At 45.5% G+C, this 71,685-nt stretch overlaps 1 protein-coding gene and 1 long non-coding RNA gene across 5 annotated transcripts; one reads left to right on the forward strand and one right to left on the reverse strand.

Annotated features, from left to right (window-relative positions):
- The first annotated feature begins 230 nt into the window (after positions 1–230).
- nova2 (NOVA alternative splicing regulator 2) lies at positions 231–57,523 on the forward strand. 4 transcript variants are annotated; one of them, XM_023962073.2, is made up of 5 exons: positions 231–369; positions 2,392–2,460; positions 14,425–14,568; positions 41,432–41,598; positions 54,145–57,523. In XM_023962073.2, exons 1-5 carry the CDS (start codon positions 354–356, stop codon positions 55,165–55,167), a joined length of 1,419 nt encoding a protein of 472 aa, XP_023817841.1. In that variant the 5' UTR covers positions 231–353; the 3' UTR covers positions 55,168–57,523. The 4 variants fall into 4 exon arrangements, with proteins under 4 accessions (XP_023817841.1, XP_023817842.1, XP_023817840.1 ...); XM_023962071.2 differs by lacking the exon at positions 231–369 and adding an exon at positions 733–1,472; XM_023962074.2 differs by lacking the exon at positions 2,392–2,460 and having other exon boundaries at positions 254–369.
- Positions 41,170–46,440, reverse strand: LOC110016179 (uncharacterized). Its single transcript, XR_002291467.3, has 2 exons — positions 46,226–46,440; positions 41,170–41,632 (listed from the first exon to the last, which is right to left on the reverse strand). It is a non-coding gene; the product is annotated as an uncharacterized LOC110016179 (long non-coding RNA).
- Positions 57,524–71,685: the final 14,162 nt, after the last annotated feature.

Genomic DNA, 71,685 nt, shown 5'->3' on the forward strand with positions numbered 1-71,685 from the left:
CCCTGCAGAGAGTTTTAACAACCCGTGTCCACAGCTGCGCGCGCGCGCACACACGCACACATCTGCTCCAAACTAATAAAAGCTGAAGAATGCTGCTGCTCATGATCTCACTCCTCCTTTTCCGCGGGTCGCTGCGGCGGGAATGACCCGACCACGCGAGACCCCTGAAGCTCCAGGTGGAGCTCCTCCGCGCGTGACAGACACAACAATGTCACCTTGACGGCGATCCACAGGAGTCCAGGAGCTCTGCGAGTCTCTGTGGGTGCGCGTGAGGGAGGGGGAGCGGCGGGAGGAGCCCACGCAGCTCTCAGAGCCCGAGGATCCTCCGCAGGTCCAAGAGGAGCCGCGCGGAGATGTCAGCGCACACAGGTGAGTCAGGTGAGCCGGCCGCCCCACGCATCACACGCACGCGCCGGAGCTGGCACGCACGGAGACTTTATTCAGACTGAAGAGGAACAGTCAGAAACACCTGTCAAGGTTCTGATCCTTCATGAACCACAGGTGAACTGCTGCGCCGCGCGCGCGCCACAGTGCTCCTCCAACACCGGTTTCTCCCGTGACGCGTTCGCGTGCCTTCAGAAAAGAGCAACTTTTTCAAACGGGGAGCAGGCGGTCGCCGTTTTCATTGGTGAAAGTGAATCCACGGCGCGTGGCTGTAAAACCCGAGTTTACGCACGACCGCAAAGGCACCGCAAGGCCCGGTGACGTCAGCTGCGCCCGGGCGCCTCCTCCGGCAGCAGTGAGAGGAGGAGGAGGAGGAGGAGGGATGCTCTGAACTGCAGCATCTTCAGCCAGAAAACGAGCAGCACAAAGCGTCGCTTTCTCTGCGTCTTCCTCCAGCTCCGCGCCTCCCGCCTCCTCCACGCGCCCGTCACCCCCGGGAGGTCTCCGGACCGGAACCAGAACACGAGCAGAAGCACCTGATCTGGATTTTGATTTCCCACTTCATTGTTTGCGTGGGTTTTTTTTTGCCTTCTTCCCCCGACATGCTTTCAGCGGAATGAGACGCAAATCTTAGCGCGCGTTTGCGAAGCTTGACGGGACCCTCGCGACCCAGGAGCTCGGTTCCGAAGGACCCTCCATCTGCGCCGCTCCTGCTCTCGCCGCCGCTGCGCAGCATCTCGAAGGAGAAACGCGCAGCTCGCCTGCCCCCGTCCGTCCGTGCGTCCGTGCGTGCGTCAGGAAAAAAAGGCGTATTCTCCCCATTCTTCAAGCACTTTCTCCGTCCGCGCGGCTGCGCTGCGTAAAAGAGAGAGAAAGCCCGAACGGGAGAGGGATTTAGCGCAGCTTAAGCATCCAAGAGCGAGCTCGCAAAATGATGGCCGGCGGAGCTGTGCAGCAGAACGGCATCTTCTCCACCCCCCACCATCACAGCCAGCAGCCGCACATGGAGTCCGATCCCCCGGATTCGCGTAAAAGACCTTTGGAGACGCCGACGGAGGCCAGCAGCACCAAACGCACGAACACGGGAGGTAAGCGCGACGCTGGGGGTGGGGGTGGGGTTGGGGGGGGGGGGGGGGATCAGGTGCTAGTCTGGAATACAGTCCGATTCAGGGGTGGTGGGGGCCATCATGGCGCTTTGGGTGCAGACAATGATGCCGGTGATTCAGGTTTTCACGGTAAATCTCGCCTCTTGACTCCTCCGGTAAGAATGGCGCCGCGCGGGAGCCAAAGCAAGGATGTAAACAAGTGAAAGGCCCCCGCGCGCGGGCGTGCACGCGCTCGGCGCAGCCAGGGTCTCATCCCGTCGACGGATGACCTTGTGGTAATCCCGCACCAGCCGCCGCACAATGACGCGCGCGCGGCTTCCACTCAGGCCGCAGACAGGCGGGAACGCATCCCTCCACCTCAGCGGATGCTCCTCCATCATCCAGCCCGCAGATATGTCACCATGCTAGTCACCATATTTGGTTTTTGTTTACATGCTGTCACCATCACCTGGCATCCCCCCCCCCCCCCCCCCCATGCTGGCCATGCACCCATCATGTGGAAATGCTCTTCTGGTACAGGTTAAAAAAGCAGAGGAGACCACCCCCCCCTCCTTCATGAGCGAGGGGGCCCGAGCTGCAGATCTTCCGTCTCTGGAGACCTTCCTCCTCCTTTACTGTCCAGCAGCGCGTCCATTTAGACTAATGAAAAGCTCGGAGCGGTGATGAAGATGAGCCAGACTTTTACTGAGCAGAGAGGAAGGCTGCCGGGTTAACACACTCCAACTTCCACCCCCCTAGAAAAAGAATCATTCTAATCCCCCCCCCCCCCCCAAACAGAAAATTATGCTTCTGTCTCCACATTTTGAAGTCGGCAGCTCCAGCCGTTAAGGTTCTGGTTGTTTCTCTGTATGATTAGTTTACGCCACACACTCCCCCCCCCCTGTGCTTCCTCTCTCTGTAGTGGCCTTCCTGCAGCCCCTATATGAAACTGAAGGCATTGTATTCCCTGATCAAGAAACTGAGACTCATGGTAAGACCTGTTTTTATCATCTTCACTTCTTCACTGAAAGACTGATCCGGCAGGAACACATGAGATCCAAGTATCTGAGTGTTTCTAAGGCGGTCCGAGTGCAGCGGAGTCTGACATTTAAGGCTAACACCTCCTTCTGTCATGGCTCAGGATAATTAATGCATGCTAATGCTCTTTATTTATTTTTTTTTTTACTCCATAACATCCATTGTCATGCTTTTTATGCAAAATCAGTGTTTCTTTTATCATAAGTGCTGACAACCTTTGACCTCATGCTAGCCATGTCACCTGCAGCTAAAAATGCTCATTCAGTGTTCAGTGTGTACTCAAAATGCGACGTTCCATGATCACGTTAGGTGAGTGACTGCAACTGCGCCTCTTTGTCTGTCATTTGGGATAAAACGTTACGAAAAAATAGGAATCCCTGACGTGAACATGTTCGCGGTGTTAGCAAGAAATACTGCGTTAGCTAAGAGAAGAGCGCACTCAAAGTGAAACGTGCCATGATTACTTTAGGTAAGCCACTGCAACTTCACCTCTGACACTTTTTTTGTCATTAAAGATAAAATGTTTGGACACATATGGTTCCTGGACGCGTAAGCGGTGTTAGCAAAAAATGCTATGTTAGCTTAGATAAGTGTTCACTCAAAGTCCAACACACTATAATTGCATTAGCTAAGTGACTGCAATTCCTGCCGTTCTGCTGGATACTTTTTTTATCATGAAAGATAAAACAATACGACAAATATGCTTCTTGTATGTGTTAGCAGTGTTAGCACAAAATTATAACTTAACTAAGAAAAGTGGATCAGTGTAAAACAACACCGCAAAATGTAAATAATACAACCCACTTTTTGTTTAAATGGCATGCTAAAAAAAACTAAATGAATTTTAAACATTGCTGAAAATGACAAAAAAAAAAAATTAGGAATGTAAAAGTTTTGTTTCTAAAAAATGTAAAAGCCAAAATATTAGAAAAAATGCACCTTCTTAAAAATGCTATAAAAATACTAAATAAAATGTCCACGCTAAATTAACTACGGAATGTTCTTAACCAAGTCTCAAAGAAGAAAAAAAGTTCAAAAGAAAGTGAGGATACTCCTTGTATGTGTTAGCGGTGTTAGCATGGCATGCTACTTTAGCTAAAATAAAGTGGGCATCAGTATAAAACGCCTAAACACGATAGCACGTACAGAATGCAAGCTACTCTTTGCTAGGGTTAGGGTTTGGCTAAATAAACTTGAATAAACTTCAAGACATTACTGAAAAGAATTTAGAAAAAAAAAATAATTAAAAGCCAAAACATCAGAAATAGAGCACAAACTCGACAATGCTATAACGCTAAATAAAAAGGTCATGCTAATTTAGCTAAGAGTTGTTGTGGTGTGACGATGAAGAGAGCGGCTGACAAGAGAAGAGGAAGGAGCTAAAATCACTAAAGAAAGTCCAAAGCAAGATAGGAAAAGTAGAAAAAAGCTAGAGATGGTAAGAATGCTGTCAAATACTAGATGTCTTGTGTTAGCTTAAGACAAATAAGCTAAAATAGAGGCTAAACCCTGTGAAGTCAAGAAAACAAGTCGTTACAAAGATGAACTTGATTGTAAAACAGCCTGATAATGCTAACTAAAGCATGTTAAAATGCTAGATTAAATGCAGCATGGTCAAATCACATAAAATAGGCTTAAACTGACAAACAATGAGTTTGTCCAACCATTGCTAATAATGCTTTACTACTGCTATATAATCCAGAACAAGCTAAAAATACTGTTTATTAATCAACAATCATGACAATTTAAATACAATTTAGCTTCTAAATAACTTTATAATAATAATAACACTACTAAAATGAAGAATTAAGAGGGCTTAAATAAAACAGCAAAATTCCCAAATTTGATTGTCAGCCTCCAAAGTTCTGAAAAAGTAAGCAAGCCAAACAAATGAACACAAAAAAACTGTTTTGTGGAACACTTAATTACCTTAAAAAACATTTAAAAATGATTCTAGAGCTTAATAAAGTTTCAAATATTGCATTTTGTAAATAACGGCTAAATGCTACAGTAGCTAAAACAGCGGCTCAGAAAATACTGAACATGCTGAGTGAGATCAGAAAAAGATGGAAAATCTTAAATATGGAAAGATTGTTTGTTATTTCTGTTGAAAAGCCCGAAGTGAGGATTACATTTGATTGGTTTAAGACGGAAATCGTTAGAAATGAAGGTAAAAGACGATCGTTTTTCGTAGGTTTTGTTCATAGATGACAAACTTTTTTCTGTTTGTGACGCCTTTTGGCTGGTCAGAGGTCACGTGAGCCGGCGTCCTGCTCACAGGCCTCTGTCCAGCCTCATCAGACGCCGCCATGGATGCAGATTCTCCTGCTTTACCCGGCTTCCTCTGTGTCACTTTTGCTTTCGGTATTTTACACAAACAGATTAAACAAATTAGAATTGAACTTTTAATTGTTCTTGACCACAAAGTAAGCCATCCACCGTTAAAATGTTTATTCGATTAGATGTGTTGTTCTGCTGTTTGTGTTTTGTTTCCACAAAAACAACAACAACATTGAAATGACTCTGATTGGAAACAAATGCTGCTTTCAGGAGCAGAACCCCCCGCATGAGTCACCGTGAAGCTTTACGTAAGCAAATGTTTTTCAGGTTTTGGTGTTAGTGCGGTCAGAACTTTGGCAGAAAGTTTGCTCTGAGTTCTGCGCTGGGTCTGCCCGGACTCCTCATCCTCTCTTAGAAGATGAAGCCGATTCATTTAGTAAATGGAGGGGCTGGCTGCCCGCCTCCTGTCCTCCTTTGCCTCCCATCACTCCGTCCTTCGACGACATTCGCTCTCTTCGTATCTGTTATGTTCCTCCTACACTGCGTCAAATTAAACAAAAAAAACAAAAAAAAATTACGCAGGGTGAGGGCGAGGGGAGGGGCCGATGCTGCCGCCAACACGCGATTGGCGGGAAGGTGGCGTCGCTCAGAGCGAGCCGATCCCTGATTGGTGGATCCAAACGAAAAGAGACCTGAAATTAGCAGCTTTCGACGGGGAACAGCAGCATTTTCTTTAAATCACAGAAGGATTTTAGTCTAAAAAAAACAAAAAAAAGGGAAATAAGGTCGTTGAAAATTCTCCTGCAGCGATCGGCGATTAAAAAGAAAGGAGGCGGAGAAAAAAGAGGAGTAGAAAAGCAGAGAGAGCAGATAAAAAGACTTTCCTCTGCGAGGTATTTATGAGCAATGATCCTTCAGGATGAGGACAGCTGGTCCGAGCCGCACTGCTGGAGAGCTGTGCAAGAGCGTGCACGTGTGTGTGTGCATGCACGTGTGTGTGCTGGGCCTCCTAACAAAAGAGAAGAGGGCTGGGGGGGGTGTCAGACAAAGGTCCCCCCCCCCTTAACTCGGCTTCTCAGGGGGAGATGGGAATTTTCTCACATTCAGGTTATTTTGATGCAGAAGAGAGAAAAAGTTTCTTTTAGACATTTTACAGAAACTTCAGCTAAACTGGAAGATTTCATATACAAATCATCAGAAAGGTTTATGTCCTAAAAATAAACAAACATCTGTTATTAAAGCAAAAATATCAGAAGGATTTAAAAACCTAAACAAAAAAAAGGATACAAACATAATATAAATGAAGTTCAGCCTCAAATACAAAAGGGGTTTATAGAAATATACTCCTCCTGTGTCAGAAGATTCATAAACCTCTACTGTAACAGTAACATCCGTACAACCCAAGAGGCCTTTAGCTCTCATCTGTTTGCTCCGCTGCTGGACAGGACAAAAAAAATAAAAACTTTGCTTCTAAGCAAAAGAAGAAAAATAGAAAACAAGACAAAAATCTTCAATTGCAAATAGAGATAAAGATGAAAAGATTTAATGCTGAAAAAGTGGATTTTAAAGGGGTTACTAAAGCTCATTTTATCATATATATATTTTAATGTATAAAAATTATTTGTACTATCTGCCACACAATTTACAAATAAGATTAAGGGGAAAAAAAGGAGTTTGAAAGGATGCGAGATTTTCAGAATCAATCAAATCCAATCAGTCTAAATACATGAATCAAAAGAAACCAAATCACAAAATCACTTTCAGAAATCTTATTTTAAACAACAAACAGACCTAAAGGCTTTACTGCTTATATGTATGTTTAGATACTCTTCCTTTTTTTACTAAATCTCTTTTATATCTTTTTAACTTTTTTGTATGTATTTAACAGTTTGAATAAGTGTATGTACATAAATATTGTTTCCTTTTTTACTTTAAATATGCTTCTCTTATTCCAATAATGTATAGTAGAAAAACAGATTTCCTTCATTCTGTTTCCTTTTTATTTTCCTCATAAAACAAACGTGGGCAAAACCTTGTTTCTGTGGAATTGAAAACAAAAAAGTAGAAAAAACCCTCAGGGAAGATTCAGAGCTGCTTTCTCAGCTGTCATAACTGATTAACAGTTTGACAGCGAATCACACATTTATTCCTGTTTTAAATTCTTATTTATGTCATTACTGTAAAAAACTGTATTCTTAAAATGTCTTTGCTGTTTAAAAATCGATTGGTTTGTGTTTTTTTTAGCCTTGTAGTGCGATTCAAAGAGTCAGATTCTCGTTTTTTTTTTCTCATTATGACTTAGAAATAGAATCAAGAACAGTTTGAATTCAGTTTAAGGAGAAAATTTCTTTTTTTTTTGCAGTTTGTCACATTTTTGGTTCAATTTTTTACAGTCGTGCTAAAAGGAAACAAAAGCTTCAGTCTGTTCTGGATCTTCGTGTAAGTCGTGATGTTTTGTTTTTTTTTTACGCCAGAGGATCCTGTGGCGGCAAACCAAGCCCATATCATTATGCAGCCACCCCTGTGCCCTAAATCAGATAAGAGGAACTTTCTGTGTTTGCTAATCATGAAGGTTTGAGCCTCTTTAGCGAGTTCGATAGTGACTTTAGTGTTTAATGTTAGCTCGGGGTTGTCGACATGCTAGCATCGCGTAGCAGCGTTTCTTTTCCGTTAGCTGCTTTTTACGGGAAAAGTCCGTTAAGCATATATGGAACGGTCGTGGAAAGACACAAATTTGCGTATGAATCTTGCAAGAATGACGCATAGTTGCGAAAGATTTACATAATAATTTCGTATGAACTACGTAAAATACCCGTAAAGTGCGTAATTCTGAACCGACCAAAAATTCTGAACAGCTCAAAACCAAATTCTCGTAAAGACCCGTGAGCGAGAACCCTCGACATCGAAGAACGCGAGAAAACACTCATGAATCATGAAATTCACACCTGAAGTGGTGAAACGCAGCGGCACGGCCTTCAAATCCACAAAAACCTGAAACATTTTTGATCCTTTTTAGCATTTCAAATCCTGGCAAAAAGTTGGAACGTTTGCAAAAAAGAATTAAAAAACAAGACAAAAAATCCAAAACGTAGTTGGATGATCTTAAAACTTTCATGACTAAAGATAAATATTCAGTCAGCAATAACACTAATCTTCTCCTTTAGGGCTAGATTTTTAGAAATGGGCATATTTGTTCCTGCTAGGATGTTAAAGCTTTCAGTTCGCCTGGGACGGGTTTCCTTCTTTTCCCCGATGGTTGGAGCTGACAGGCGTCTGGGGGTCGAATCAAACCACAAACACTCAGCCAGGCAGGTTAGCAGGAAACCTCCCATCAGGCCAAAGAGGATTTACCAAAATAAAAGCAGCCAGAGTGTGTTAGACGACGTCTTCAGCCAAGAACCTGTGGGGTCTCTGTGATAAGGGCCCCCCTCTAAGCGCCTCCCCCACAGGTTGAGGAAGCAGACACACTTCCTGTTCAGCCGGCGCCGCCTGCCACACGTGGTCCGGTTCGGTTCGCTGTGGATCCAGGAGATCCAGAGACGGTTAGAAGGACTCAGAAATCCTCTCCCACCACGGCGCCACCGCCTGTGTCAACAGTCCAATCTGTTGCTAAGGCCCCCGCAGGCTCGCCAGGCCCAGAATAGGCTCGCCGCGCTGGGGGGGATTGGGGGCTCAAATCCTGGGATCTGGTGTCCTGCAGGGGCCGGGGGGTGGGGGGCTGGGTGGGTGGAGGGGCTGGAGATCACAGCCTCTCTGCAGCAAGACATCAAGTGTGGATCTGGGGGGGTCAGTTAAATGACTGAGAGAGAAAATCTGTGATTGATCTTAATCTGCAGCCGATTCTTTTGGCTTTTGGCAAAATTTTATTCTAATTATTTATTGAAAAATGAAATTCTGAACAAGGAGAAACTGGAATTGATAAAGTTATTGGGTCAGAAATCATTCAAATGATGGCTTTTAATGTTTACTGACATGACAGTGCCGTCACAACGGCATGGCAGATCTTTACCTTTGTAAAATGACGTTAATTCCTTTCAGAGGCTTTTAGCATCAAAGTGGAGGATTTCTAAAAGAAAGAAAATCAGCAAAGACTTTTAGTCCGCGCTGGAAAACCTTAACGTTCCAGTCCGATCTGCTTTTGATCTACTTTCCAAACTTTCCCAGTTTTTTAGCCGAAATCCAAAAACCTGTGTCGTTTTCTAGGACATAGTTTCTGCAGAGCGGCAGGAGTTGATTAGAAATTCAGCTCTGAGTTGTGGGCGGGACTGTTAGTGTAAGCCTCCACTTATTTCCCATCACCTCTTTCTTTTCCACACCCTCCCGCTAGCTTACAGCCCCTCCAAAAGCCCAACCCAGCAGCAATAGCGGTGCGACCAAAAACGGCGAGCCATTTCGGAGTGATCCAGCCGTACGGTTCTGATCCAGATTCCAAAAGCGAAGATGTTCGTGGATCCATCACAATGGAGCGGAGCAGGGATCTTATGACATATATCCAGAAATCTGATCTTTTTTATTATGATAAACCAATGATTTGAGTACAGAAATACTCTGCAATGTGAAGAACAGCAAAAATGACCTTTTCATTGGACGTTAAGGATGTTTCCTCTGTTGGAAATCGTTGAGGCGGTCGGATCAAACTTTAGCTGAAATGATTGAAAGAAAAGCCGATTTGATGAATTTCTCCAGTTTTGGTCGTAAGTTGCTGTCAGCTCATGGCAGTGGGGCTAAAGATCTGAAGGTCTTTGTTTTCCGGTCTGAACATCCCAGCTTCATCACAAGAGATAAATGTCGGGTTTGTGTCCACGGCGGCGTTCTGATCCACAGAAGCAACACGATCCATTCGGAAACTCCTCATGCGATGACTCCTTGCGATGCCGCAACACCGCCGATGTTAAAAACCAGCCGAGGACGCCGGAGCGTCCAGAAGCTTCCGTTCTGCTGCGGTTCGACGCCCGTGTTCTGCTCTGAAGGTCACCGCCGTCCTTCAGGAGCCCCAGAACCAGAGTCCAAACGCAGAATCTGTCCTGGAGGCTGAATGTCAAACAGAGCAGAAAACACGAGTGGAGGAGTCTGACGTCAGACGGTTTTAGGAATCAGACAGCGACCAACCTTCATGTAACAAAAACAGGATTGGGTTTTTTTTCGGGCCTGTGGGTTTGTAGCATTAGCTTTAATGAAAGCGCACGTTAGGCTGCAATAACACAGCTGATTAAAACGGTGTGAGAACACAGAGCCTCGTAAACATCTGCTCTGAATTTATACCGTTAACACCTTTTTAGAGCGTGGAAAGAGCCGTTTGAAAAACACGCAGCAACTTTCAGACGTCCCGCTGACTGATGACGCGCTGGTCGCCTTCAGCTTCAGCTTCTGCTGCACAACGTAAATAAACGACATGTTTCAATTCAGGGATCGCCATGGCGACGCGTGACTGACAAAGCTGAGTCAACCTCTTTATGGACGGAGCGAATTTCATATTTATCAATTCCCCCGTCTTATTAATACAAGGAGGTTATAATTAGCCGCCTCCATGTAAAGCAGGTCAGACCAAAGTGGGTCACTTTGACTGTGAAGCCAGGAGGAAGAGGAGGAGGAGGAGGAGGAGAAACCCAGAGGAAACAGGATTGGAAAGACAAACTGAGAGGAAACAGGAGGACGGACAGAGAGGAAGGAGAGGAGGAGGCGAAAACAAAAGGCGGTTTTAGGACATGATCATGTGACGCTTCCTGAAGCTCCGACACAAAGCTCCGCCGTTGACTTAAAGGGCGCCAAAAACCCTTCCGACAGCAAACATGACATCACTGCTGGATGTAGTGACGATCCACCACGACGATCGCACAAATACGAACAAACAATTGTCTTGGATGAAAAAATAAGACCTACAAACAGTAAAAACTTTATTTTCTTTTGTCATTTTCATTTAAAAAAATAGAAAAGTCGGTTTTTCTGCACGTGTTTACTTACTAATTATTAGTTTTGTTTTGACAAACAATGCGATCTAATGTTAGAAGTGCAAGCAGTTAAAAAAAGGACTCGCTAGCCTGTTAGCAATTTTTTTTCTATCACAAAAAGAACTAATTTTCAATTCACCTCTTTTTCCATCTCAACTTAAAATGCGACTCGACATAAAAAGAGAAAAAAATATTTGCTAAAGCTAATTTGGCTTATCTTTAAAAAAAATAAAATAAAAACAAGCAATTTAGTTTTTCAGCCTTTTAAAGTACAGCCTACTACGTACTGTTACAGTTATGTTGACTAAAAGTACACAAAAGTTCAATGATTCTCTAAATATGAAAGGATCTACATCGTGCAAAATTAACTTTTTGAGCTTTTAAGTGTATTAAAATGTTCATTCCTCACTATAACCAACCCCAAAGAGGTATTTTGATCCGTTCATTTCTGAGTATTCCTCTAAAAACCTGCAGCCTCACCTTGTGGCATCACAAAATGAGGAACAGCCCCTTCCAGGAAGAGTGTACTCGGCCAGCCCCGCCCCCAGGCTAACACAAACGCCCACTTACTCCGTGGAGCTAGCGGTGATCGGCTAAACGCTTTCCTTTTATCTGCTCAATATACACATCCGTCTTTGCAAAAGTTAGGATGTTGTTTGTTTTCGTGGGAAAAACGCAGAACCACTGCCGAGGCCACAAGGAGAGAAAGGCGGAGCCTCAGTGATAGGTTGGAAAATGAGCTGCGACTCATATTTAATAAAAAAATTCTTCTTTGGCATGCCAAAGGTAATATATATATATAATCATACATATGGATATAGTTTACTATGAAAGGCTTAAGAAAAGCAGGATATTTAACTAGTTAGCATCAGTTAGCATGTAACACCTAGCATGTTTTTGCTCCACAAATGAAGGTGTCAAATGTTTTAATATGTGAGAAAAAGGTTTGAGCTGCTACAGAAAAGTCCAGAAAACTGAAATCATTCTAAAAAGAAAACAGTTGACTAAATATTATGAAACTAGCATAAGTGTTTATGTGTATCAGTAGCACGGATCCCGGATCGGAGAGTAACCGAATGTTAAAGAGCGTTTGTTATTAAGGCGTCACCGACGACGGCGTTGGTGTTAAAGGGTTAACAAGTGAAGAAAATATTTATGTCTTTTCCAAAAAGTCCGGTCACAGCAATGAAAATTAGTCTCAAATCATTAGAAAAACTCCAAAAAAACAGCTGGTGTAGGACCATCGGTTAGCCAAAGCCATTAAAATGGTTAAAGGTAAAGTCTGTCTCAGCTGCCGGTTTGGTCAAAAAGTCTTAAAAACTGTTTTCTTCAATGAAAATAAAAACAGACACATTGATGATAATGAAAGTTTTCATGTTTTTGCTGCGAGCTCAAATCCTGACCCGCCCAAACCTAAACAAAGGAAGCCAAACCCCAAAGGATGCTGAGCTCGGCTGTTTTTCCTTCCCGCACGGCTACGCCGGCGCTCCGAGCAGCTTCCAGCAGACGCCAGGGGGGCGGGGAGGGCCCAGCGTGACGGTCTGGGGGTCGGCCTGAAAAGTGACCGACAAAAGCATCAGTCCCGACGGGAAAACCTTAGCCTGATGGTCCGACCAGGTTGAAAAGCCACCCCTCCCCCGCTCCAGGATTCACGCCTGCTGCAGGGAATCAACCCCGTGAAAGGCGGCGAGACGGCGTCCTCCGGCAGGGTGATGCACGTAGAACGTCTGCGGTAGACAGATAGAAAATGTGGCCTTCCCAGCAATCCTATTTTAATCCGCCTCCAGAGGTTAGGTGTCCTGGATTCTCCTGGATTAGCAGAATCGTCCGTGAGGCTGAAAATCTTCTTGGAGAAACTTGATGGATAAAAACCAAATTTAGGAACCTGAACATGCACAGAATAAAACCTGGATTCATCAGAAAAGTTATTTACAAACTGCATTTCACTGAATTATATTAATGAGAAGTGCTTTTTTTGAAAAGTGAAAACAATATGAGATTTGCCTTTCTGATTTGAAAAATCATAGAAAAAATACGGAATTATAATTTAAAAAAAGTTTCAATTCATTATCTAGTTAGCATATTTTCCCCCCAAAAAACCACAACAGGAAGAATCTTGTTTAAAAATGTATCAGAGCTCTTTTCAGTATTTTTAGTTTTCCTAAAAACACTACGTTGTGTTTTAATCTAAGAAAACTCTCAGTTCTTAAATTAGAGTCAGGAACCAGATCGTCATTTGAGTCCCGAATCTCTGATTTCTGTTTTTCCTTTGACATTTTTCACAGTAAAATAAAAGTTTATTCAGAATAACGCAAACAAATCGGTGAGCATCAGCCATAAGTCTGCAGTTCTAATGCAAACGTCTCTGCGGGTCTTCCTCACGTTCTTCGTTTCTTCGCGTTTCTTTTCTGCCGAAACGTCACCTTTTTTTGCTCTTTAGAAAATGTTCCAGTCTGATCCGCTCTCTTTACGGTGCGTTCACACTGCATCGGTTCACACCAGGATTCAGTTTGGCGTCACCTGAACTCTGGGAAACGACAGAAAAAAATGTTTCATAGAAGCAAAATGAATGTTCCAGCGGTAACATGTCTGAGCGGAGGGCCAGCAGGTGCTGCAGGGGCGGAGCTGCAGGGGCGGAGCTGCAGGGGCGGAGCTGCAGGGGCGGAGCTGCAGGGGCGGAGCTGCAGGCGCCGTTTACGGCCTGGTTACAGTCGGGGGCTGGTTGTCTGCCTTTTGAATGAGCGGCGTTTGGATCAGTGTGATTATTCCTGTTCCCGTTCTTAGAAGTGAACCAGACGAGGGCATGAAGCCCCCCCCATTAGAACCGAGTGCACAGAACCTTTCTGACCCAGAGAGGCCTGAAGCGCCTTTTAGTGTTTATTACCCAAACGCTTTGCTGCTTAAAAGTGACGTTCCACTGATGAGGTAACTGTCCGTCAGAGAGAAGCACATAAAAGTTATGAAAATGTTTTATTTTTTTATGTCTATAAAGTTTTAACCCTTTAACCCCTGTGACGTCACCGCCGACGCTTAAATGACACGCGCACTTTGACCTTCCGTAACCCCCACGACCGTTCACGCGATCAGCCTGAATCAGCCCTGATGTGCAGTACTTTGAGAATGTAAAGTTGAAGAAAAAAAGGTCAGAGGTCATGCGTGCGTAAATGACGGGGAAGCACATTAGCTTAACAAAACAGCAACATTCCTGGATCTGAGCTATTTTATTTACACATGATAATAAGCACACGTGTGTCCTGTTATGCATCCGCCAGCTTCATTTGAATCTGACTGGTGTTAAAGCCAAAGCGCCGCTTCCCGCCGCTTCCTTCGGCCGCGCCGAGGCGATGAGGAGGAGCGGCTGTAAAATTAGATCAGAGCTCTGAGCCGACAGCGAGAGGCCGGAACCGCCGATAACAGAGGATCATCACATGACGGGAATAATGGGTCGCTGTGGAAAACTGTCATCGTTTACTTTAACCGTGAGATCTGTGGATCCAGGACGTTTTTTTTTTTTTCCTGCTTCTACTTCAATTCCAGAAAAGTCTGATTTACAGCAGAACAGGCAACCCGAGGGCGTGCATGAGGGCAAAGGTGCACAGAGGCGTTCAAGCACTTCAGGATTTACAGGAATGCACATGAAATCTGCCGAGCTCTGTCTCTGACTTCCTGTTTCCTGTTTCCTGCTGCAGAGGAAGGCGAGTACTTCCTGAAGGTTTTGATTCCCAGCTATGCGGCGGGGTCAATCATCGGGAAGGGGGGTCAGACCATCGTCCAGCTGCAGAAGGAGACCGGAGCCACCATCAAACTGTCCAAATCCAAAGACTTCTACCCCGGTAAGAAAGCCCCTCTCCTCTCCTGCTGCCGGATGGCCTCTGCAGAACCTGCAGAACCGTTCTCAGAAAGATTTGGAGCCATTAGGGCTGGTTTTTTTAATCACTCCAGTCTCCGTCCAGCTTTTTTTCATGACCTTCGAGAGTCTCACAAAGAGAAACAGTGAATAGAAAAACAATACATGGCAGGTTTTTTTTTAACCCCTTTAGCTTCCGTTCTCTGAATTAGCCCAACCCTGTAACGCTTTACCCAGAATTCCAACCGATTCTGGAGTGGAGCAGCTTTGTGTAAACATACGACGCTTGTAAACTGTTTACACAATAACGTAAAACCGGCCGATGAATCATCTGCAATGAACATGCTAAAGCTAAGACGCCAGAGGTATAGCATCCTGAGCTAGCTAAGGACACGGCGGCGTCCAGAGCTGCTACTGCCTTAGAGCGGGAAAAAACGAGCGTTTTTATTTACCAAGATCTGGAAACGGTTTGGTTTCTGCTCTGTTGCTTTTGCCCGACGCGCTAAACAACGTTTTCTGATTGATCTGAAGCTCAGCACGATTACGCCGTGCGGCACGGCGTGCTGTATTTATGCCGCATTTGGTGACAAACCCGCCTGGATTTGAACCCGCTGTCACGGTTCGGCAGCGACAGACGGTCCACCAACTTCACCAAACCATCTCCAGCGTGTTGGACTCCTGCAGCTCAGCGAGGCTCAGGGTCCAACCAGATTTCTGGGTTGCTGTGTTTCTGTAGTTGCTCGGTTGCGGGCTTACATCAACAAAGTGATGCATTGTGGGAAAGCCCGTTAATCACAGGGTTTATCTATAAAAGCTTCAGCAGCAGGAGTTCCTCCACAAACGCGGACATCCAGCGGCTTCTTGGCGTCCTGCAGAAGCTCTGATGTCATCCCTGACTCGGCCTTTGTCCTTTTTTTGCGGCGCCGTTGGCGGAGAACGCACTTTATTGGCGTGCGCTCTGTGGTTGTAAAAGCGCACGCTTACCGAGCTCCACTGTGTTGAGGAGTTTTTGAAGGTCTGGCTCTGGGTCCTGATGTGTTGTTGGTCAGGAGGCGCATTCAAACAACACTGATGCACAACGGCGAGGGGCGCTGAAGACGCGGCGTGGGGGCCGTACATGAAGACGCGCACGCTCGTGTGGAGTGTACAGCAGGATGCGCACACAGGCCACGCTTGTAATCTCCTGGGGCGAGGCCCAGATGAAGTGAGGAGAAGGAGGACAGGAAGGGAGACGAGTGTGCCAGGAGGACAGAAAGAGAGGCTTGTCTGGGAGCACAGACACAGCTGTGTGTGTGTGTGTGTGCACGTGCACGTGCACCAAGCCTTCCTTTTGCTCTGAAGGGGGGCATCTGTATGCTAATGAGGCCCCGTCCTTCCTGGGTGACAAATCAAAAGGCCCACCTGCTGAAGCCCCCGCCTGGATGCGTGTGCCAGGAATAAAAGGGGTTTCAAAATAAAAGCGGGTCTCAGGTTGGGTGGATGCTGTCTGCTGTGGAACAACGACTGCAGCACATCTGGCTCTCACTGGGACCATTTTTAGCTAAATCTGGGATCCGATCTACTGGAAGTTGAGATTTGTCTTGGTTCTAAAAACAAAAAAGCTTTTATTTTTTCAGTCACAGTTTGTATCGATCTGCTGAGCCGCAGACACGAGGTCAACGTTTCTGACCTTAGCCCCGCCCACATTCCTTCACTCATAAATCACGCCGTCCCTCCCTCCCTCCCTCCCTTTTGTTTCCACACATCCCTCGATCTGGCTTCATCGCTGCCATCAGTCATCTCCTGCCTCTTCCTCCATCCTCCTCTTCCTCGCCCTCATCCCATCTGGAGAATAGTGCCGCGGCAGCACTAAAGCAGATGACCAATCAGCGAGCCCCCCATCCCTCCTCTCACACTCCAACCTTCACCGTTACGGTCCAGCAGATTTATGACCCGGGCCGCGCGGCACAAGGCGGCGCCGCCTCCAAATATAGCTCCGAGCCGTCTGGCTCCGCCTCCTCCTCCTCCTGAGGAGAGCGGAAGGACGCCGCAGAGCTGCGTCCGACGACCCCGCTGATCATTCCTCGCACCACGTTCTCATCTGCTCTGCTCATTGGTGAGAACAGAGGTAACGGCCCAGGAGGACCGCCCACCGCCATGGAGACGTGGAGATTCTGCGGTTGAGACGCACATGTGGTCAAATCCACGCGTCGCCTCCTCGCCTCCACCTGCATCCTCCTTGTCATCATGAAGGTCGCCTTCGTGAGGCTCTACAGCAGGAGAACCCGACTGTTCTACCTAGGTCAAGAAAGAACGGAATGAAACCGAAACACGAAACGCTAAAAGAGCTTCATAGGGCGGAGCATCCATCAGCCAATCAGGCGGCGGCATGTTGCCATTGTCTTTAGTTGTGTGGAAAGAACTACCTCCTAAATGTAACCTTTGACCTTCCACAGAGACGGAATGAGTTGTTCTCAGACTAGGCCCGCACAAGAAATCGCAAATATATCATCGCGATATCGAGCTGTGTAATTTGCGTATCGCAGAAGTCGGTGAAAATTGCGATAAATGAAATGTGCTAAAACGGCAGCTTGACATTTTTAACGAATCAAATAAATCCATTTATGGATTTGACCAATCGATGGACGCCGTCACGTCGTTGACCAATCAGTGGAGCCCCTTTATGTTAGACGTCCGTCTCCCATGTAGACGACGGTCATTTGGAGTTTCATTTAACTTATGTTGACTTTTATTTAAAATAAACTGTTGCAGTGAAATGGAAATGATGGTTTTTAGTTCTTTTACTATTTGTTCGTCATTTGCAAATATTGCAAATTGCGAGTTTTCCTCGTATTGTGCAGCCCTATCTCAGAAAAATATGTAATATTTGGTTTTTATATAAAGATCTCTGATTTTATGTTGCATAAAATGAGGTAAACAAATCTGTACAATCTGGTTTTTCTAAAGTTTGTTCACACAAACTACCTGAGCAAAATGTTAAATTTTAGGTTATTTATTTCATGTTTCATGTAAAAATATTAAAAAAAAATGTTCTGGAGAACGTCTGCTTTTTCTCTGAGGTCAGCTTGACCTGTTTTACTAATCGACTGTATCTAAGAACTGGACTGAGTGACTCCAAACAGGTTCGGACAATTAGAAAAAAAAAAAAATTCCAGAAACCAAAATGTAAAAAACATTTTGGAAAACAAAAAAACACGATGAGAAGCCAGAAAAGGTTCTGTGGTCACTGATTGGACGGCGATGGTGTCCGCCAATGTTCTGAGTTTCTGGCGAAAACGCCGGTTGGGCCCGGGTTCTGGCCCTCAAGCGGTTATCGGGTTTGGACCAATGGGATTCAGGTTCTGGTTGAATGATGAAAAATGGGAATGAAGGGAATGAAGACGTTCTCTCGGTAGCTGCGTTTCCATCACACAAATGTGCAAAACTTCACTGAATTTCTGAAAATGTTGAAAAAACACGATTTCACAATCACAGGGTTTGGGTTAAATCCTAATTATGGGAATAAACATGGACCAACTCTCGCCAGAAGTCATTCAGACTGAGAATAATACTTTGATTGACAGCAGAGACATTCACATTCCCGCCACGGTGCTAGCGCTCATCATCATCGATCAAAAGAGACGTCGGCCTCTTCTTCAGACCGCGGAGCGGCGAGCTCCTTGCAGGTGGGAGGGGCTACGGATGAAGGGAATTTGGGAAATGGTGGTTTCTTCTTGTTTGTTTTTTTGCTTTTTTAAACATTTCATTTTTTGCTTTCTGAAATGTTTTTTGTGTTTGTTGTTCTTTTTAAATTGTCGTTGCAATCTTTGAAATGTTTTGGCGTCGAGTGATTTGTTGATGTGATTTGAACTTCAGGGCCTCCGTAGTTTTCAATGGTTTCATCTGAAACCAGACCTGGAGAGGGTCTTCACAACATCGACATTTTTGTGTTTTTTGTAACAGCGAGCTTTGTCCAGGCTGGACAGCAAAAGCGCCGCCACCGCCGCCATCGGTTTGGGGCTGAACAGGCTGTGAGCTCACCTCAGACGCTCCGCCCCCGCCCCCCTCTGTCCTCTGCCACCATTTTACAGCTTTAATCCGTCACCATGATTGCAGTTTTCCGTTTATTATCCCCCTGTGCACTCGCACACGTCCGTCGCTGCATGAACCACCAGAACACCTGCCCCCCTCCCAGCCTTTACCGACATCACTCATTCCAAAGCCTCTTATGCAGCTCTAAGCTCTCCGACCGCCGAGCGAAGCGCCACGACAGACCGCCGTTTGAAGCTTTACTTCATCATCAGGGTTCTGGAGGTTCTCCGTGTTCTTCTAAGCGTCACACTTTCCTGCTGAAAGCTGCGGCGCCGCCTGCAGCGCAGACGGACATGGAGAGGATCCGGCTGCGTCGCATCACAAAATCCTCTCCCATCAGGCTGCTGGTGTTCAAGAATCGAGGAATTCTGGAAATTTCCCAGAAGTCTCTGCGAAAGCCCTGCATGCCTCAGTGCTGACTACCACAATGCATTGCGTTTAAAAAAATGTATTTAAATTTGTTTTCGTCGTCTGTGTTTTCCTCATCAGAACACGTCGGATTCATAAATAGTCTTTGTAAAAAGTTTGCATTTATTGCGTGTTCACATTAGCAAACGAGTGACGTCATGTGACGCTGAAAAACGTCATGAGGTCGGCGCCTAAAACCCACTGGAAAGTCTCTTAGGGGTTAGAGAGTAACGGGAGAACTCATACATGGCCAAAGTCTGAACACAAGGAGGCGGAGTCAATGAGTTCACTCCACCCCCTCAGAAGGCATTTGGCCACGCCCCCTTCAAACCACAATAAATGTGTTCAGAAAAAAAATCATTATGAATCTGTGTAAATATAAAAATAATCCAAAATGCAACTCAAGAAAATTCTATTAAAGTTTAATGGTTTATTTTATTCTTTAAATCATAAAAAAAGAAAAAGTACTATAAATTTATTTCTAAAAAGCAACTTGTAAAAGAATAAAGTTAAAAAAGCAAAAAAGTAATTTTAAAATAAAAATAATAGATTTTAAGAGTTTCCAGTACATTTATAAACATGAGAAAAATAACATTACATTTTCAGAAACGATTTATTTAAAAACTAAATTCAAACTAAAACTGTATTTTATTTCAAATAACTTTCCTGATTTCTCAGAACAACAAGGTTTTTCACTGTAAACGGTTCTGATTTATGATCAAACTTTATTGAGATTTCTGAGGTTTTTCCCTGAGCGGCAAAGATTTAATGTTCAAATGACAAAAATCCCACGGATGTTCGGTTTTAGTGACATTTTAGTCCTTCAGCTTGTTTTTCTCGGCTCCAGATCTGCGTTTGAGTCCGGCCGCTGGTCTGAAGGCTGCTTGTGTGACGTCGGCTGAGCGCCGGTACCAGTCGGTGCCGCCCGCAGTCAGACCCGTCTCACTGGTTCAGAACTTTCCACTCGGAAAACTTTGCGAGGTGTGCTGTTCCGACGGGGGACAGACGCCGTCAGATGGACCCGCGGCTGCCGCCTCTGCTGCTGCCTGCGGGGGTCAAAGCGAAGGTGGCGCCAGCCCTCCAAAGTGCTTTCCTGAGTGGGTTTCGGTGTTGGGGTTCTCCTCCGGGAGCTGAACCCTGAACTGCTGGCGAGCATGAACTCATGCAGAAGCAAAACCGCTCGTCCCAAACGGCGCTCCCACATGCAGCTCCGTCTTTGATGCAGAACGCTGCTGCACGCCGCCTATAAATACCCCCTGACCTGATTTATGGCCAGATTGCGGCGTGCTTCCATGCAGGGTTTGCAGCGCTGCAGAGGAGCCAAACTCTTCATGAAAAATAGAAAAGTTAGGAATCGATTTTTTGTTTTTTTCACACCCGGCGGTTCTGCCGTCTCTCCGTTTGCCGCCCTTTGTGTTTGGACTTTTAATAAGGCAGGGCTGAGGGTCCCAGTGTGGCCAAGCGTAAAGAGAGCAGCCGGCCGTCTCGGCCGCAGATCAATGCCGCCGTGTGCGCACACGTGCACGGCTGCAGACTCCCGCTCGCCACGGCATGTGCGGCCCTGCGAGTGTCCGGATGATGCAGTCTGTCAGTGAAATATGACGGTCATAAAGCCTTCCAAGCACTTTCGCCGCCTCTCATCGCTGCACAGGCGGACACACACATGCCCTTGGGATAATCAGCAATGATAACCACTGCAGATGTGTGTGTGTGTGTGTGTGCTCTAATCTCAAACAGCAGAACGTCTCAGCCCTGTTTTCTCTCACAGCATCATGACTGATGTGTTTATTGCTGCTACCAGAGGTTTGAAAAATGCTCTCATCAAACCATTCCACTGTTTTTTTTTTACAAACTGCTTGAGGTTTGATGTTTGTTCCGTTGAAGTGAGACGTCAGAGCAAACAGCGTCTGATGTCAGAGGGGTCAAACGCAGAAGGCCGGCCGACCCAAACACGAATCATCTCTCCAATAAAAGCAAAAAAAGAAAAACCAGATCAAAACTTTCCTTTATGTCCGCTTTTATTTTTTTCATTTAGCATTAGGTTTTACAGAATTGCACATTTCCTCCAGACTTTGGGTGTTTTTGACTGATCAATTTTTATTTTCTAGCTTATCTGATGCCAGTTTTTGTATTTAAGTTATGTTTTTATCAAATCACAACCTCGCTTGTTTTTTTTAAAAACATTTTAAAAGTGTAACGCTTTTCAAATGTGATTTTCCACCTTTATTCTGTTATTTATGAAAAATTTATGAAGGTTATGCAACAACATTTTTATTCAGTCATTAAGTGTTTTGATCAACCATTTCTACATTTTATTAGAATTCATAGTGGAATGTACTTTAAAAGTTAATCATAGTCTTTAGCAGGTTTTCCCGGTTTACTTTTTAATTTTTTTTCAGCTAATTTAGCATTTGTCTTTTAAATTAGCCTTTTTTCTACTTTAGCGTTTCAATTTAGCTTTAGTTCTCTACCTTTTCCAGCTTTCTAAACATTTTCTTTAAAATAAATGTGTTATTTGGCAGTTAGTTACTCGATAATTATTTTTATTTCATGTACATTGTCTCATATATTTACTAGTTCATTTTGCCACATAGTATATTATTCAGCGTTTTGCTAATCTAGCACCGCTTTTAGCATTTAGCTTAGCATTACCAGCATCACACATTAGTCTCGTGCTTTCTTTAACTAAGCAGGATTTTAATGTAATGTTTCATGTATTATTGTTTTATCCTCAGCTCATAATTTTGTCCTACATGCTCTCTTTGCGATTTAGTATTATTTAAGCTAGTTTTCGCCTACTAATTTAGCATTTCGCATATTTTCTAGCGTTTTTTTCTAACATAATTCAAGTATTTTCTGTTATGTTCCATTTTTCAGGTGTTTAAAAAGGGAAAGATTTCCTCTAAATCAGCTTTTGGCCTTTTTCTTTGGCTTATTTATTATTTTGTTCTGAATTTTCTGTGCCCAATAATTTGACTAAATTAGCATTACGTAGCGTGTTTTCGTCTTAATCTATCTCTTTGGCAGGTTGAGCATCAGAAATGCAACTTAACATTTAATCACGTTTAACTTTTTTGCCTTAATCCATCTTCAGCTACTTTAGTATTCATTTGATGTATTTTTTTCTTTCTTTTTCATTTCTCTTATTAGCATTTAGTAGCATTTTGTGCCTCTCACCTTTCTAATACTTTCTTTTGCTATTTTAGAGTCAGCAGTATGTATGGCCATTAGCTTTCTTACACTTAATCTCATTTAGCATTTTGGGCTTACAACATTTTAAATGATTGCCTTTCTTGTAGGATAATCATTTTTGTCAAGCTAGTTTAGCATTTAGCATTTATGCTACGTTCACACTGGACCATGAGGGAGGGGCTTCTTCTTCTTTTTCTCTTTCTACTGTTTTCTAGCGCACGTTCGTCACCCACAGTTGGAAAAGTCTTAATGCAAAATGTCAGAGGTTCAAATCGGGTGAATCTTCCTCCAGGCTTTTTCTCTCACAGCTCTATTCCGATAAATGAGAGACGTCATAGAATTAGAATAGAACACAATCCGCAATCATTATTATGAAAGTGTGTGAAAGCTGCACAGAAACGGATTTTCAGCTCGTCTGAGTTTGCAGCGATATTCTCTCAACATCATCTGTCATGACTGACGTCTGCAGAGCTTTGACCCCATCAAAGCTGAACAGATGCTGAAAAAAAAAATCACTTCAATTCTTAAAACATTGTGGCTTTGCTAACACGGCTAATTTGCTGGATGCTTTTCTTCTGCTGGCTTCATAAATCACCACGTGCACGCACACGCGCACGCACGCACATGCCGCCTGCAGCTGCTGTGATGGATGAGCCTCACCTCCGTAAGCGCCATCCTTTAATATCAGACACGCAGGCCTGCTTATCTGCAGAGCTCCCAAACAACCATTCTGCTTCTGGATGACGGACCAGAACCGGGCCCAACTGCTTTTTGTTTTTCAGGACAGAAAGAAAAAAAAACAGCGCGTTTGTCAGGATTTCATGCGGCGCAGCAAAAGCCGTGTTTTGGGCTCGTTCTGTTTGTCTTGCACAATCAGTTATGAAAGAGCAAATGTGTGTGCTGATCCAGCTGTGTCAGTGTGTGACACATTCAAGAGCTCAGTCAGCACATAAAGAGACGTGGGGGGGGGGGGGGGGGGCATGACCGAAGGAGAGAGTGGAATAAAGGGGGGGAGGAGGAGGAGGAGGAAGAGTCTGGTGCGCAGAAGTTGAAGGGTTTCCAGCAAACAAAAGGCAAAGCAAGGCCCCCGAATGACAATGGGCCCTGTGACCTCGGTCAAGCTGCAGGGGGGGGGGTGAGGACGAAGGGTGAGGACAGGGATTGGGGTGTGTGTGTGTGTGTGGGGGGGGGGGGTGTTTCCATCTGTCTCAGAAAAGATCCGTCCTCTGTAATCTACCGTCTACATTAGAGCTGCACAGAATGAGGAAAAGTCGCAATTTGCTATATATATTGCGAATAATATTGCGATGACGATATAACTTGCGATAAATGAACAAAGAACAAAACAACCAAAAACATAATTTCCATTTTACTCCAACAGTTTAATTTAAATAAGAGTCAAGATAACTTCAATTAAACTCCAAATGACCCTCGTCTACATAGGAGGCGAACATCTAACCTCAAAGGGCTCCATCCGATTGGCCAAATGCATGAATACATTTATTTGATTCGTTAAATACTTCAAGCTGCCATACGATTGTTTTAGGACATTTAGCATCACCATTTATTGCAATTTTCGCGGACTCTCGCGATATGCGTATTGCACGGCTTGATATATATATATATTTTTTTTTTTATGACCTTGACGTTCAAACTTGTTCAAACCCACAGCTGAATGGGCGCACAAATTACAGAAAGTTCTCACTAATATCGGATTATATCTAATTATCTTTTTGCCCCATTTCACGTTTTAAGTTACGAAAGAATTGCTCAATTATGTCCGATCAGTTAGGAATGACGTAGGATAAAACCTTTATAGGTCAAACTCAGCCTTCTAAAGTTTGATTGTGATTGTGTTTACAGTTTGGAAGCGTAAATGTTGGTTGCTAAGGAAAAGTGACAACTGTACTTTACTGTACACTCACAAAAATTGGAACAGGTGTTTTTCATATACAGACCAGGAAAAATTGCTATGGTTGCTATGGACTTTGACCTTTGGTTGGCTGTCAATATCAACCATAATGTGACTTTTCACCCTTTTATTTATAATGTACAGTTTTTCTGTTTTGATGATGCACGTTTCAGCTCTGAGCCTTAAAGCAGCTTTCACTTTTTCTTTTTCCTCCCACATTTTAGTGCAAAAAGCTGCAATTTTTAAAATCACAGACTATTTTAACGATTTTTTTTTTAAAAAACATCAGGATTTATAAATGGAATCCATCTAAAAAGGTTAGTTTTCATTGTGACCCCGATACAGCTTCTGTGAAATCCTCCACAATCTGCCCGTCCTTTGGAAAACAACCCCCCACCCAGAGGGTAAAGCTAAGTCAGCAGACATTAACTGACACCCCCCTCCCCGCCGCTGTCAGTCGCCGTGACAAAGCCGGCGAAGCGGCATCTCCATCACGTGCGCAGGTGAGAGCGCGTGCGCGCGCAGCAGTGCGGCCTCAGCTCCTCTCCTCGTTCCAGAAACAGGGAACATGGCTGCGTTTGTCCACCCCGTCGCCATGGCAATTGGCCGTGACGACAGAGCGCGGCCCGCTCCTGCGCGTTTGATGCAGGTTTGCAGGGGTTGAGCTCGGCGCCGCACAAACTCCCCCGCCCCCATCCAACAAAGCAGAGGATTGTGGGCCTGCACACCCGTCTCCTTGGTGATGAGAATCAAAGTGACAGCTCTCCTTTAGGAGGAGAGGCCCCGCCTCCCCCTGCTGCCCGTCTCCCCCCCCTAGCAGGTGTAGGAGAGTGTGAGACAGAGAGACGTCTTTCTTTCCCGTCTTGGGCTCCTTCCAGATTCTCTCGCCTCCCGTCTTTGAGCGCCGCCGAGACCGGGGGAAGTGGGCGCAGCAGTTTGTGTGTCGGCTCTTAACCACATCATAAAGCGAGGCGTCAGAGAACGCCATTCCTGCTCGACGGGGAGGCTCTCACGCCGCAAAACCGGCCCACAAGCGTTTTTAAAAGCGCTGTCGGTTCTTCTGCCGCACTCTTCCTGCCTCCTGATTGGCCCCCCGCAACAATGACCCTTAACCCTCGGTGGGAGCCATGGAAACCAGACCGAAAAGGGCGAAGCCCGCTCCCGTCCGCACAGATGTGAGCGCGCTCAGAAAGGAGGAGCAGCTTCCTTCACTGTGTTTTGTTTGAGGAGGAACAAGGTGCAGACAAAGACACCCCCAGTCTGTGGCAGGGGGAGGGACAAAGGTGGCCCTCTGGGACCCCTCTGTTGTGCTCACACGCCCCTCCCTCCCTGACAAAAGAGCTGGTTCCACAGCTGCCTTCACTCCCCTCATCCTTCCCTGCATCCATTATTTTTAATCCCCAGTGAAAGCTCCCCCAGTTTCTCCCCCGTCTCAGACACAGACCTGCCCCCACTCCTATAGCGCCGCAATACAACACTGAATCCCTCCCCTCGCCCTGCTTGAATAATCCCAGCCCCCCAAACCTTCTTGCCCCACAAAGCCATCAGCTGTCACACCGACGACACTTCTGCCGAAATTGCTTTAATTATGAGGAGCTGAAGCCCCGGGTCCCTCCGACACGGGGGGGTGCAGCCACATGCCCAGGACAGATGTGACGGTGTTCTCTGGGTCAGGGGGTGTCAGACTGGAATACCGCGTGTAGCCCACGTCACGTCACAGCTGACCGGCCCGGGGCAGCTGCAGGTTCCTGCTTTTGCCCTTTTAAACTGGAGCGTCAGTGGAACGTTAGAACCCGCTAGAACAGCTTTAGAAAACGAGCTAACTGGATCTGGTGATGCCCCCTGCAGGGGGCAAACGGCGAAGCCTCTTTGGAAATCAGACGATGACAGGAACAGGAGGATTCAGATTGATGGACTCTATGTAGAGGATTGGTCCATAGCAACCGTTAACCATTTGCTTCGTTTTTACATAATTAGTCCGAAAAATGATTTTTATCTCTCTGGGCCAAAGTCAATTTCCAAGTTTTCCTTAGCAACCATTGTGAATGCTTGCCCCGCCCACATCACCCTTAAAAACACAGGGAAAAAAAGGCTGGACTCCTTTGGCTGGTTCCAAAGGCCTCTTTGACAACGTCGGCCATCTTGGTGCAGTGACAGTTTGAGTCATTTTGTTGGACCAGGTCAGTTTATGACATTTCCTGGAAAAAGGTTACAACATGTAAAAAAAAAAAGGTATACTATTGAACTTTGACCCTTGCTGGCTCCTTTTTAGGAGGGTCAAAGGTCAACCCACGCTTGGACGGACAGTTTGCTAAACTGAACGGATGAAGTCCAGTAGCGTCATACTTGCACAGTTTCCATGGTGACATCATGCAGGTGGAACAGCGTCTTTGGCTGTGTCTGAATTCCCGGTTTGACCCCCAAACCACCATAAAACTAAATAGTGCTGCTATGTGGTGCCCTGAATTTTCAAAGCAATGCTTGCTCACTACTTTCTTTTTTTTTCCAGCTTTATTGAATATAATATTAAAGTACAAAACATAACATCAAGGAATCAAAGCCATCACTAATGTTATCACCCCAAACTCATTCAGTCACAGTAAGGAATAAAATATCAGAAATATATCAAATAGAATACAAACATAATAATAAAATATTTACAAAACTACGTTTTCTTAGAGGAGGGGACTAATTATCAAACAAAAAAGCACAAAGTGTTGCAGTGTTACTGGCTTTGGGTGTGTTCATCTTTTTCATTTATTCAGAAAACGGAAACATCTGGATCTTTATATACAGTAAAATTGGGAGGTTTTTTTTTTATTCTGCACTTATGTATGTACAATTTAGATTGGAGAAGTAACAATTTAATACTATTTTCTACTTTTTTATCAACAGAATTCTAATATGTGAGGATTTGTTTGATAATTTTAAAGTTAAATCTGGTGTTTACAAAATGTTCACGGGAGAAAGAACAAAAGTAGAAAAAAGGTGAAGAACCGATTCAGGGAAAACCACGCTCACCACTTTTGTTTGTTTTTTAACCGGCGGATATGACGTCATCGATTTCACGTAGTGAAAATCTAGATAAAAGGAGCATTTTTATTTATGAATCTACTGTCTGCTGAAGATACAAACATTGAGGATTTAGTAAAAAAACACATTTAAAAACATTTTTTGGGCAAAAATTGTTCCGACGCAATGCATTGTGGTCTATATTTGCCAATCTAATGAGCACACTGGGACGCACACTGGTTTTTTGCAAAGACTTCTGGGAAATTTCTAGGATTGGATTTTGGAATTGTAGATTCTGGCAGCAGCACTAGGAAATGGTGAACGCCCTATAAAGTGAGTAGGAATTTGGACACAACCGGAGTCTGTGATGAACATTCTGAGGCTTCTGGGTAATTTCCTTTTTAGGAAGCTGGAAAATAGAAACTTGCGTTTTTTAAAAGAACGCTGCTCGAGGTAAATAAAAATGACTTTTTTCGGGGGACGCTCCCTTTAGATCTTGATTCCATTTTCTAAAAACTCGAATTCACAGAGTTTTAAGTTTGCCAATTTCTGCACTAGGAATTTCAAGGACATGTTTTTTTTTTGCTTTCTGCGTGGTTACCATGGCAACAGGATCCTGGACTTTACCCGAATGCGATCCGCACTTCTTCTGATGTAAAAAGAAATAAGGATTTTGTTTTTTGTGGACGTGAAACATCTCTCAGAGAAACGGGAATGATCCCAGATGTCCTGAGTGACCTTTGACCTCTTTGCGGCCCTGTCCATGTCCCCCTCTCTCAGTGTCCAGCAGGGACTTCCCACGTCAGACGCTGAATCTTTTCTTGGCGTCCGCGGTGTCGTTTCCATCCCGCCGCTGCAGTAAATCACACAAACGCGCTCCATGTGGTTGTCATTAATACAGATGAGGTCACCGTTCCCGTCAGACTCCGCCCCCCGCGCTGCGCTGAGGGAGGCGCGCGGACAGCAGGACAGGAACGGAGAAAGCTAATTGGTGTTTTGGCTGATGGGTAATGAGCACCTTCTGCTCTTTAACGATCAGATGAAGGACGGAGATTCAGCTGCTGTAGGCCAACAAAAGTCTTCCTCGTGGAGGAAGAACGCCGCGTCTTTAGATCATCTTCGTCTGTTTAAAGCTTAATCTTTAGAGCAGACTGCCTGCTGGGAGACGGAAACCGACACTTCTACAGAAACGGCTGTCGGCACTGAAACCTGGTTTTCAGGGGCGGTTGGACGTGACGCCAGCGGATGAGCGACCCTGCAGACGCGCAGGACTCTCCCAGAATCCAGAGCTGCACAACAAAAGACGGTAGAGATTAGAAAAGAACCTCAAACTATCTAGTTAAGGTGGAATGCTGAGGTTCAGGTTAGTCGCAGAGGCCGTGGCGTCACGCCTGACCGCATCGGATGGGGTCGCACAGCCGCTACAGGAAAAACTGTTCATACGTGAAGAAAAAGGGAGAAAAGTTGATCATTGGGCTGTTTCCATGCAACTGATCAGTGAGTTATATGTCAGTCACGTCATTCTAACGTGATACGGGCGCCGTACACGCGATACAAAAGTTAGACGTCGGTGGTTCACGCGTGAAAAGTCCGTTAGACGTTCTTGGAACGGTCGTGGAAAGTAACAAAAAACACGCACAATTATCTAAGATTTGTGGAATAATTGTCGGACGTAAAATTAGCATAAGCTACGTAATTCTCAACCGACAAAAAGTTTCGACCGGCTCCAAACCGAATTTAACGTAAAGGGACGCGGGGGAAACCCTGGAAGGACGCGCTCACAGCGACGGACGCAGGAAACGCCTCTGAACGCCGAATGTCACGCAGAACGAGGACGAGCGCAGAAACGTCTAAGTCCAGTTGACTCCACCCCCAGCCATGGTTGTTATGATGTTTTGGGGATTTCAAAGGTTTATTGGGGAGGTTTGGAGGTTGTCATGACGATATGATGCAAAGGAAGGAGCCGTGGACTGTAGAAGATGCAGCCGGGAAATGATTCAGGAGGAACCGTTTTTACCGGATCAACATCTTCTGGTCTGTTGGATTATGTCGGGTTCTGCTTCCTCCTGTCTGGTTCTGTTGGGTTCTGTCTCATTCAGTTAATTGTTTGGTTCTGTAAGTTTCCGTCGGGTTCTGCAATTTCTGTGAGATTCTATAAATTTCTCTCAGGTTCTGATGGGTTCTGTTAGTTTCTTTTGGGTTCTGCTACTTTGTCATATTCTAATAATTTCTCTCAGGTTCTGTTGGGTTCTGTCGTGTTTTGTTGGCTTCTGTCATGTTCTGTTGGGTTCTGTCGTGTTCTGATGGGTTCTGTTAGTTTCTGTCGGGTTCTGTTAGTTTATGTCGGGTTCTGCACTTTCTGTGAGATTCTAATAATTTCTCTCAGGTTCTGTTGGGTTCTGTCGTGTTTTGTTGGCTTCTGTCATGTTCTGTTGGGTTCTGATGGGTTCTGTCATGTTCTGTTGGGTTCTGTCGAGTTCCAGCAGCTGTTCCTCGTCCAGCAGAATCATTTCTTTGTCCCTGAGTTCTGACTGAACAACCAACATGAAGTGAAAACAGACAACCCCCCTCCCCCCCACACACACACACACGCACACACACTCTGCAGTCCCACTGTAACAAATGGGGAGCAGATTGTGTCTGATAATGATGAGGATGATGAAGATGACGATGGTGATGTAAAGGAGCAGGCAGGCGGGTCTCTAGGGTTGGCGAGTTCTGTCGAGTAAATCTTTCGGTTGTGTGACGTCGGGTCAAACTCGGGTCCGGGTTCTGGTGAGGAGTTCTGCAGCCGTCGTGTGGTCCAGGTTCTGGAGGAGGTCGAGGTCCCAGAGCAGGGGTCGGGAACCTTTTTGGCCAAGAGAGCCATAAACGCCACATATTTTTAAATGTAATTTCAAAAGAGCCATACAATAATGTAGCGTCCCTTTCCCACACTGAGGCACTGATACTTAACCTCTTTTAAGGTTCTTTATTCTGGTGACTGCAGACCACAACAAACGCCGTGCAATTAATTCAGCAACTCCTGAATCTCTCCCGCTTAGACGAGAGCGCTTCTCCCAACTTTATATTCCCCCTCTCCCGCGTCAGCCCTCCCATTTCCCTTATTCGGCCCATAGCTGAACACCATTGGTCCAAACTACCTAACAACATGCTGAGCGACAGAACTGAGGGCCAATCAGATCTCTGCTTGATGCGTTCAAGAACTCCAGAACTTTTAACGCGACCCAACAGCCACCCAGTCCAAGTCAGTATGCTACGATATGTTTAAAACTAAATATACAAATGTCTGTATTTGATGTAATTTCAACATTTTTAAAGTACAATAAGTCTGTGGATTCTTTTTAATAATATTGTTATGCTGTTGCTGATAAATGAGGCGTTGAGACTTTAAACGTGATCTTAGGTTGGTCTGAATGTTCTGTAGATTTGAGAAAGACTGATCACATGCAGACGCGGTGCCAAACACACACACCCACGCTGCAGTGAGTGACGGGCAGCGGGTTTTACGTTATTACAATCCCTGCGCGATTCACCTGCTGCCTGTGCCCACAACTCCACCCCCCCGCCCCCACCCTCTGCTTTCTTCCTCACACATCCCGTCCCCGCAACTGCGCGCTCTTTCTCAGAGACGGGAGCGCGCAGTCTTAGGCACGGCAATTCCCAGGTTTCCGGGTGGAACAAACTCTGTGAAATAATAGATAATAGTAACTGATAGTTTTCTCTCCAAGCACCGCTACTACTGCGCGCCTCTGGCATCGCACCGCGCCCGAGAAGGACTGGTCTAATGAAAAAAAGTATAATTAAAGATTTGTCTGCGAGCCACATGTGACCATCAAAAGAGCCATATATGGCTCGCGAGCCATAGGTTCCCGACCCCTGTCCCAGAGGCTCTGGTTTACATCAGGACGCCGTTTTTCTACAACGTCTGCTTCGGATTTAAGGCGGAAACGACAAAGTGTTGCAGGAAGTGACTTCCTGACCCTTCAGGGGACGGATCTGAGGAGGGTTCGCTTCCCGAACCGCAGAACTTTCAGAACCAGACGAGAAAAGTTCTCCTCGTTTCAAACCGGACGGACTTCAGGAAATATCCTGAAACAGAATCTCAAATGATTCAAAAGTATCAGACTGCAGGTGAATCATGTGGTGATTCTGCGTCTCCATGACAACCAGGTGAGGAGAATTGAGCTGCTTGATAGAGGCGGTTATCGCTGCGAGAGTTCAGGCTGTAAAACGGACAGCAGGCACGGGGCAGTTGGCAGGGCGACGGGGCAGTTGTGGTCACATGGGGGGGCAGAGATGGATTTGGGGGGGGGGATTTCAGGCTGTGACAGGGTGGGGACGAGGGGGCTTAGGCCAGCTGACACCGTCCACATAACACTAATGAATAGAAGCCAAAGATAGAACGTGAACATCAGAAAAGCAAAGCCCACAGAAGCAACGGAAAAAGAGCAGAAATCAAGTCACCGGCTAGCCGCGCCCCCTCGCCACACTCCACTGTTTTCATAACTTTGAGGACACAAAGCATTGTGGGTAGAAGGGAGGCAGGAGCGGGGGTGATTTAGTTAAGCTAGGAGACAGGTGGAGAACCATCAGGGCAGTTGTGCGACACCAGACACCAGGAGAGGAGATCACAGCGGTGGAGCTGATGACAAAGATGTGGGCGTGGCCTCTTCCCAAAAAAACAACCAATCCGACTTTTCCTTTTCATCTCTAAACCAGATTCATTTGAGAATGAAACCGATTTTGGTCAAATAATCGAACAAATTTAGATGCAAAAGAGTCACACACACAAAAAAAAAGAAGAGTAAGTGGACTCGTCAAATAAAAGGCGTCCGGCAGGACGGCGGGGAGCGGCCTGGGGTCAAATTGCGAACAGTTTTACGCGCCGCTTCATAATCTAACCCCGATCACTTTGAGTGTAAAATCAGAACGGCGTTGAAGTCGTTCAGGGTGAGCAGGAATTCACAAGAGGTCCAGTTACCTCGCTCTGTGTCTGTTTGTGTGTGTGTGTGTGTGTCTGTTTGTGTGTGTGTGTCCGTTTGTGTGTGTCTGTGTGTGTGTGCAGAAGACAGATGAGCATGGAGCGATTAGGCGTGCGTAAATATAGTTGTCTGTGGCGACAGGCTAAGATGTGCGAGTGTGTATCTGCATTCCTTCCGTAAGTGTGTGAGAGTGCAGAATACTTCCTGCAATGTCACCGTTTAATGACACGAGGCAGGAATACGAGTGTGTGTTTGGTCTACGGGGAAGACCTCACAGCTGTTCCCTGATTTCAGCGCTACCGCCCCCCTTCCTGTCTGACCTGAACGTGACCGTTGAGGCCTCACGTCCTTCTACACAAAAACGCACCCGAAGCATCAAAGACCATCGGTGATCTTTCTGTTGGATCGCTTCGAACTAAAATGCTCACAAGTCGCTTTGGTCAAGACAAGTTCCAAGTCCTTGAAGGTCCCACCTCAAGCACCAAACCTCTGGTCACTGATTATAAACGGATAGAAAAGCCTATCAACAGACTCACGCAACAAGTCCAAGTCAACTAGTCTCAGTCCCAAGTTCAGTGTTAGTTATTAGAAAGAAAGGGACTTGTCTCAGTCTTAAGTCTCAGGTTTTAGAGTCCCAAGTCTGCTTCCAAAAGACCAAGTCAAACTCAAGTCTCAATACTTTAAAGGGCAAGTCCAAATCAACTCTAAAGACTCAGTCCCAAGTCTTAATTGAAGAGTTATGTCTTAGAAAGATAAATTCAGGTTTTTTCTAAAGAGGCTTTTCAAAGTCTTAAGCCTCAGGTCTGAAAAGGGCAAGTCCAAGTCAAGTCTGTTTCCAAAAGTCATAGTCATGACTCAATGCTTAGACGGGGAGTTTTGAGTCAGGTCTTAATCTCATACCAAGTCTCAAAAAAATCCAATAAAATGGAAAATACGACTACATTCACAAGTCTCTAGTCACAAGTCATGTCTGAAATATTAAAAATAAAAGTCTTAAAGTCAGGCAACAAGTCCAAGACAACTCTGAAGCCCAAGTCAAGTATGTTTCCAAAAGACCATGTGATAGTCAAGTCATAGTGCTTCAACAGGCAAGTTCAATGAACTCTTCATCTCATGTCACAAGTCTCTAAAAAGTGTAATAAAAGGATACATTCGAGTAAATTCACAAGTCTGTAGTCACAGATCAGGTCTGAAGAACTAAACAGGAAAGTCCACCTGAAGTATGAAAGTCTGGCAACAAGTCCTAGTTTGAGATCTAGTCAAGAGTCAAGTCTAAGAAGGCCAAATTCGGACTACTCACAAGTCTTAGTTCATGTCAACCTCATCAGGTCGTACCAGGTCACACCATAGAATTGGGACCCGACACACACCCAACTGTGGGGCAAATACTGAGACCTGAACGTTGACATCTCTGTAGAAGTGGGCGTGTTGAGTCTTAGAGCAGCGAGTTCAAGCAGGTCTCTGGACAGAACCAGATCTAAAGTCCAAGTCCAGTTTCAAAGATCAAAACTGTAACCAGAGAAAGTCCCACATCATTACTCTTCCACCACCGTGCTTCACAGCCTGTATCAGTGTTTGTATTGAATGACTTCCCTTTGCTGTTTCTGTGTGAAACTGTGGAGGTTCTGGACGCAGTTCTGGTTCTGTGAGTCGTTCTCCAAGCTTTCTGGCAGCTTCCAGAAGAATGTGATGTCTTCAATGGAAGCAAGAGAAGCAGAAAAAGAAAAGGAGCAGAGGCTGAAAGTGGGGGGGGGGGGGACAAGCGCGCCTGGGCCAGGTCACTTGGGCAACACCAATCCTGCTGCCAAAGGGGGGAGGGGGGCAAGAAGAGAAGGGAGGATGATGGGGAAAAAAAAGGAAGGAGAGCAAAACCACATCAACAAGAAGACAAATCAATAAAGATTTTGGAGTTTTGCAACAGAAAGGGTCACAAAGTTAAAAACTTGCGAGGTTTTTGCTGAACCCGTGAGGTCACCTCGTCTGGTTAAAGGTCCGTTTTTGTGGGAGTTGTTCTGGTTCGCCTCTTAAATCTGCCTCCACGTGGCCTGAAGTGCATGTTTGTGCGGCGTGCAGATAAGCAGCAGCAGCAGCAGCGCTGGAGGCCGAGGGAAGGAGCTGGATCCACCAGCGGTTACATCACTTCACAGGAATTCCTGCCTTTTCTTCCAGCTTCTTTTGTTATTCTTTAGAGCCGGTCGCTTTTTTTCTTCTTACAACTCTGTCACCGACACCGGACCTGTGGACAGATAAAGGAGGAGGAGGAGGAGGGCAGGAAACCCAGCCTTCATTTACATTTACTGTCTGAACACAAAGAGTCGCCGTCATTCAGACGTTGTTTTTTTCCTCCAACAAAATGAAAAAGAAAAAAGAAAAGAAAAAAAATCCACATGCATCAGTTTAGGAGTTTCCTTTCGTTGCCACGGTAACGGAGCAAACATGAGATCAGCGTATCTGGATTAATTTAGTCCGAAGAACATTTGGTCCAAACGTTTGTCGCAGCGAACGGAAGGGGGGGGGGCGGCTCCTGACGGCGTGAACTTAGCAGAACTGGTCTCAGGAGACGCGCGTTTCCGTCCAACCGCGGCTCCATCTGTGTCCTTCAGCCGGCCGGAGAAGACTCCAAAGGACACTTCGTACAGTGACTGCTGTGGAAAAGGATGCAGACGTTTCTGCTGAATTCTGTTCATTCTAAACAGTTTGTGGCTTCAGCAGCGGCTTGCAGGCCAGAATTGGGTTTTCCCCGTTTCCTTGATTTTTACAGAGCAGTTGAGAAGTAACTCCAGGATTACATTGGTTTTCCTGATCGACCATGATGGTGTCTGTCGTCAATGCGGGTCGAGTGCGGAGCTCAGATTTGTGTGTTGCAGGATGGAGACGGCAGAGTTTTTATCATCTGCACTTGCAGTTTGATTTTTCAGTTTTCTCTGTTTTTCTTGGATCCCCGCTTGACCTCGCCGTCTTTCCTCCTGCCACAGTTTAACTGCCCTTCCCGCCTTTTTCTGCACTCTGCAGCACAGAGCAGGTCCAAGTTTCCTTGCTGGCCCAGATTACATCAGCGCATGCACCCGTGCTATCTTACTCCTTCTGGAAGCAGAGCGCATGAGCTCACCAACAGCTGCACGCCTGACGCGAGCACGCACAATCCAGGGTTCTGTGTGCGCAGTCAGAGTGTCTGTCATTTAAGAGAAACTTTGCCTGTAATCCAGCGTGACCAGAATACTGAGGGGTTTTGTTCCATCTGCACGTCTGCACAGATCCTCCCAAACGTCTGCGCAGCTGTCTCCAACGCCAGGCATTTTTAGCAGTGACAGGGGAGCTGTTCCCCTTTCAGAAACATGAAGCCTGTGTGCATCACTAACAGAAATTCTCATCTTCACATCAGCAAAACACAAAACAGGTCAAATTCTGATGCTTTTACGACAACAGCTAATGTGAAACAGCTGCTGCTTTCTTCTGAATGTACTTCTGTCTGGCAGCCGTCGTATTATTACAACACTTTAGTAACGACATTACTTGGGAGTTCAGTTGTTGCAGAAACGACTCGATCATTCAGGAATCAAACGGAACGTCTTTCCGACTCACAAAATTCAAAATTCCTTAAAACGAGCAAACCATAAAAATAAAAAAATGAAGAAATTAAAGTACATCAATAATATCAGCAGATGATTCCATTGTGTTTGAAAAAAGAGAAAGAAAAAACGCTTTATTGGTTATTGAAATGCCCGTTTAACACATTAGCCTGCTAGCCTTAGCTTGTTAGCATCTTCATTGTTCACGTTTACCGTTACACATTACATATTTTAACAATAACTTAGCTCGTATCAGAGTGCTTGGCCAGTTGAACCAAAAAAGCAGCAAATTTATTAAACGAATGTAAAAAATATACATCGCAAACAGGTCGAATAAGTTCGATCTACTCCTTCTGACCCATTGAATCCGGTGTTCCTCAGGGCTGTGTCCTGAGGCCTGTACTCTTCATAATTTACCTCTTCTTCCTTGGCTATCTCCTGTAAATACAGTATAAAACTTCTTCGCTATGCCGATGACAGCCAGTTGTATTCATCCAATTACCCTAATTTCACAACCCCTCCTTCTTTTCTTTTCTTCTCATCTCTTTTTTTTTGTTCACCTCCAACTTTCAAACAGGAACAAAACTATTTCCGTTTACACTTCTATCACTTTTTCCTCTTTATTCTGTGCATTGTCTTTAGGTTTCTTATTACGTTCCTAAATCAAGTGTATTATTATCATTATTCTATTACATTTTAAACACAATTTCATATTTTCTGACTGATCTGGATCCGTTTTCTCCTGCTGAGTCATTTTTTTTAATTTCTCCGTCCGTCTATACGCTGTCGTCCAATAAGCCATGTTATATTCCCTTTGATGCGTGAACAACAAGGTGTCGAGCTGCGCCGCTAACAGCCAGCTAATCCGGCCCATCTGATCAAAGGTAGCCGGTTAACCTGAGCTTATCCACAGCCTAAGGAGATCTGTTTAATGAGCTTACATCAAACCGGCCGTCGCGTCTGGCTGTGCTTCCCAGCAAGCCACATGTGTTCGTTCACGCTGGGAGCCGGGTAGCACGTCTGGATTCTTCATCTGTTTTCCAAAAGCAGGAAATGAAGAAGCTGAAGAAGGAAGATTGACAAATAGAGCGTGGGAGATGCAAACATTGGTCTCGTCTTCCTGCAGAAGCATCCTGACGTGATGCTGTTGTGACAGGTTTCTCAAAGGTTCCTCGCCTCGCGGCGTCTCCGCTGGCGTTCATTTTGACATCACCATCAAGGCTCGGGGAGTCTTCCTCTCCCGTCTTCTCGGCGTTCCTCTCCGTCCATCTCCTCCTCCTGCTGATGTTTCCTTTTCTCCTCCATTTCTTAAAGCAGGAGGCCACAGGAGATCAGAGTTTCTGTCACATCGTGTCTGCGCGGATTTTTCCCTGAACATTAATGTCTCAGAACGTTTCTGAAACTCTGCAGGCAGCAATGATCAGCGTTTTTTTTTTTTTGTTTCTGCTGCAGTCGGTTTCTATTCCACCTCAAGTCCGATTTCAAACATCAGTGGAGCCACAAATCATGACATTTTTAAAAATAAAGAAAGAAATCAATCCTTAACACGCTGACTTCCACCATGAGGCTGGTTTAGAGTAAATGGAGCCAGTGCAGTTCACCGTGTAACCATTAGGGGGCGGGTTACAACATCCAGCCTGTCCCAATTGACTTTCATGTAAACTGGTTCAACGTCACAAACCAAAAATGAAAATATCCGACACTTTGGCTCCAAGTTTTTATGGAGACGTTCACAAAAATAAAAACAATTTTTTATTGAAATAGAAATAATTTTCTTCACTGATGGAAAAAATGACTCCATTTCATCAATGATTTATTATACGTTTTCTGGCTTTGATAAGTTTTCGTATTTCTGAAAGTTCTGCGTGAAAATCCATCTAGATGATAGAGAACCTATCAGGAGCTCCGATGTTCTACGTGGAGAACATCTGCAGGTCAGGAAGCGTCATTTTCTGAATCACGTGGTTCTCCTTTAGCCGATGGAAATGGAGTCCATCGGCTAAAGGAGAACCACCAATCAAAAAAAAAAGCAGTTCCAGCAGCTGCTCACTAGGGGGCAGTGATCAGGCTTTAAACAGGAAGTAAAAACCCAAAAAAGAAAACCGCCTTCTCCTTTCATGTGAAAAGAAACGCCACCACTTTCTATTATTCTCAAACTGATTGACAGTTCAGATCTGCGTCGTGTTCTGCGTTTTCCCTCCGTCCAGATCCGAGCAGACCAGGTTCACCTGTTTGATCTGGACTTCAGGACAGGTGTCACCTACCAATCTGAGAGGACTCGAACCCTCGTCCAAACCAAAGCTGGCGGTCTGAGCTTCAGTGTTTGCATCCGAAGTCCATCCGGGTTGACCCGGCGTGTTCTACTATGCGGCATATTCCTTCTATGCGGCAGAACGAAGCGTGACCGTCTGCACCTTCATCGTTAAACCCCACGAGCGCGCCCGCCTCCGGCTGAGCGCCGACGGAAATGCTGAGTCACCGGGAGCAGGTCGCCGCTCTGATGCAATTACCAGGCCACTGGAAGCGTCTCCTCCTGCTGCAGGAGGAGCAGACTGCCTTCACCCCTGAGGGGCGTGCTGCTCGGCCTCGCCGCAAACACGGCTGTCCTGAGCCACACGTGCACGAGTGAGTCAAGAAGCAGGAAAGCAGCTCGCCGTGCTCGCTGGCTGTTACCGGCCATCAGGGAGAGGAGGAGGACGAGGAGGAGGAAGGAGTGAGTCATGTTGGACCCTCATAAAAACAACTGCCAGAGTCCACAGCCAGGCCCACGAGGACGGCGGCGGCAGGAAGGAGGTCGCCGTGGAAACGGCGAGCCGAAGTTCACGTCTGTTCTGAGTTTCAGTAACGTTCTCTTTCCCCGCACTCTGACAGGGGACCCCACCAGGGTTCAGAGGGGGGGGGTCCCCCTCCAGAATCCGAGTGGTTCATACCTGAAACGCCCGTTAAACGTACGTGGAGCTGGCGTGGAGAGACACAAACGTGTGCATGCACGATTTCTGTAATAGTAACAAAAAACTTAAAGAGCTCAAAACCGAAGACCCGTTGGCTGAAACCCTCGACGGACATCCGGGCACAACGAGGAACACAAGAACCACGCGAAACGCTTGTAGCGGCTTTGCTCAGATCTTAGATCCCGGACAAAAAGCGCCCTCTAGAGGAAGTAATGAGGGAATTCGGAGAAACTTTAACCCGAAACTTCCAACATGAACCGATGTCATGTCGCTTTATGAACTTGAATTTACGTTTGATCCATCAAACTTATTTTAGATTTTAAAACATCTACTGATTTTTGATTTCCTGATTTTTAGAAATATGGCGGCAAACGCCACCTTCCGTTTTCTGTTTCTGCCGTGAACGACCATAAAATGAAACGGCGTCACTGTTGACGGCGTTTATCTGCAGGTTTGCTGTCGTCTCGTTTCAGATCCAATCAGCTTTATTAATCTCCACCCCTAATAAGGATTCACGCCACATTTATCGCCATGTTTGCCTCCATAATCTCCATTACCCATCATGCTTCAGGGGGTTTGTTCTCTCCTGGTTTACGTTCATGAACTGTGGAAAGGCGCTGATCTGTGGGCAAACGTTTATTAATGAAATGAAGCGGCTCTTTGTTGCTGCAGAGCTGCAGCCGCAGCAGGGTCTTCAGAGACCCGCCAGCCTCTGCTGCCGCAATCATACACATCCCTCCACCGCACACACACCCACACACAAACACACACACACAAACACACCAGCTCATGCCAAAACAATGGCCTGCTAATCCTTGCCTCTGATTGGTCGGGTCCAGATTACCCAGAGGGCACCAGCTGTCAATGAGAGGCGAGGCCCAGTTTCCCCGGGATCAAAAGCCGCTCGTTTCACGATGGCGTTATGCGGCGACGGAGGCCGTTTGTTGCTGTGAAAGCGGGAATGCGCCGCGATGCCCGGCGCTTTTGGCCTCAGGAGCCCCTCTCACTTCAAGCGTTTGACCATCTTGAGTGATTTTCCGATACATCCGTGTGTGTCAGTGCGGCACCTCTGACCCGCGGCTGGACAGAACCGAATCCAACAGAATGAGGACAGGAAGCAGAACCTGAAAGGAGGTTCTGTCTTCCTCTGACCTACATGCTGTGTGAGGTCAGCTGACTCCACCCGTCCCGCCTGCCTCCGTGTGGTCATTCGAACTGTTATTCTATTGGCAATAAATGACATTTCTCCACAACTAACTTCACATGAACAGAAAAAGACCTTTCACAAACTCCTAGAAATGTTTTTGGAGGCGTCGCCATGAGCTGTAAACAAAGGCGATGAGTCTCCTGTCCTCCTTCGTGGTTGCATTTTTTTTAAACAAATCCAAAACTTGTTTGCAAATGAGACATGACATTTTTAAGAACATTTTTTCTGTTTTATTTTCCTGATGGTGGGGGTTTGAATCCACACTGTGTTTCAGATCAATTCCTTCATCGGTGATGTCACAGAAACTGAAGCATGAGGAACAATACAAGAGAACCCGTTGGTTCTGCAAATGGGAACATTTTTCAAAAGAACTAAGACGCACCGCTGGAGGCAGCATCTCCTAAAAACCAGAGCTTTACTGATTTAAGGCTTTTTCCTGATATAAGGGTTTTTTCTGATTTAAGGGTTTTTCCTGATTTAAGGGTTTTTTCTGATTTAAAGAGTTTTTTCTGATTTAAGGGTTATTTTCTTACTGATTTGAGGGTTTTTAGAGATTTAAAGGTTTTTACAGCTTCAAGGGGTTTTATGAATTTAAGAGTTTTTATCCAGCCCCATTAAGGGCTTTTACCAAGTTAAGGGTTTCTACTGATTTAAGGGGTTTGTCTGAAATCAGATCTCAAACATATTTTACCTATATAGCAGCGTTGAACGATAAACTTTTAGTTACTGCGGAACATTATCAAATGCATTTTTTCATGCACAAACACAGAAACGTCTTCAGGCCCAGGACATCAAAAACCAGGATGGTCATGATTGGTGTTTACCGCGCCAATTCTTTGAATTTGACTTTTTGACAGAAATGCACAAAGACACCAAACTGTGGAGCGACAACCAAAGCCGACGGCGCTCACAGCGTTCATCGCCTTTATGGTTTTATGGTTAAGGCTCTTAAATTTTCCATCAGCGCGACCGACTGTTGAACTGGCAGCTCAGCTGCTGCTGTAAAACCTGAATGTCTGGCTGCACTTTTACAATAAAAGCCCTGCATGCACTGTAAAACTGAATTTATACACAAACAAACAAACAAACAAACAAACAAACAAACAAACAAACAAACAAACTCCAGGGCCTTTAGACTTGTGCTCGATTCTGTCTTTTCAAACTTGGAACAAGTCTCATAATTACGTACTTGAACCACTTCTCTTGATTGGCGGGTTTTGGAGTCCTCAGATTATTGTTTTTTATTGAAATGAATCTAAATATTTTCACAACAGAGCAGATTTTTTGATTTGAAATGTAAATATTTTATTCAGGTCAGGATGTTGGTGCTGTCGGCTTTGTTCTTTCAAACTCTGTGTTCTTTTTTTCTACAAACATGACGGACACTGAAACAGCAGTATTTGCTTTCATCTGTGCTTCTCTTCCTGATGATTTAATCTTTATTGTTCCTGTGTTCTGCTGCCCTTTAACTCTGTCATCTGGAAGATGAATGAAGGCCTCTGGAGGCCCCGAATTCACCTGGACTCCCCGGTTTGTGTGCAGGAACGACAGAGCGGGTGTGTCTGATTCAAGGGACTGTGGAGGCGCTGAACGGCGTCCATGACTTCATCGCCGAGAAGGTGAGGGAGATGCCTCAGAGCACCCAGAAGACAGAGCCGGTCAGCATCCTGCAGCCGCAGACCACCGTCAACCCGGACCGGGTCAAGCAGGTTCGTCATTCACGTTCTGGTCGGTCCGATCAATCTGACAGTGGAGAAAAAAAAGACTGAACGATGATGAGAAATAAAGACAAAGAAGGAGGGAGATACTGAAAAAAGGAGGAGCAGATGAGGAAGAGGAGGTCTAGAGGGTCAAGAGTTTGAGGCGTGAACAGCAGATGTGGAGTGAAGAGCAAACGGAGACATTGATGCTGTCAGCCGAGTTTACTTTAGTCACTCACTGTCTTCAGGGTGTTTAAGGCTTCACTCGACGGTGAATCGCACCAGGGTTCACTTATTAGGGTTCACTCCATAGCTTATAGCACACCGATTCACTTCTCTAGAATTTACGTAATCGCAGCAGGATTCACTTCTTAAGGGTTCACTCTATTGTGACTCACACCAGAGTTCACTTTCTTAAGGGTTTACTGTAGTGAACCGCACCAGGGTTCACTTCTTAAGTTTTCCCTTAATTGCAGCAGGGTTCACTTTTCTAGGGTTCCCTCTATTGTGAATCTCACCAAGGTTCACTCTTTTATTGAACCCTTGTTTTCAGTGAGCCAGAGTTCAGGGGTTTAGTCAGATAAACTTCCACCGTCTCAGAGTAAATGCGCTCTGCTGTGGACCAAACAGCTCAGTGTGAAAATGTTTCCATTCTGTTTGGAGGCTGAGCTTATGAGGATGGCAACGCTCCGCCCCCATCCCCCTCAGACAGCATAGAAACTTCCGCGTCACCTCTCTCTGATGACAAAAACGCAAACCCCTCCCCCCCTGACTTTGGACACCAGCTGTGCAAACAGGGACGTTTGGCGCTCATCGATTCCCGACCGGTTGGAGCGATTATCGTCCTTCTCTCCTCATGATTGCTCCGTATTGATTATTCTGGTCCGGTGTTGTTGTCACGTATCGACAGCTCGGGCCTTTGCGGCGGCGTGCTCGTCTCTGAAAATGACGCTCGACTCTGAAATAACTACACTGCTTTCAGGGTGCGTTTAAAGACAGTGGGAGAAAGTAGTTTAGACCGTGGAAAAGTGTTGATGGTTTTCTTTCACGTCTCTCATTTTGACTTTATCTGCTCTGCCCTTATGGTAGGTGTGGCTTCTCATCCTCCATCACAGGTACCTTAAAAAAAGGGGCGGGGCAGAGCTTAACCTTTAGCGCTTTGACCATTTCTAATTAATCAACTTTGCAGAGACAGAATTTAACACGGAGAGTTTCATGGAAATATAATCAAACTAATCTTGGTTTGTCTTTTCTGTCTGGTGGGTTAAGGTTTGAAACCTTCAGTATTTCTCAGTTCATCTTATTTTACCTATAAGTCTGTTTCTCTGCAAACACTTTCTTATTGTTTTTATTAAATGTACTAAAACCAATTTAATGCCGTAACAGGGCATTCCTTTTTTTTACATGAAACAATAGAAGGAGCTCCAGCACAGAGCCTTGAGGGACTCCGAAACAAAACGATGTACTAAACATCACGTTTATTATAAATATTTATGGCAGTGTTTTGATTGTATTTATTTCATATTCAAAGAATATGATTTGTTTTTATTTGCTACTTCTAAACATTGAACTCTTCAGAAAGAGTTTGAGAAACAGCTGAAATATTTTCTTTTATTAAATGTGCATCTAAATCCTTTTTTCTTGTTTTTCATTAAACACCAGGTTTCATATTTTTATGGGTATGAATGACCCAAAGGATGGATTTCTCTCTTTATGTCTTTAAGTTCATGCTGCAGCAATTTTTAGAGATGCGCTTTGATTTTAGGACAAATTTCCACCTTAAAAATAAGAATTATTGCTAAATATATATGTATATATATGTATATTAAACAGTCAGTTTATTGTAAATATATATATATATATATATATATATATATATATATATATATATATATATATATATATATATATAAGTCCACACGTCCTCATGGGTAATTAAAGTGGAATTTTTTTCCCATAATGCCGCAGCATTAGCCTTTGCTTGTGTGGGTCGGCTCTGTCGGGGGTTGGGTGGACGGGTCTGGTTCGGGTCTGGCTCTGGAGACTTACGTTGAGGGTCGAGGTCAGTGAAGATTTTCCACACCGTCTCACAGTCCTTGTTGCCTAGCAACCACTGCCGGCTGCACAAGGTCACGTTTCAGAGCGAAAAAGTGCTGCAGAACATGATGTTCAGGCTGTGTCTACAGGTTCGCAAACATAACAGTAATTAGTCGGCGTTTGTGCTTCATGGCCTGATTATGTTTTTGCTGAACCGACCCGAAGTTCACGGCTTGATTAATTTTTACTTTTCCCGTAAACACAGAGAGAAGAAAGTGTGTTTATGTTGTATACATCCTCATTGTTGTCGGCTGACACGAATTGGCAGCTGAGTAATCCGGTTTTGGCTGATGTGGGACGGGCGGGGTGACGGGCCGGCTAATAGCCGCTGATATTTAGACTTTGATGATGGAGGGTGAATCCCCCTGTTGCTCTTCTGGCTATTTATACCCTGTCAGAGGGGCAAGCTAATGAGTTTGTGCACCATTTGATGACACAGACTCACACGTGTTAACACAAACGCACACACACACACAGAATAACCTCCTCAACTCTGGCGGACACCAAAGCCTCTATGGTGAGTCATCAAACCAGAAGATCCCAAACATATGTTGTAGTCAAACCATGTTTCAATTAACTTTTTTTTCAAATAATCAAATGTCACGTTAAATTTAGGATAAATTCTAAAATTACTCAGCTGTGGAAATGCTTGAGTTGATTTTTATTTTTTAACCCTTTAACACCTGAGACGTCGCCGGCGACGCCTATATGCAAATACTCTTTAACTTTTGAACCATTAACGTGATCAACGTCGTTTCAGTGGGTTCTGACACGGCTTCAGAAGCCGCTCGGGTTAACGGTTGAAAGGTCACAGTAAGTCAAAGAACATCAACGCTGGAGCTAGCGCGCTGATGAGGAGTGACAATAGGTGTGGCGGCAGCGGCGTGGGGCGCGCTGACACGAAGATAGATGGGAGGCAGAGAGAGGACGAGCGGCGTCCGCTGAGGAAAAGCTGGACGCAGATCAGAACGGCTGAACCGCTGCGGAGTGACGGCGAGCTTTGCTGGAAGAAGCAGCTGCTGGCCAAAAGAAAAACAAAAGTGGCAACAGCACCTACAGACACCTCGACACGCTTCAAGGCCGTCCACACGGACAGCGCAGATTTATGGGCTGAGGAAATTCCTGAGCTGGCCTCTGTGAGCCTAAAAATAGCACGAGCGTGGAAACCAATGGAAGGGCTTCAGCGTTCGAATCCCTCAGCGACTGCAGGACATGTGCTCTCATGTAAAACCCCACGTTCCTGCTAATGGTGCAGCATAGTGTGACTGACAGGCACCCAACTCACAAACCATAAACATTCTTCAACTTGAAGAATTACATTCTGTCATATTTTGTTTTCACAAAGTATTAAAATTACTTTTTTGTAGTATTATATTATATTTATTAACCCACTTGGCTAAATCATAACCTGGTTTAACTTTCAGGGTGCGTTCAGTGGCCGACGTTTAGTACGTAGAGCCTGAAAAAGGACTAAAAGGACCTACAGCAAACCTTTCAGAGTAAACTATGTCCATATATGTGATACTATATTACCTTTGGCCCACTAAAGAACGATTTTTTTAAAGAAATAGCAGTTATTTTTAAAGGCTTGTTTCCTACCCGGAAGTTAGACGACTCGATCTCTGAGGCCCCGCCTTCTGATCCTTGTGGGTGCCGCCCATTTCATGACGTCAGCGTAGAATCGGTGTCGGCAGCGTGTCTGCATTTCACCCACGAAAACACACTTGGAAGCTCAAAAAATTGATTTTACGTGATTTAGGCCCTTCAAAACTCGCACAAACACGAGTTTTAAACCCCCAAGCCTGAACAAACACATCTGTGGGTTTACAGAGACTCCTTCTCTGGAATCGGTCGCATGAACACGCGCTGCCGAGGCCGGTGTGAACCATGAACTGTATATGAGAACTGGACTCAGTGACCCCTCCCCATCGACTTTCCAAACAGGAAGTACCCGATCTGCTACCTTTCTAAACATGTTCTTGCAAATCCCCTTTTTTTTATGATACTTTTTCTTCATCACAAGTTATTCAAGTTATAAACTGACCAATCAGATGCCTCTGTAAAAGCATGTGGTGCCGTGTGATTGACAGATTCTCCCGAGGTGCTTTCGGCGGAAGGGAAGCTCACTCCTGATTGGCAGCAGGAGTTTCCATAGAAACGTTGATCATTGAATCAGTGTCGTCTGGCTCCAATACGGCGGAAAAAATGGCGACTGAATTGAGTTTGTTTTTGTCGGAGCCAGAGCCAAGGCCTTTTTCTACGGGTGACATCTCAGCCGCTCAGTCCAGTTCTCTGATACAGTCAATGGTGTGAGCGTAGCATACAACATTCTGATCGGAACAGAATCTGGAATCCCAGTAAAAATAAATCCTAGAATCAATTTTTTCATATGCCGTGTTGGATTTTCTGCCCCCCCCCCCTTTAATAAAACCATGCAGAAAAAAGTCAAACTGTCATTTCTTACATCCAAGTTTTTGAATGTTTAATTCAGATAGAATGAAATTACTGTTAGCTTAATTAGCTGTCAGTGATGTCTTACCGCAGGCGTTCTTTAAACAGCAAAGATGCACAAAAACTGCAGCGTTTTTGAATCTGTAAGACATTTTACTGCTTTGCTTTCGGATGGTTCGTCTGTCAGATCAGCCGTGAATATTCGGCCCTCGCCGGCTTTTGTTCAGGCCAAAATCTGCTTCATGTTTCACGGTAACCGCATCAAAGATTTACTCTGGCCACCACCTTCAGCCACTTCCTGTTTCCTTTGACCTTTTACCCCCTTGTTTCACCAGCACCTTTTTCCTACTTCCTGTTATTGTTGCTGGACACAGGAAGTGAGCCAAATGAGCGGGAAAAGTGGAGTCTTACATTAAAAAAGGATAGAACACGCCTTTGTTTATGTATTTGTATAAAATTATGATTAAAAAGGGGACATTAATATTAAAGGATCCGATTGAACAAACTGGAACTTTACTTTGAAAATCACACTTTTGTCTGCAGATACATCGACCTGCTTTTCGTGATTTTATGCCCGTCTTGTACTGTGTAGAATCAGGACTCTAAGTCCAAACTTGACATATTTTGTCTGACAGCAGAACTTTTTCTCCTTTTACCCGTTTTTCCCGCCTGGGCTGAGCTTCATTTTCTGCTGACTCAGCAAACCCGTCTTATCTGCCGCCAACAGCTCCTGCTTTTCATTACTGTGGCTGTAAGTCATGACCGCACACCGCCGCCAACAGCCAGATGAACATCCCCGCCCAGGTGTGATGTCACTGAACCTCCTTTCTCTGTAGACATGAGCAGGGGGGAGGAGTCAGATGTCACCTGGTCTTCTAGCACCTGCGAGTCGTTGCATCACCATCGGGTTTTGGGGTCTGAGGGTCTGCAGGAGCTTTTTAGGTCACGCTGAACCTTATTTCATCTCGTCTCCTGTTTTTCTCAGTTTTGTAGAAGCCGTTGATCGTTTTCTTCAACTTTTCTAGCATCTTCATCACTGAGACCTGCTGCTCATTTCACCCCAGAAATAAGAATTTAGATGCCAGAAAGCTGAAAACACATTTAGATCCAACCGCTTCTTGTTCTGTTTGAAATTGGAGACTCTGGGGCAAATAATTAAAATGTTGATTTACAGAAAAAGACACATTTTTTTTAGAGAACACGGTTAACCCTTGTGCTATCTTAGATGACCCCACCCTTCCATTGACGTGTTCTCCCTACCATGACAACGGTGTATAAAGGTGGAAAGATTTCATGTAATCCATGGACACCAGTGAAAATCACAAATCATTGAAGAAAAAAGTGGGTCTAGATGACCCAACTCCCAATGTTGAAGTGCCTAGGATGGGACAAGGGTTAATTGGAGATGAATGTTTTCAGCACATGTTGGACATGACCTCTGACCTTTGGGTCAAAGTCAGAGCAGACAGCAGGAATGCATTTGTCTTCCCTCCGTCTTTGCTGAGGTTTCACACCGTCGACTGTATTGGAGAACCTGACTGACTGGGATGTCATTCATGGAAAACAACCAAATGACATTTTAAAATTGCAATCCCGATAGAAGAATTTTAGCTTCTTGGAGCCGGCAGGCGCTTCCTTTTTGGCACACCAGGGGGGAGGAGTTACTCGGTCCAGTTCTTATTTACATTCAAAAGTTTCATTCTGAGACCCATTTTTTTTTTTTTTTTTGCTTAGATTCATCTACCGGTATATTAAGTTTCCCAGCTGCTTTTTTGGTGATTACCTCACCAACATGCCACCCCCCCCCCACCCCCATTTTAAATGACAAGCACCATGAATGGCGGTGATCCGGTCATGAACCGAACCAAAAGAGCATCAACATCCGTTTATTTTTAAAGCGAGTGAAGGATTTTAACAGAATTCTGTTCTGAAACTTTGAGTTTTTTCTGTTCCTGCATCATTGAAGCGGTTTCTCTGAGGGAAAACTCGCCAGAGATCCAAACCCAAGTCCTCTGTGTTCCTGCGTGAACACGGCCCCACATCTGTGTTCCTGCAGATGTGGAGCCGTGGGACACAGATCCACGGAAGGATCTAGACGCCTTTAGGACGTTCTGCAGCTGGCGTGGTCCCACTCTGTCCCTCCTGCAGCTCTCTGTCATCCGGTATTTTTACCCGACACCCGGTTTCTGCGATCCGGGATGATCCGGACAGAAGATGGGATGGAAAATGGGGGGGGTCTAAGCTCATGGATCATCAGGAGGCGGATTAAACTAAAGTCCTGCTTAAGACTTCAAAGTTCAAATGGGAGCAGCTGTTGGGCTGTCAACCACACGGCCGGTGGAGGAGGCCGCTCTCTAACTGCACCGGTGAAGAACCAGCCGGAGAAACGGGTGGAGAACCGGTTGGAGAACCGGGTGAAGAACCGGGTGGAGAACCGGGTGAAGAACCGGGTGGAGAACCGGGTGGAGAACCCACACGCAGACCCATACAACATGCAGCCTGGGAGGAGCCTCAAGTGGCTCGTCGCTACGGCAACAGGAAAACATCTGCTGCATGTTTGGCGTCCTGCACGCATGTAGGGGCAGACAACGATGGCGTCCCTTGTGGCGAGTTCACGCAGCTCACGAAACCAACGCTTTGAGTTGTAGCGTGAAGCCTGAAAGCGGCGTTCGACCCGCAGACGTTCAGGAAGCTTCTTTTCAGGTAGTTGATTTAAGAACTGGACTCATCGCTGAGATAAACCTTTTTGTTTATGGATTTTGATCGGAACAAGTTGAAACGATTTCCCGTCTTGTTTTGTTTTCTGTCTTTGGTTCTTTAGGGAAAAAGACTTATTTGAATTTGAAGGCATCATGTTGAGCTGAGACCTCCTCACTTTGGAAAAGTCCAGACAGAAGTCGGAACATAAACCAGTGGTTCTACAGAATAAGTTGTCTTTCCAGCTCCGTCAATCAAAACGAGCTGGTTGCCATGGTAACAGCTTGAACAGGGTGCAGTCTGGATATTTTTTTAGTGCCATTTCTTAAAGGGTTTTGGGGAATTTGCAGAAACATACAGAACGGGAAATTAGGAGAAATTTGTAATTTATCGCTAAAGTTTCGAAAAATAAACCAAAAAAATGCTTTTCTTATTAACAGATTTTCAGAAAACTGTCCTAAGAACAGAAAAAAATCCTTCAATTGAGGTTTTCAGGGGTTCAGGCTTTTAGAAACCCTTTAAAGTCGGACGAAAACATCTGTGAGCTTTGAGTCTTCATGGTTACCATGGTAACGTCAGACAGGAAAACGATGTAGTGACTGAACAACACCAGTGTGAGTTTGTAAACTTTGAGTGACTTTTAAACTGAAACAAACAGGAAGTGGGTCATGGTAAAGCAGAAGCGAAGCCCCGCCCCCTAAAGAAAACCGCCTGGTGGCAGATTTTTCTTCACTTTAGCTCCACTTTTCTGCAGCGGCTCCTCACACCGACAGCCACGGCTAATCTTCTCTCGGCTTTAGATCCTGAAAATCCACCGCCTGACGGAATATTCCTCCACCCGCCCGGATTATTTCCTGTCAGACGCATCTGAAACCAAAATAAAAGCGCCCCGTTTCTGTCTTGACGCTTTCCAGCTTCAGGACGCTTGAGTCCAAAGAGGATCAGTCACAGAGGGATCATCTGCGGCTTACACCTTCAACAGGTCCTGGTTCCAGAACCGAAGCGGTTCTGGAGGCCAGAAGTCCAGCTTCAGGAGCCGATCAGCCAAACTTTGGTGGTGCTTTGACTTGGTCTGATCGACTGAAGTGACCGGCTCCCATCTTCATGTGTCGCTACACAACTTTTTATAACCCCATTTTCAGGCTCTACGTACAAAACGCGCCGAACTTTTGATTTGATTTGAAATGGTTTATGTAAAGCAATCAAAGCAAGAATAAGTCATAAGACAAGACAGTCAGCAGTTTTACATTCATACAAAGACGTATACAATAATTACACATTAAATCAAAGATTTATTGACTTTGACCAAACGGGGACAAAACTTCCTCTTTTGATCTATTTTTAACTTTTCCTGTCCAACAGCTGTGTCACGCTAAAATGAAACTTATGAGGGCAAAACCAAAGACAGGAAAAGATGGGACACTACGCATGCGAAAACATTTGTTTTGCGAACGCAAAAATAATTTTTGAAAGCAAAATTTTTTTTTTCATTTGCAACTTAAAAACGTTGTGGTGGTAATGAATGGATGGAGTCCTTTTAAGAGCCAACTGTTGAAAATTAATCATAAAGGAGAAAATAATAATCAAAAAATCTCCAGGTTCGGCCGCAATGCATCTTGGGATATGGACAGCATAGAAGGACACACCAGACCAATCGTTGAAATTGGAAAAAAGAAGGCCGTATTTGTTGGCCGCATATAAAGGAGTGGTTGAATTTGGACACAGCCAATAGAAGTCTATGGTACTTCCTGTTTGGAACGGCAGGGGGAGGAGTCACTCAGTCCAGGTCTAACGTACAGTCTATGGTCAGAGCACGGAATTGTCAGGAATTCCTAAACGTTGGTGGAACAACTGACAGCAAAGCGGAGGTGAAGAAAGGCTGAACGATGACGGAGACGAAGCCTCGTCAGCTGAAGTGACGCGGGCCGAAGTGGAGGATCCGTGATAAAAGGGACGTCAAAGTGGAAACAAATTGTGTGTGTTGGGGGGGTCTGACCTCGTGAGAAGGGGTCACTGAACCCAGAAAAAGGCCTCGTGTTGTAAATGTACTGGAAAACGACTGCAGTAAAACTTTATGAGGCGCCAGATGAGCAGAACCTCCAGAACGGCGGGGATTTACCGGGTCTGAGTAGACGGAGGAGCCTCGTTAGCGTGGCCCCGGCCGCACGGCGAGGTGCTGGATGCCATCGTTAGCGTCAGGGAAGACTCAGACGGCGCTGTGTGCCTTTGTTTATCCTCGCACAGCAGCGCTCGGCGAGAGCGAGGACGCTTCAGAGGAGAAAACGTCCTCATTTACGGCTCTGTGGTTCCTCTGAGTTGGACCGGGGTTCTGAAAACATCCGGAGCCACATCAGACCTACAGATAACATCTGTTTGCGTCTGCTTTTTAGCACCAGGTTTGCCTTTAAAAAGCACCTGAGAGAAGAATAAACGTCATGTTTGTTTGAGCTTTAAGCAGGTTTGGGTCATTTTATCAAAGTCTTTTATTAAACGGTGTTAGAGAAGAACCCCTGAACGCATCACTCTGTGCCTTCTGTAAACATTCAATATGTTGGCCGCTTCGATTTGATCAGAATCTTCTGTTTGGGGACAAAAAAAGTGAAATTCGCTGTAAAAAACAAACACGAAACCGAAAATAAAGATCTTCAGAACCGTCACTGGGACAAAAGGAAACCGACACTTCCATCAGTATTGCATCATTATTGCTACAATTTCATAATAATAAAGTAAAAAAATTCAAAAATTCAGTTATTTATCATCTAATAAACCTGAATCCTGAAGGTAAAAAAAGTTTATTTTCTACACAAAAAGCAATTATTGATCTTTATTTAAATATTAACACAGGAAATGTCAATAAAGATTTGTTCATTTGTATTAAATAAGCCACAAAGATGAACAAAAACAAATATCTAGCTGTAAAAAATGTTCATCCATAAACTATGATCCCGCCCCTCCAACGCTGTTGCCATGGCAGCCGCACAAATTTACTTTCATGAAAAGGACGAGAAGATTTGAGCAGCTTTGAACCATTAAAACACACAATCTTAACGTTAAAATCAATAAAAAATATACAGTTTCAAAATATTTTATTGATCAAAAGTGTTGAAAATTTTAATATAAGTTAAAGTGAAAATTGTCATTTGAACAGGCTCATCTCATGCTAACAATGTTGTTTATATGATATGAAAATGTAAACAAACTGAGAAAACAAATCCTCTTACCTTCCTTTTTTTTTAAAACAAATGCAAGCGTAATAAATATTTACAATCCGTCTGCCGTTTTCATCCAGACTCAGAAATCCTGTCGTCGCAGAGTTTTGGAGTTCATTCCAAATTCACCTCTGAGTTGTGGACGCTACCATTGATGCTGGGCACGCCCGCCCCACTTCCCATCTCCCACCTGTTTCAACTCTCTCCCGCTAGCTTACAGCCCCTCACAACCCCAGCCTAATATTAGCGGTGGAACAATCTCTCAGCCATCCATCCGTCCAGTTCTGATCCAGATTCCAGCTCAGACCAGGAAAACAAAGACGTTGATGGATCTATTTGTCTGCATGTGAATGCATCCGAATGGAGCAGAGCAGGGGGCTTGTGGCCCCGCCCAGTGGGTCTTCTACGTCACAAATACACAAATTTCCATCTGCATTTTTTTCCCGTCCCGTTCAATAAATACTCAGAAATGCAATTTTGAGTTGAATCTCCTTCATATCCAACATCAGACAAATGCCAGAAGAACACGTAAAAGAACCAAAAGCACCGTTTTCCTGGGAGTCTGTGCCATGTTGAGCTGCTCCAGAGGGCAATACTGGTTGCTAAGGAAAAATACAAATAATACTCTCAGAAAGGAGGAAATAAAAACCTGTTGCGCGGGGGGGGGGGGGGGGGGGGGGTGCAGCTACAGGCGCAGAGAAGAGCTCACAAACAAACAGACAAACAAACAGACAAACAAACAGACAAACAGAGGAGGGCAGTCTGAGGAAATGTGGCTGCTGGTTCCTCCGGGTTCCTCTTATCATTCGGTCCTGCAGAACCAATTGTTTCTGCACCCAGGGGGGTGTCAGACCTCCCTGACCCCCCCTGCATATCCTCCTACCTGCTACTTTCCCTGCAAAAACTCTCCTGTGCAGCCAAAGTCTGTGCTTTTTCTGCTCGCCAAACAGAGAAGCGAGCGAACTTTTTCACATGAAGGATCCGATTTTTACTTTTTCATGCAGAGTATTTGGTTTGCTGATGACATCACTCTGTTATGTTGAATAAAAAATGGAGTAAAGACTTTAAAGGTGACAAACATTACAGCAACATTCAGCCCGTCGACGATAAACATCCACAGTTATGAATTTTTTATTTCCGAAATTCTCTCACTGCTCCCTGAAGGTCTACTAAAAGCGGGACCACCCCTGGATTTACACACAACTCCTGCACATGTTCAGTATTGTTTCGGTTTTGTAATGGTAACTATGCCGAAGTCAAAACCTAATAGACGTGAGCATTTAAGAAAAATATTACGGGGACGTTTGCAAATGTTCTGCAACAATTTTTCATTCTGGTTATTTAAAAAAAGAAAACATATAAATAAAGTTTTCCCTTATTCCTCTGTTGTTTGTCCATCATGTGACAAAAAAATCAGATCTCAATTTTTCTGAATTTGGTTCATTTTTATAGTAGAATAAAAAGAATAAAATACAAAAACGAAAAAATGTGAATGTGGCATTTCTCTGGAATCATAAATAAATTCATTCAAATGTTAAAGCTCCAGCTCTGAAATGCTGCAGCGCCACACATCCTGTGTGTGTGTGTGTGTGTGTGTGTAATCGCCTCGCTCCCTTTCACTACCCTTTGAATGCTGGAGCGGTGTTTCCATGGCAACGCTGACCCCCGGGAGTCAGTGTTGTTGTTTTTTTTTCTTTTTTCTCCGCACAAGTAGCCCCTTTAGAAATCCTCCGTCCGCTCTCCGCCTCATCCGTCCTTCCCTCCCACTCGCTCTACCTCAGTCCTGTTCTCTGCCACTTTCTCTTCTGTTCTCTCCGTTCTTCGGTGACCGACCCGTTTTCATCTCTCTCTCTCTCCTCGAGGATGTTCTCGCTCTCCAAACACAGAGAAGCAGGATTTCAGTCGCTCAAGGACGCCGTTCTGAGTGTTTGACGGCGTTTTGTTCTCATAAGAATGACTTTCATACATGTCCCTACATGGGGGGGGGCTGTGGTTATTGTTTCCAAACTGAATGTTGATGAACCAAATACATGATGTCTGACTTTGTCTCCAGAAAAGTTCATCACTGACGTGTTTTTTTTTTTGTCGCCCATCCCTCCAGGCCAAGCTGATCGTCCCCAACAGCACAGCCGGCCTGATCATCGGGAAAGGCGGAGCCACGGTCAAAGCGGTGATGGAGCAGTCCGGGGCGTGGGTCCAGCTGTCCCAAAAACCGGAGGGCATCAACCTGCAAGAGCGCGTGGTCACCATCAGCGGCGAGCCTGAGCAGAACCGCAAAGCCGTGGAGATCATCATCCAGAAGATCCAGGAGGATCCGCAGAGCTCCTCCTGCCTCAACATCTCCTACTCCAACATCACCGGGCCCGTGGCCAACTCCAACCCCACCGGCTCCCCGTACGCCAACTCCACCGAGGTCATGCCGGCAGCCGCCGCCGCTGCTGCCGCCACGGCGTCGTCTCTGCTGGGCCAGGCCGGCCTGGCGGGGGTGGGGGCCTTCCCCACCACCATGTCCAGCCTGTCGGGGAACGACCTCCTGGCCATCACCTCCGCCCTCAACACTCTGGCGAGTTACGGTTACAACACCAACTCTTTGGGGCTCGGGCTCAACCCTGCGGCCGCTTCGGGGGTGTTAGCCGCCGTAGCAGCCAACGCCAACCCAGCGGCAGCCGCGGCCGCCAACTTGTTAGCCTCCTACGCCAGCGACGCGTCCACCAGCGCAGCTCACTCTGCAGCCAGCCTCGGGGGCTTCTCCCTGGGGTCCCTCGCAGCCGCCACTGGGGCCACCAACGGCTACCTGAGCGCCGCGTCACCACTGGTGGCGTCGTCCTTGTTGGCCACGGAGAAGTTAGCGGAAGGAGCCAAGGAAGTGGTGGAGATCGCTGTACCAGAAAACCTGGTGGGTGCCATCCTGGGGAAAGGCGGGAAGACGCTAGTGGAGTACCAGGAGCTGACCGGCGCCCGGATCCAGATCTCCAAGAAAGGCGAGTTCATCCCCGGAACCCGGAACCGAAAGGTGACCATCACCGGGTCCCAGGCCGCCACGCAGGCCGCGCAGTACCTGATCAGCCAGCGAATCACCTACGAGCAGGGGGTACGCGCCACCAACCCACAGAAGGTGGGCTAAACCTGACAGCCGACAAGAAACGAGGAGGAAAAGAGGAAAGAAATAAAGAAATGAAGAGTGGGGGCTTGGGGGAGGAGTCTAAAAAAAAAAAGAAATGACAAAATGGAGGAGAGCAAGAATGTGGGAGGGATTGCGCCGTTTTCTTCTTCAGTATTACAGAGTTTTTGACGCAGAGCAAAGATGGAGACGAGGAGGGAGAGGAGCGCCGAAAAACCAAGAAAAAATGTGTAAAATGTAAATACGGTTTTATTACTTAACGTCTCGACCTTCTGGGGTTTTTTATTGTTTCTGTTTGCGTCGGGTAACTTAAGCTGTCCGTTTGTTTGTGTCTTGTGTGGACAGAGCTGAATGCCATGTAGACCGGCCCGACTGCCGGGGGGCGGGGGACGCCACGGGGCGGGGGGTGGGGGGCGGCCACAGGGGCACGGAGGGAGGGGGGGGTGATAGGGTACAACCCTCCAACTCCCTCCAAGCCCTCAGCTCTCACCCGCCCCCCTCCTCCTGCTGCACCTCCCCCCCCAGCAGAGTTGTTTTTTTCTTCTAGATTTGCCCCCTCCCCCCCTCACTAGATGCCCCGTCCTGCCCTGCCCCTCCCCTTTTGATAAGGGTTTTATAACGAGCAGGACTGCACTTTCTCTCCTCCTCGCCACATATGGTCAAAAATCGGGCCGGGGGTGGGGTGGGGGGCAATTTTTGATGAAGGGCCATAGCTCGTAGCACCCCACACACACACACACACACATGCGCACCTAGTGCTTAAGGCAGAGGCGCATGCTGATGACCTCACGGCGAAATCCTATAAAGCCGTAGGACCACGCCCCCCACCCCCCCGCGCAACGATGATTAGGACGTAATTATGACCCAAATGGAGCTCAGCGTTCTTTATTTCTTATCTGTGAATTCAGGTTGACATGAATGTAAATGACACTATTTTTTATTTTAATGTCGGTGGACTGAGATGAATCGTAATGTCACATAGGCTAAGCTATGTCTTATTTAAGTCCAGTGAGAGCGCCGGCTCAGGCGTAGGAGCGGAACGCCGTGAGATGGCGTGCGTGGTGCTAGACGAAGGGAGTCCATCATATCCTCCATCCGTTCCGCTCAGGCTTCTTCGACGGTGCAGCATCGCCGCTGCAGTTTACTCACGAAAAATCAAAAACAGGAAGTTGATCCGCTGCTGCTCAGCCTGTGGTCTTCCAAATCCCTGACCCCGCCCCCCACATAGTGAACAGACCACAGACTAGATCAAGCACTTATACTACTGAGGAGGAAACACTGAATCGGGACGTGCCGCCTCGCTTGTAGATTTCGGGCATATCAAAAGCGGAGCCGAAAGGGCTCCGAGGTGACGGGCAGGTCTGCTCCCGCTGCTGAAGATGCTGTCTATTTTGCTCTTGGATTTGTTTGTTTGTTTTTTTGTCATGTGTGTGTGTGTGTGTGTGTGTGTTTAACTATCAGAGTACACTGAATTTTGTCTTAATGCACTGTGAAGCCAGAGAGCAGCCCTCACCCCGACCCGCGGGGCCCGGGACGCGCGCTGTAGATGGCAGGGAAACGAAAACAAAAAAAGACACGTATATGACATATTTGTAGGATGCATATGAAGAACTTCAGCAGGCAGCACGCCAACTCCCAAACCGTCCGTCCGTCCGTCCTTCCATCCAGGACCAGATCAAATAGTTGGGTTGGAAAAGTATTAAACCTGGGTGGGAGGCGGGATGTTTGGGAGGGCGAGGGTGTCCTTTAAAGAATTGGTTTAATCAACAGGTTTAGCTGCAATATGCTAAAAATGAGTTGGGGGTGTATTTGATCCAAAGCCAGGGAGTCCCCCCCTTCCCCCCCAGAATCTTCAGACACCAATCCGGCCCAAAATCCCTAAACGTGTCACTCTGTTGGAGCGCCAGTGAGGGTTTATCTCCACGTCTTGGTAAGGAGGCTTCTTTACTCCCATCTAACACCATCCACACTCTCCTCACCCTCCCACCCGTCCTCAGTTTTCCAGCGCACTCCCATCCTGACACCCCCCCTCCTCCTACCACATCGCTCCATGGGTGACTATGTCTGTTGTTACGGTCGATGCATGTCTGCCGCCTGGCCGGGCGAACGCCGCCCAGCGAGCGGACCCCGGACGGGCCGAGGAAGTCGTAGCAGGACACAGTCGGGTTTGGATCCTTCATGACACTAGAGAGAAACACGGTTCCTCTGAACTCCTTGTTGCACAAAACTTGCTGTCTTCATACCTGGAGGGAGTTTAGGGGCTTCGGTTCCACCGTAGACGTCGTAGCGGGCTGACTTTTACTGCCTCAGGACAGATCAAAATGAGGAATCTTTGCTAATTATTCCCAATCAAAAAGACCTGGTTTCTGGTTTCTGCAGTCTACGACCATTTAGTTTATTCTATACCTAAAAACTCCACTGAAAAATTATTCACGATGACACAAAAAAGCAATTTTTCTGCTGGAATGAAGGAAGATGATGAAACAAGTTGAGCATTGCCAATCAAAAGTCACCAGTCTAAATTAGCAACTCAGCTAGCGCCTTCAGCTAGCCCGAATGTGAACTGATGCTTCATCAACAAACTGAAATATATTTTGTAAATAAACCAAATAGATGCTAGCTACTAGCTGGTCACCACTCATTAACAAATTCCCACACAAACAAACATTAGAAGAAACTAGTGACAGCTGACTGCAGCCTCTACAGGACGAGGAAAGTCAACAGGAAGGGGCGGAACCGCACCAGCTAAAGGCAGAGGAAAAACAGCTAAGGTAGCTACAGCTAGTGTTAGTTTCCATCTAGCCCTTTTCTGCTACCCCAATTGTGAATTGATGCTTCATTAACAAACAAAACGCTAGCAACTAGCTTGTCACCGCTTATTAGCAAATTCTCCCACACAAACAAATGTAGGAATTGTTAGAAACTAGCGACAGTCGGCTGCAACCTCTGCAGGAAGAGGAAAACAAACGTAGCCTCTGTCGTTAAGGTAGCTAACAAGTTGTCCTGTCAGCTACCGCTAGTTTCCATCCTGACTATGCCCACGTTTAATGTATCTAATCCAGCAAGTTCAGACATTATACGTGCTAGTTGCTAGCTCCTCCATGCTAACAGCTACCTTGGGAAGAATCCCCAAAATGACGTAGACATGTAAGCTAGCTGCTAGCTTCTTAGTGCTAAGTTAAAAACAAATCTAATCCTTTAAATGTAAACAGATATGTGCTAACTTTACAATTACTGCAGAGGCTTTAGTTCTGCTAATGGCGCCAATGTGACAATGAAACAACCTGGGTAGCAATTACCTTTTTAAATGTATTTATTTAAAGTTAGCGTTCTATCCATCCATTCATTAGGGAAACTTTGAAAATATCTGTATAAATCATAAGACTATCAGCCTATTGCTGACAGTAAACTTTGTTAAAGATATTTTTAAGAATAAAATAGGATTTAAATAAATAAATGTCATGAAATACCTTCTTCTTCCTGTCCTTCTGGTGGGGCCAGCATGGCCTCCAGCAGGAAATAATGCATGGAGCACGGTTGATGTTTACGGTGGAAACAGAGCTTTTAGATTCCTGAAATAGTTGTCATAACGCTAACTGGTTTATTTGTATCTCATGAGTTAACTCTATATCTTGGGCCCAGCGGCCGATCTTTTATCACATGTTAGGCAGATGAGATCAAATGTGACAAGTACTGGAAGCAATACATGTAGAGGCTTATCGTATCGTCCTGTCCCTCCTTCTGTCTGACGTAGGAGCTTTTGGATTTGCCTGTAGGTGGTGGATAGGTTTACGTGAAAATGCTGCTATTTAATAAGAACTGATGTGCTAAGAACTCAACATATCCGAAACCTGTTCTCTTTAGCGGGATGGCTAGTTTCTAGCGGCACTGTAAACAATGCTGTGTTATAAGCTGGCGGTAAGTTAAGAGTAGTTTAAATCCAAGCTAGCAAGTGAAACATGTGCCAAAATAAGTTGTATTTGTGCTCATTTAAACCACACTAGGTAAGACAAGACCTACTTTTATATCCAGAAGAAAATGTGAAAAGTGCCAAATGAACCATATTTATAATGACATCCGCAGACGGGGCAACGTCCTGCTAAGCGTTTTTAGCTTAGCTAACAGACACAGAACCACAGAGCGACGGCGTCTAGAGGCCTGTCTCAAAATGACAGGCTGCCATGCTAGCCAAGTGCTAGCCCGTCCTCTGGGAACCTCATTTCCCAGAATGCAACAGCACTACAACTCTGGGGCTTAGATTTATCAATATAGGTTAGCATATTGATGCTAAAGAAAATGTGACTAGATAGCATTCTTAAAAACAGCCTTTTATAGTTACGATGAAGATGTATTTTGTGGAAATAGATGTTATCTTTTTTGCACGTCTATATTATTGCATGATATCAAAGTGAAGCGTAAACAAAAAAGGAAAAAACCGTAGGCGTCGTTCATTTTTCTGGGACAAACATTTGCATGCCGATAAGGGTAGAGCATTTTGATATTGTTTTTTACGCGTTCCGATGTTTGCTGTTTGTCCATGGGGTTTAGTCTTGCTCCGCCTACTGCAGGTGTGCTACATGTTTGATTTTGTCGTTACAACAGTGTTAGTATGTTGTGGTTAAGTTGACTAACCCTCCTCAGACAGATACGAACAAAACTCTCGAACAAAGCCGAGACTATTTTGCTACGTTTTTGAGCGAGCTTCAGAACCTTTCAGAGCAGTAACAAAACAACCGCAAATGTCCATGAATGTACTCATTTTCACATCTCTGCTTTGTAACTCATACTTCCAAAGGTGCAGTCGAGCCTTTTGTGTGTAGCCGTGTGTTTTGTACTCTAACATTACTAATCCCTACGACAGCTCGCACTGGGACTATGTTGTGTGTCCTTTTTTTGCCTCCCCCCACACTCCAGCCCCGGCTTGTGTCATAATCAGGATGCACCTTATCGACCTCAAAGTGGACGTGCAGCGCTCCGTGCCCCGCCCACAGCACCCACGCGGGACTGGAAATAGATTTCTGGACGCATGTAAGTCCAAATGAACATGCTCGCTCCAATCTGATAAAATTCTTTGAATCGTCGAACCCTGAAGACAAACAGTGGCCCACGGAGGCCCGAAAATGAAAACCCAACAATTGTCCGGATCACATGAACTCACAAGGCAAAAACAACGCATGTTTGTTCATTATTACAAATATAATAATCACAAATCCACCCTAAAATAAAGAACATTAGCTAAAAGCTAGCTAGCTATAAAGATAGCACGTCGACCCCAGAGGAAAGTGCCGCCGGCTCTCTAAGCAGTGAAAATGCAACTTTGCACTTTACCTGAAGGTGGCACTCTCCTTGAAATATGGTAGTCATATTGATAATAACCATTGTTTATTTTGTTAAAGTTAAAATATGTTGAAAAAAATATCTAAACTGCTACAAAACTGTTTTTTGACGTTTGGATTTAAGTCCTGAACGTCTGGATTTTTTGAATTTTGCGACGTTGAACCTTTGTTCCGATGAAATCCCTCATGTGGGTGAAAACCTAAATAATTTGCTTCGGGAACTCGGCAGCGCTGCTCGGCCTTCTGGGATTTGGCTTTTCATAAAAAGCCTGTTTGGGTCCTCCGTAGTTTTCCTTTGCACCGATTTGGGCCCAAAGGTCAAAGGACGGGTTCGACTTTCCACGTTTGCACTGAAGTGTGCGGACGGCGTGCACGGCAGGCCGGGCTGAGGTGGGGGTAGGGGTGGGGGTGGGTCCGTGTGTGAGACGTCTTTACTGCAGCCGTGCATGCTCCTCTCTGCCCCCCCCAGGCCGTGCTGGTGGTGCCTCTGTAGCCAGTCATTCTCGACTCCATGCTCTTCTTTTGGTTTTGACTCTGACATGTGGAGGAATTCAGAATTGACCCCTCAAACCTCTTCGACATCCCGTTGGACCCCTTCCTTTTCTCCACCCTTCCTCCTGCTCCTCCTCCTCCTCCTCCTCCTATCAGAAACTCGGGCCCCAATCGAAGCACCAGCAACTGTTAGACTGCATTTGTCATATCACTGTTTTTCTTTGTTTTCTTCTCGCTGTTTGTTCGTTGTTTTCTTCCTGGTTTTGGTTTGTGGCGGGAAGCTCTAACCCGCCCACTTTTGAAACTAAACGCCATTTCTGTGTGTAGCCTGTTTACCCGTCCCACACACACTCCTCCATGCCCTCCTCTTTGCACTTTCCTCCTCCGCCTCCCACGAGTCTCTTCTCTCGAGTGCCAAAATAGAACAGAGAGGAAAATGACGACAACAACAACAACAACAGCAGCAGCAGCAGCAGCCATTCCAAGCGTTTCTTTGAGTTGTTCTTGTGTGTCGGACATCCATCCTGGAAGCACCCATGAAGCCAGCATGCTCCGCCCTCATAACATGATGTCGCTCATGACGCCTCAACTGATGCCCACCACCACCACCTCCTCTCCTCCTCCTCCTCCTCACCACCCCCCTCACACGGGATTAACCCCCTCCGCAGGTTCCACCTGTCCGCCCGCCTCCAAACAGTAACCGCTGGTTCCAGCTGCTTTGTCATTTCTGCAGCCGGTGGGACGACACGGGTCGTGTGCCATAGAGTCGGGGGCACCTCCCACTCTCCTCACCCCCCCCCCCCCCCCAACCTCCTTTCTCTCTGTCCCTCTTCTCTTCTGTAACTCAGTCTCTCCATCCGACTCTTCTCGATGGGAAAAGATTCAGAAACTCCATTTTCTTCTGATGTTTTTTCTTTTTTTATATTTTCCCTTTAGTTGTCGTTTAACATCCAAACCACGACACATGCACCGCCCTCCCTTCCCGCCGCCGCCCGCTGCGGGGAGTGTTTACCTAAGTCAGCAGCCATCCTCTGTCTTCTTGAACTTTTTTGAACTTTCACCCCCCCCCCCTCTGTGTTCATCCAACTGTTTGGACGATAACTCTCCATTCCATCCCCAAAAACCTCTGAGACTGTGCAATGCTAGCTGATGCGATTGGATTTTTTTTCGTTTTTGTTCATCATTTGGGACAGAACTAAAAAAAAAAAAAAAAAAAAATTCAGACAATAAGGAAAAAAAAACTGTTTCTCCACATTTTCTTTCTTTCATTGTAAATATTTTGTCCGTTTTTCCGAGCTGTAAAGAGAGGAGTGTTGGAGCGGAAAGGGGCCGGCAACATAAAGCCCAACGGGTGGAAGCAGCAAACGCAGGTCATACCCCCCCCACCATCGTCTTAGGTCCGCCCGCATTGCCCCCCCCCCCGTGTGACCCTCGATCCACCTGCTGCGCCCCCCCCCCTTCTCTGTGTGCGCCTCCATCATCGTCATGTGTTGAGACAGTGGTCGTGTTAGAGACATATCACCGTGGCAACAGCCCAGCTCCTCCCCTCTGAGGCGGATCCAGAGGAGGAGCTGCTGCCTTTTGTGCAATACAGTCCTAGTTTACATGACGGACCGGCGTCTGTCCCGGCAGTGTTACCGACTCCTCCTCCTCCATCCCATCGCATGGCTCCACTCCTGCTTTATGCTGCCCGCCCCATCGCCCTGACAACAACACGAGCTATTTATTTCTCAGACCATTATTATACTATTGATAAATAACAACGAGGGAAAAGGGAACGACTGGAAAAAAAAGGTGAATTAATATTGTTTTGTTTTTATTTTTAGTATTTTAGTGGTTGCTTTTAACAACATTCATTAACTGACTTAAAGATGACTGAATATTTAATGTAATTGTAGCATTGTGTTTGTAAAGAGAAAAAAAAACTAGTGAGTTGTGTTTCTTGACTTGTGGATTACTAGTGAAGTGGGCAATCTAGTGCTAATATATATATGAGGTCTTTTTTTTTTAAGGATTCCTTTTTTGCAACAGCAACAGCAGTCATTATAAATGTTCATTTTAGCATCACCTGTCTTCCGTTGTCTTATTCTTCACCTTCCACCACACTCTGCATCATCACAGTAACACATCGCAAGTCTGGGGTGGGGCTCGGAGTGCGTGTGAGAGCGCGAACGCAGTGTGTCTATGCAAACGCTTGTGTGGGGGCGGGGCCGGGTGGGCGTTTCTGTCCAGTGTCCACCAGAAGCTAAAACCTGTCAGGCTTCCATACTTCCCGATGGAACCGCCTGACGTTATAGCTGCAAACCCTCATCATGTGACTCAACTCGACTGTCCATAACCCCCCTCTCCCCCTTTTCCTCGGTCACCTGACCAACCGAATCAACCAGTCACTGTCCTCCACTACCCCTCCCCCGCGCCATCCTTTTGCTGCACACCACATCAGCCCCTCCCCCCATGTGATGTTCTCCATCGATAACATACTACTGTCACATGCTCACAGGTCTGGGGATAGACGCCTTTTCCGACCCGTTTCTGGGTTTTTTCACCTCCTTTATTACCTCAAGCAGAGCCCCCCCCCCCCCCCCCAAAAAGGAAAATCAAAACAAGTGTACGTCAGACGAACGTCGAGTTTGTCTGTTTGTAAAAAAAAGTTCAACCAAAGTTTTTTCAATCGGGGTTTTGTACGTCAAAGGTTTTCCCTGCGGAGTAACCCGACTTTGGCGCTGCACCAACTAGCAGCTACGCTAGCCAAAGACGAGCTTGGGAAAAACTGCGTGAGTCCGGCAGTCCAAAATGGACTCCAAGACGAAACGTTACGGCCTCCCCGAAGCTCAGCAGCTGGGCTGTGGAGACAGGAGATAGGATCTTCCAAAAAACGTCATCGAGCATCTGGAGCTCACACAGGACTCGTTAGCCCTCTGCAGGCGTTCGCACCCATATAACACACGCCGTTCTACGTTTTACCGTTTAGCGTGAGGAGCACTTTACTGTCACTAAGTTAGGTAAATTTGCACAACCGCCGTCGGACCTCATCCTTCGCCACGCTGTTGTATAGCAGCTACTTGATTGGCTCAAGCCTGACAAGTTAAACAATTCATCCATTTTTTGTCAAGAAACGTGATCTCAACAAACCCCAGTAGGAATTGGCGTCTTATGTTTCGTATTTGCCGTTTGTTAAGGTAAATGTAAAACTCCACTGGATAAACCAAAAACAAAAGTAGTGGTGCCAGAAGAGTGATGCAGAAATAAAAAGAATTGAAACAGTTTGGCGGACGCCGACAAGGACTGCGCTCCGCGCCTGACCACAGAGCCTTCCGGGCAACCCGACTCTCCGTTTGTTTTTTTGGACGTACACTTGTTTGTTTCAACAATTTCGACCCGTTGAATCTCTTTTTCCCCAGAGCTGCATCATATTCTACTTCATACTACTGTACGTGCTGCATACTATCTTTACCAGGTCTGAAATCACCTTAACCTGTTTCCATGTCAACCGCAGAGGAGCCAGTTGCATGGCAACCAGCTCCCACCACAACAAAACCAACCTACAAACTAGCCATCTTCCTCAACTGACAAGGCCACACCCATTCTTAGTAGAGGTAGAGGAAGAGAGAAGATAGGAGGAAGGAATGGCGGACAAAAAAGAGGAGTAGTTGTGATTCTCAGGGTGTCTTTTACTGATCTACTGTCTAGTCTGTTGTCCAGTCCCGAGCTAGTGTCCTGTTGCTCCTAACTGAGCCCAAAGAGCAGAAAGTCCTTCTACATCGCCATCAATTGACCACTAAACGATTCTTCTCAATCAGTTGTTACCATTGATTGACCGATTCTCTTTAAGAGAAGCTCTGCGGCCAGCTGAATGCAGCTTGGCATCGTAAGTAATGTTTACAACCCAAATGAGACCAACAACGCTGTTGAAAGAATGTCCAGGACTTTAAAAAAGAGAAAAAAAGAGACAAATCTCTGAAGAGTACTTATTTCTAAATGATGAAACTTTTCACTTACTTTCTATGTGACATGAAGTAATGTAATTTTTTTCAATCGTTGCATGTGACTCTTTTTATTTGCAATGAAATTGTTAGAATGGATGGTACATTTGTGACGTCAGTGCAACGTTGAGATGCCGACGCTAGAACCCAGTCGGTGTCTGACCCAGTGTTTTCATGTCGCAGTGAGGAGTGCTTATGGACCAATGAATGCTCAATGTGTGACCATACAAAGCTGTAAAGGTTTTGTTTCTTTGTACATGGTTATGGGTAAAATAAACCATTGATAAACCCATAGATTCGCTGTTCAGAGGTAAGTTGATGCAACACGTCTTCTACTCTGACCTCAAAGGGGCTTAGAAATGAGGGTCTGATCCACTTTCACACATCACCGTCTTCCGACTGGCATCACAATCGAGAAGGGGCGGGTTCAACTCGCTGACATGTTCATCTACCCACAATCCTCCTGTGCACCAGAGTCATCTGATCAACACCTGCATCCACCATGATTCCACCAACCAGCCAGTCCGCTCCTGTGACCTTTGGCCCAACCGTCTCAACCTCCTCCATGCCATCGGCTAAGCGGGCTTTTTGAGCTGTTGTTGCAAGGCCTCCTGGGAAACGGAGTCACTGTTCACAGCATGGTTCGACAAAACCACTTGTCACTCTCCTCCCACATATCTTTGTCCATTTGCCACTAAAGAAGTTCCTCCAGCGAGAAGGTCCAGGCAGTTTTGGGATTTCAGGGCAAACAGTAAACACAACGCTAGATCAAAAAAAGTCAAAACGACACGAACCCGACCCGCTGCTGAAGCAAAACAAGGCCTGAACACCTTCTTCTCAATTTGTAGCTTCAAAACGAAACGTGTTCAAAGGAAACCAGAGGGGAGGACAGCCGGGTGTGAGAAAGACCTCATTGGTCGACCTGTCCTCAGGTCAAATCTAGGGACTATTTAGCTGCATCAATGGGGGTCCGGCAGGTATTCAATGAAAAAAGGACAGGCGCTTCTTCAATACGATGTATTACGAAAAAACAAAACAGCAGAACTAAGGTCACGACCTCAGGCCAAAAATAATATAATATATAAATTTCCAGCAGACAGAAACTTTTTACATTTATTTATGTCACTTTTGATATGAATGTTAAAACCAATGTTTTTAATTCACTTTCTACCTCAGGAGGAATGAGAAAGCAGGAACAGGTTCTGATTCTAACAGTAGTGGCATTTTGATTTTAGCTTTTTATTCTATGTCCGCTAACAATTCTTAGTCCTAGAAGAAAATAAAAGTTTTCTAAAACTTTTTAATATCAAGTGCTTTACTGACTGACTCCTTCAGTTTACATGGACTCCACGGAATCAACCATTTTATCATTTCTACATCCTACAAAAACAGAAGTTAGCATGTCAGTGTTACCATTTTAGCCCAGTTTAAAAAAAAAAGATAATTTAAAAGTGTTTTTAAAGATGACCTGGTTTTTTCGCTGACGCTTCCACCGACGTGCAGCAATAACACCAAAAATCGTCCATTAAACCAAAGTCCAGTTGATCCACTTTAGGACTACAGAGTCAAAACCAAGGCTTTTGTTTTGTGGAAAAAACATTTGCCTTAGAGCAGAAATTTTTTTTTGTTTTTTTGCTAAAAATTTTTTAATCATTACTAATGAACCACTGGCTGAAGGTCTTGGAAGGATACGCAATGTTTAGGTCACTTATTTTTTTCAGAAAACATTTATTTTGAAAGTGTAGCAGAAGTCTCGTCTCTTGGAGATCGTTTCCTGTGTTTTTCCGGCTGTAACTCAGTAGGTCGTCATGGAAACGTTCCAGTCTATGCAGCACGTTGTGTCACAGAAAGTCGTCTGACCTCCTCGGCGTGAAAATGTCAGATCGACGAAACCGAACGCCATTCTCTTGTGTCCGACGTAACGCTGCTGCAGCCTTATGGACATTAGCCGCTAAAGACGGCTAATCATGCGGGAACAACCTTTTGGATGTTGTGTAAGGTAATAAACCGCTTACATAAAACATCTATAGATTAAAAGAGAACAACACCAATCGTCTGTGGATGCGTGTGAATTTGGTTCTGATTCTTATCACCGGAAACCTTGAACCGACGTCTCAGTTATCGTTTTTCGTACATTCTCCTCGGTCAAGGACAAATACTATTTTCAAAGTTTTAAAGTGTTTTTACCCTGAAAAGAGAATTTACCCAAAGTCCAACAGAACCAGTCAGATTATTTTCCAGTTCCCAGCATCTGTTCAAGTGTTCTGGTAAATATTGACGTTGTCTAGTGGTCATTGCTCGGACGATGAAACGTGCCTTAGCTCCAAGAGCCGGAGTGTCAAACCTCAGAGGCCTTTGTTCAGGCAGGAGGTAAGTCTCTGGAGGGTTTCCGCACATTTTTACCTTCAGGTGTGTTCTGTATTTCGCCGTCCCGCTGCCGCCGCTGCCCTACTTTGGCGCAGGAAGTTTGTAGCTCATCAGGCAGCTTCTGTGATTAAGTGGCACTGCTTCTGTAGGACTGCGAGCATCATGTAGGTCAGAGCTTCCCCTAAAAGTGGGGCGTGTAGATGTCATTAAATCTGCTGCTATCTCTCAGCTGCTGCAGTTCTTATGAACCTCCACGAGTTAAAAACACACAGTCTGAGCGTCGGACGCAGAGGCTGAATTAATCATGAAGTCACACGACGGCCAAAGACTCTACTCCTTGAGTCCATCCAGCCCCTGCGTGCCGGTTATCCGTCTTTGTCGGCGGTAACAAAGCACCCACTTCTGGTAATAGCTCGCCTCTCCTTTTAGAGGCTGCATATTGATTTTCCTCGCTCTTTATCCATCCCTTCTTCATTTTTTTGCGCAGTCCCTCGTTCAGCTAGACTCTAAGAATAGATCAGAGTGAACCCCAGAGGAGACGCTCGCAGAAATTCCCAGGATGCATTCTGTGAAGTCTGCAGGAAGGCGAAACGAGATAAATGAAGGCAGAGCAGACGTGTAACCCTGATTGTCTTCATCCTGTTCCTATTTCACAACCGTTCCCAACTTTTAAGGCATTGAGGATTTTTATCGCAGTGAGGACATTTATCGCAGTGAGGAAGTTTATTGCAGTGAGGATGTTTATCGCAGTGAGGAAGTTTATTGCAGTGAGGATGTTTATCGCAGTGAGGAAATTTATTGCAGTGAGGATGTTTATCGCAGTGAGGAAATTTATCCAAGTGAGGACGTTTATTGCAGTGAGGAAATTTATCCAAGTGAGGACATTTATCGCAGTGAGGACGTTTTTCGCAGTGAGGAAGTTTATTGCAGTGAGGATGTTTATCGCAGTGAGGAAATTTATTGCAGTGAGGATGTTTATCGCAGTGAGGAAATTTATCCAAGTGAGGACGTTTATTGCAGTGAGGAAATTTATCCAAGTGAGGACATTTATCGCAGTGAGGACGTTTTTCGCAGTGAGGAAGTTTATTGCAGTGAGGATGTTTATCGCAGTGAGGAAATTTATTGCAGTGAGGATGTTTATCGCAGTGAGGAAATTTATCGAAGTGAGGACGTTTATCGCAGTAAGCTTTCATCGCAGTGAGGATGTATATATCACAGTGAGGACGTTAATCGCAGTGAGGACAGTTATCGCAGTGAGAAAGTTTATCAAAATGAGGACGTTTATCGCAGTGAGGGTGTTTATCGCAGTGAGGACGTTTATCGAAGTGAGGACGTTTATCGCAGTAAGCTTTCATTATAGTGATGACGTTTATCGCACTGAGAATGTTTATCGCGTGAGGAAGTTTATCGCAGTCAGGACGTTTATCGCTATGAGGAGGTTTATCGCAGTGAGGACGTTTATCGCAGTGATGACGTTTATCGCAGTGAGGACGTTTATCGCAGTGGGAACATTTATTGTAGTGAGGACTTTTATCGCAGTGAGTCTTTATCCCAGTGAAGAGGTTTATCACAGTGAGCCCGTTTATCGCAGTAACGACTTTTATCGCAGAGAGTTTTTATCGCAGTGAGGACGTTTATCGCAGGGAGGACATTTATTGCAGTGAGGAAGTTTATTGTAGTGAGGACTTTTATTGCTGTGAGCTTTTATCGCAGTGACGACATTTATTGCAGTGAGGAATTTTATCGCAGTGAGTACGTTTATCGCAGTGGGGACATTTATTGTAGTGAGGACTTTTATCGCAGTGAGCTTTTCTCGCAGTGAGGATGTTTATCGCAGTGAGGAGGTTTATCGCAGTGAGGATGTTTATTGCTGTGAGCTTTTATAGCAGTGAGGATGTCTATCGCAGTGAAGAGGTTTATCGCAGTGAGGACGTTTATCGCAGTGAGGACTTTCATCGCAGTGAGCTTTTATTGCAGTGAGGACTTTTATCGCAGTGAGCTTTTATCGCAGTGAAGTCATTTATTGCAGTGAGCTTTTATCGCAGTGAGGTCGTTTATCGCAGTGAGGACGGTTAACGCAGTGAGGACGGTTATTGCAGTGAGGACGTTTATCGCAGCGAGGACGTTTATTGCAGTGAGGAGGTTTGTCGCAGTGACAACGTTTATCGCAGTGAGGACGTTTATCGCAGTGGGGACGTTTATCGCAGTGACAACGTTTATTGCAGTGAGGACGTTTAACTGCAGTGAGGATGTTTATCGCAGAGAAGACATTTATCGTAGTGAGGACATTTATCAGAGTGACAACGTTTATCGCAGTGAGGACGTTTATCGCAGTGGGGACGTTTATCGCAGTGACAACGTTTATTGCAGTGACAACGTTTATCGCAGTGAGGACGTTTTTTCGCAGAGAAGACATTTATCGTAGTGAGGACATTTATCAGAGTGACAACTTTTTTCACAGTGAGGACATTACCGTAATTTCCGGACTACAAGCCGCTACTTTTTTCCTGCGCTTACAGCCTGGCGGCTTATTCAGTGACGCGGCTAATTTATGGATTTAATTGGCGGCCGCCATGTACGTACTTTCGAACTCAGTGAATAGTTTGAATTCTCTATCTAACACCAAGCACGAGGCATTTTTATTCAACACACCTCTTAGCAGCCAAACAGCATGGACTTGACTTCAGGTCTTAGACACTTCAGTCATGGTTCAACAAAATGAAACACGCATGCCCGGCCACATCCCAGAATCCTTTGGGGCCATTAGACCCAACGTGCACGTGATCGCCGCTACAATATGATGAAGCTTTCAAGTTAAAAGCAATCATTAAAAGCAGCGTAAAAAAGTCCACCGTCACCAACGGGTTTGGAAAAGCCGGTTTGCTGCGTGACGGAGAGAACAGCGCATGGAGTGAATTTACACTCCATTTACGGTTTCTAAGGAAACCGTAAAAGCGGAATTTTGCTTTGAAAAACTCACAGCCTCCGTGTGAGCTGGAGACATCTTCTCCTGCTGATTGAGCTGCGGGGCCGATGGCAGTCTGATGGCTCCCACACTTAACAACGCATTCGCCCCTCATACGCAAAACGTACAGTATTAAGTCCGATCTGTGCTCTGCACAGAAACGATTTGCTCCATCCACCGGCGCAATGGGGACGAAGTGCTCCTCCTTGAAGCCGCCCTGGCCAGAGGTGTCGGAGTAGATGGGAAGGGGAGACAAGGAGCGCGCGGGGCGGGAGCGGAGCGCAGAGGCGTCCGCGGAGTGCAGAGGCTTCTGAATTCTGACGCACGCGCCGCACTGAGGCGCGCGTATCGCGCTGAGGCGCACGCTTTTCAGTCGCCGCTGCTGTATTTTACCGTTGTGTTTTCTAACCAGTCCTGTTACTCCCATAACGCTGCTGCGACACAAGCGGAAGGAGAGCTTTTCCCGTTCACCCCTCCATGCACTGCTGCTACTTGCTAATTCTTAAACACGTACAACAGAATGGCGAGCCGGGCGTTGGCCCCGCCTTTAGCCCCTAAGACTCATGGGAAATGTGGAATCGCGGATGTAAATTTCCTCATTATAACTGAGGGATGTAATGTTGATTATATGGTTACTGTTTGTAATTTTATGTTAGATACCTAGATTGTCAATAAGTAAAAAAAAAATGAAATAAAAACACCATAACTGAGGGACTTGTGAACAGAATATAGGTCCATGCTGTTTGTCAGATGTCGATACACCCAAATACGTGACCCAGAGGCAAAACTGGCACCACCCACAATGTGCTAATGAATTGCACTCACTCTGGGATGCTGGGCGTGATCTGTCTGGATGACAATATCGACTAACACATGCGCGGCTTGTACTCTGACGCGGCTTGTGTATGTATAAAAGCAGTCAAACTCGTGAATTTGGGTGGGTGCGGCTTGTAATCGGGTGCGCTTTGTAGTCCGGAATTTACGGTAATTGTATTGAGAACATTTATCGCTTTAAGAACACTTACGGCCGTGAGAACATTTGTCACAGTGAGGACGTTTATCGCAGTGAGGACATTTATTGCAGTGAGGACGTTTGTCGCAGTGAGAACTTTTATCGCACTGTGTTTTTAGTGTAAAATAAAAATACGTTTGGGGGCCAGACATTAATCACGTATCTCACAAACTGCTCCCTCCAGTGAACAACATTTCACAAGCAAGTTCCTGAAAAGGTTAGGCGATGTTTGTCCCCCTGGTCTGCAGATCCCCTATTTTAGAAAATAGGTGGGAACAAACATGTTTCATGGTTTTTCTTTCAAAAAAGTTATGTACCGAGAACACCCTCTTCCCCTCCAGCTGAGCCCACATTTAGCCTAAATTG

This window comes from Oryzias latipes, chromosome 13, assembly GCF_053564925.1.
Source record: "Oryzias latipes strain Hd-rR chromosome 13, Olatipes_Hd-rR_3.1".
NCBI lineage: Eukaryota > Metazoa > Chordata > Actinopteri > Beloniformes > Adrianichthyidae > Oryzias > Oryzias latipes.

Coding starts and splice junctions, on each gene's coding strand:
- nova2 (XM_023962071.2), top strand. CDS start 1,316: ATGATGGCCGGCGGAGCTGTGCAGCAGAACGGCATCTTCTCCACCCCC. Junction 1,473..2,391: donor CAAACGCACGAACACGGGAG/GTAAGCGCGACG, acceptor CTCTCTCTGTAG/TGGCCTTCCTGCAGCCCCTA. Junction 2,461..14,424: donor TCAAGAAACTGAGACTCATG/GTAAGACCTGTT, acceptor TTCCTGCTGCAG/AGGAAGGCGAGTACTTCCTG.